Source organism: Miscanthus floridulus, chromosome 8 (assembly GCF_019320115.1).
Source record: "Miscanthus floridulus cultivar M001 chromosome 8, ASM1932011v1, whole genome shotgun sequence".
NCBI lineage: Eukaryota > Viridiplantae > Streptophyta > Magnoliopsida > Poales > Poaceae > Miscanthus > Miscanthus floridulus.
The window spans coordinates 49,042,540-49,114,628 of record NC_089587.1 but is presented as its reverse complement, the minus strand read 5'-3'; the positions used below and the strand labels follow the sequence as shown (position 1 = coordinate 49,114,628).

The 72,089-nt window shown below is 45.2% G+C and overlaps 3 protein-coding genes and 1 pseudogene across 3 annotated transcripts; 2 read left to right on the top strand and 2 right to left on the bottom strand.

Annotated features, from left to right (window-relative positions):
- Positions 1–29,427: 29,427 nt before the first annotated feature.
- Positions 29,428–30,706, bottom strand: LOC136471929 (BTB/POZ and MATH domain-containing protein 1-like; annotated as a pseudogene).
- Positions 30,707–32,736: 2,030 nt separating this feature from the next.
- Positions 32,737–69,054, bottom strand: LOC136469017 (uncharacterized mitochondrial protein AtMg00820-like). Its single transcript, XM_066467373.1, has 5 exons — positions 68,910–69,054; positions 66,124–66,352; positions 33,111–33,183; positions 32,987–33,034; positions 32,737–32,885 (listed from the first exon to the last, which is right to left on the bottom strand). Exons 1-5 carry the CDS (start codon positions 69,052–69,054, stop codon positions 32,880–32,882), a joined length of 501 nt encoding a protein of 166 aa, XP_066323470.1. The 3' UTR covers positions 32,737–32,879.
- LOC136472080 (uncharacterized) lies at positions 46,710–51,662 on the top strand. Its single transcript, XM_066469807.1, has 7 exons — positions 46,710–46,750; positions 47,686–47,863; positions 47,953–48,054; positions 48,300–49,368; positions 49,465–49,988; positions 50,142–50,900; positions 51,027–51,662. The coding sequence occupies exons 2-7, from the start codon at positions 47,693–47,695 to the stop codon at positions 51,660–51,662; spliced, it is 3,261 nt and encodes a 1,086-aa protein (XP_066325904.1). The 5' UTR covers positions 46,710–46,750; positions 47,686–47,692.
- Positions 59,381–60,439, top strand: LOC136475394 (BTB/POZ and MATH domain-containing protein 2-like). Its single transcript, XM_066472900.1, has one exon. The coding sequence runs from the start codon at positions 59,381–59,383 to the stop codon at positions 60,437–60,439; it is 1,059 nt and encodes a 352-aa protein (XP_066328997.1).
- Positions 69,055–72,089: the final 3,035 nt, after the last annotated feature.

The window sequence follows — 72,089 nt, the reverse complement described above, 5'->3', positions numbered from 1 at the left end:
CCCCCTTATAAAGGCTTTCATATCTTTGTATAGTCTCTCCCCCTTTGTCATCAATTTCCATAAAAAGGTGAGCTTCTCATTGATGCAAGGGTATGCATTTTGGGGTAGATGGTTGAGGCTTGAGTCTTGCATTTTTTATGGACATCACACGATTGTTGGAATGACACCACTTGTATATACCACTTGTAACTTGTGTAGGGCTTCTTGAGATACCACACATAAGATTTTTGATCTTGTGATTAATTTGTGGGACAACTCCCCTTTGGGATAGCATGGGTCATCCAATTGATACACTTGAGCTCTTGTAGTTGAGGGATGCATTCTTTATTTGATGATCACTTAATGTTGAGGATCACTTGTGGAACCATCATCTTGCATGATTGATACTATGTATAGATACCACTTGTAGGAAGTGAATATCATTTGAAAGAATCTTCTAGTATGGAACCACTTATTTGATTTATCAATAAAGACCATTTCTTGAACATTTGCTATCTTCATGAGTACCACTTATAGGATATCACTTGTGAGTTGATCTAGACATTATTTGTAGATTCTTGATAAAATACTTGAGTCTAGATACCATTTGAAACATACAAACTAGATATCCATTTGCATTGTTGTCTTGTGCTTGTACTCTTATCACTATCATGAGCTTCTATGATTGACTTAAACTAAAATGATTTGCCTAAGCTTCCAAGTTCGGTTTGAACCAATGACAAGCTTCTTCACACCTCTTGCAAGGGTTATCTTACCAATGTTGTACTTGTCACTTGTTAGCAATCCAAATTAAGTCAAGTACTTGGGTTCACTAGCTCATGAACAAATTCATGTACTAACCACTAGATCAAGTAATCATTCAAACAATAGTGGTAGGCTATGAATTTAAACATTTCATTTGTTATGCATGATCCTATGAAGCATGTACTATATGCACTAACCGCATACTAGTAAGGGATGAAATGATCATGCACATTACAATGATACCTTTGCTATGTTGGAGTAGAGGATAGTCACATAGATTCCAATTCATTACTCCAATAGCAATATGAAGTCCAATTATAAGCTTGGTGAAGACCAATAGATACCATGTTGAATTTCATTCTTCACCCATATGAAATGAATACCACTTATGATCAAGTGCACTTTCTTGTTGTGGTTGACTTGCTTTATCTTTTGATCTTCGCTTGCATGAGAGTATCAATTTGAGAATACCACTTGAAATATCATGATTAGCTCTCTTTTGGGTGTTGCTTGCTTTTCTTGATCAACCCTTTTGATTGCTTCAACTAAGCATCTTAAATGTTCCTCAGATCACCACTTCCAAGTTAGCCTTCCAAGTACCACACTTGGTTTACCTACACATAGGCGGCAAGCCCCTACACTAGGGAGAAGTGACCTCTCTCCAAGAATCATTCTTGATACTCACTTGAAATGACTTAATTGATTGATCCAAGTGATGGACTTAACTTGATGAGTAACCTTGATTCCTTCTTTAAGTCCTTTTCTTTCTTCTTGTTTAAGTTCTTTTCTTTCTACCAAATGATTTCCAATCATATCTAGAACTTAACCTTCAACTTTATCTTGAGTTTGATCTTGATCTTCCAATTTGAGTACCAAATGTATGCAAAGTACATTCCACAATCAAATGGCCTTGTACTCTTTGCTTATCATGCTTTTAGATCATCTCAAAACTAAACTTAGGTACCTCAAACACTTGTAAATATGTTTCCAACTTGAGGACCTTTCAACCAAAGTGACTCTAGATCAATCCAACAATTGTCACTTTTTTGATAGATTTTGTACCTTTCAAGGAAATAAGCATATCCACCCAAATACCATGAAATTTGGTGGAGATGTTCTTTACTAAGTTATCTAGCAATTGTAAAAATTTGAGCTTCATTTGACTTCTAGATTGCTGCCATATATCAATTCTTCCATCACTGCTACATGCTGAAAACTGTTGCACTATAGCTGACAAGAACTACTCCAAAACCAAAGCATTTCTTATCCAATTTTCATGAAATTTATACAGCATCTTATACCTTAAGTCTAGAGCATGTACACCAATTTTTATGCCAATCCAATAAGTTTTCAATACTCAAACATGGCTAAGTTCACAGCTAGCTCAGATTTTGCAATATAGGACAGATTTCAACACTTGAGCTATTCTTCATCAAATATGAATCAAACTTGAAGCAAACTTGTTTGAATACTTCTATAAGACATATATCCATTCAAATCACTTACTAAATGTTATCACATGAATTTATCCAACACAAATCAATCCAAACTTGATTACTAAGCAATTATCCATTCAAACAACTTATAGCAAGCAACTTTGCATATTTATTCAATTCAATCAACTCATATGCACCCAAATGAAATGATCAACAAGAGATATACCTTGGTTAGCTCATGATCATCCAACTAGCAAGCTTCAACTCAATTATTTGCAAGTCATCAAATATATCCAATGAATCACCACTAACTTGAAATTAACACTTGTATATTGTAGCACATTTGGACTTCATTCAATTTGCCATGGCATTGGGATAATGATCATCACTTAGCAATACTTGGCTCAACTACATGATCAACAAGATGAATATCATTTGAACCAAGCCTCCAATGCCGATGGTACCTACAATCAATCATCCACCTTTTGATGGTACCCAAACAAGTTTGGGTCCTCTCAAGTTAGGAGCAACATACTTAGGCAACGCCTTAGTATGAGTAGCGGGATGCTTTGCAATAGCAACCATAGAGGTACCATTACCATCCTTTCTAAGCACATTATTATCAACAATTGAAATAGGCTTAGAAATGTCACCTAGGGGACATGAATGTGCCATGTGTCCCCTTTCCCGGCATGAGTAGCACTTTCTCTTTGCTTGAGCCTTCTCTTCTTTGCTCATGTGGTGCTTCTCATTGTCTTGCCTCTCATGGATTGCTTGAGCCTTCTTCTCAAGCTTGGTAGGACACTTAGAGGCAAAGTGTCCCATACTTCCACACTTAAAGCACTTGATGTGAGCATAATCTTTCTTCTCATCTTCATTATTGCTCATCATCTTGGCATCTTGAGTTTGCATTGGATGCCTTGCCTTTCCACCCCTTCTAGTTTTCTTCTTCTTTATCATCAAATCACCACCATCTTCATGGTTGATCTTGATTTGAACTTGGGGTGTCTTCTCTTGCTCAACTTGTGGCTTTGGTTGAGGCTTCACTTGTTGCTTCACCAATTGCTTGGTTGGGCACATTGAGGTAAGATGACCCCAAGTGCAGCACTTGAAGCACTTGACATGCTTTAGCCTCTCTTCTTCTTTTATATTCTTGAGCTTCTCAATGTTAGGGCAACCATTTGCAAGGTGTCCCGCTTCATGACACCGGTAGCACATGGTATGAGAGAGCTTTCTTTGTTGTAGCTTCTTCATCTTTCTCTCTCTCTCGTTCTTTCACCCTTTGTCATCTTCTTCTTGAAGCCAAGGCCACACTTGTCACCATAGTTTCTTTGAGTCTTCAACATATGCTCAAAGGTGACTTTTGAGTTGTAGCACCTCTCTAACTTGTTGCTCAATTTCTTCACTTCATTTTTGAGCTCATTGTTCTCCTTCAAAAGGTTAGTCTCACAAGACATAGAAGTAGAACAAGCATCTATTTGTGAAGAGCATGGCATATCTAATAAATCATCACAAGAGGTGGATACATGCTTCTTGCCTACATCACAAGGGTTAGCAACAATATGTGATTGATCAATTGACCCATGTGATGAACTCTCATTATTTTTAAGTTTCTTGGTAAACATTTTAATGAGAGAAGCATGTTGTTCTAATAATTCATCATGAGATGCAAGTAGTGTCTCATGATTCAATTTTAGCTCATCAAGTGAAGATTTATAAGCATCAAGTAATTTCTTATGTTCTTCACAAGAGTTCTTTAGAAATGAGTTTTTATTTTCTAAGTTCAATGTTTTAGATTACTCATTTTCTAAAGACATGGTCATGCTAGCAAGTCTACTAACAAGCTCATCATATGATTCAACATGATCAACCACATTATCAATTGATACCTTGGTGTCACCTTGTGACATGAAGCAATGTGGTGATGTAGTTGGAGAGCTTGTAGTAGCATCTTTATCATGGCTTGACCATGAACCATCATCACCATCAAGTGTGCATGGGGTAGCATCATCACTTGCAACACTTGTGGCATCATCATCAACCTTGTCAAGTGAACTTGTAGTGGATCGATCATCATCATCATCACTTGACCATGAGGTGGAGCAATCTTCCACAATCACCAAATTGTGGTTATGCTCAACACACTCATGTGCCTTCTCTTTGGGCTCATCATCATCATTGGAGACCATCCCATATTTCTCATTGAGATAACTCCAAATCTCATGGGTGGTCTTCATGTCCATGATCTCTCCAAATATGCAATCATGCAAAGATCTATACATGATGTTAGTAGCATGGATGTCGAGATCTAGGCATTTTTCTTGTGCTTGAGTTAGATTATCTTCATCCAACACATGAGAAAAGCCTACATCTACCATCCACCACATTTGAGGGCATACATACTTAAAATTACATATCATCCAATTTTTCCATCGTGTAAAGTGTGTGCCATAAAAAATGTGTGGACAATCAACATCTAGCCCATAAGCCGCCATCCTCTCGGGTCGGTGAAGACCACAAATGAGAGACCTAGCTCTGATACCAATTGAAAGGGTCGAGATGACGACTAGAGGGGGGGTGAATAGTCCTTTTAAAAACTTAATCACGTTGGCTAACCAAAACAAGTGCGAAATTAAAACTGTCGGTCTAGCCAAGACTACACCCCTCTATCTATGTTCACTAGCACCTTGCAAAGATACTAATCAAACAACAAAGGTGTCGGGCTAGCTAGAGCTCACCTAACCAATTCTAGAAACAAGGTCACATAAACTATGCCGCTAGTACTTTAAGCAACAAGGGAGCTCCTACACATGCTAGTAAGCAAAAGCACAAAGCCAACTAAGCTCACTAGCAATGCTCAATAACAAGGCAACCAATGCCAAATTAGAGAGCGCAAATACTTAGCTACACAAACTAAGTAATGTGACTAACAAGGTTACACAAACCAAATTAGCCACGCAAGGGAGCTACTTCTATGCTACACAAGCAAGAAGGTAATTAGCAAGCTACACAAGCTATCTAATTACAAGAGCAACAACACAAGCTCAATATATATGAAAGTAATTGCAAGCTTGTGTAACAGGGATACAAACCAACGGGAAGAACAATGTTGACATGATGATTTTTCTCCCGAGGTTCACGTATTTGCCAACACGCTAGTCCCCGTTGTGTCGACCGCTCACTTGGTGGTTCGGCGGCTAATTAGCATCACCCGCTAAGCCCGCACGTCGAGCGCCACAAGAACCTACCCCTTGAGTGAGGGTAGCTCAATGACACGCTTTACTAAAGTTGCTCTTCGCGACTCCCGCGGGGCGAGCACAATGCCCCTCACAAGCTCTTCTCCTGAGCGCCGCACAAGCTTCTTGCGGGCTTCGACGGAGACCACCACCAAGCCGTCTAGGAGGTGGCAACCTCCAAGAGTAACAAGCACCACCGGCTTGCAACTCGATCACCTAGTGCCACTCGATGCAACCTCATGATGCAATCGCACTAGAATCGCTCACTCACACAATCGGATGATCACTATCAAGTATGTGTGAGATGGAGAGCTCCTAAGCACTCTCAAGCATGGACACAAAGTCCCCCAAGGTGCTCAGCACCAGCCATGGCTGAAGGCTAGTTCTATTTATAGCCCCAAGGGCTAAACTAGCCGTTACCCCTTCACTGGGCAACTGTCGGGTCGATCGGACGCTCCGGTCGTGTTGACCAAACGCTGGACCTCAGCGTCCGGTCATCAGATGATAGCCACGTGTCACCTGTGTTCAATGGCATTCTTCCAATCTCAACGGTCATCTTCAGACCGGACGCAGCAGCTTCAACTGACCGGACACTGGACCTCAGCGTCCGGTCGTTTACAGGAAGGTACCGACCTTGATCGGACACGTCCGGTCGCACATGATCGGACGTAGCCCAGCGTCTGGTCAAACTCCAGCTCCTGCGTCATCATGCGTCAGCCTGACCGGATGCGCCCTGCCAGCGTCCGGTCACTTCTAGTGCCAGCGTCCGGTGCACCCAGTGAGACTCTATCTTTTCTATGTAGGGCGCTGGTGGCATCGTCGAACTGTCCGCACTCTACGGGTGGACACTCCGCCGGTGGAGTTTCTTCACCAAGTTGATCCACATCAACTCCAACTCCATCTCCATTGTAAATGTGCCAACACTACCAAGTGTACACCACCATGTGTATGTGTGTTAGCTTTTCACAATCATTTCCCAAAGGATGTTAGCCACTCAACTTGCCACGCCACTCGATCCTAGCGACGATGCAAAGTTAGATCACTCGAGTGGCACTAGATGACCGATATACAAACAAGTTTGCCCCTCTTGATAGTACGGCCATCTATCCTAAACCCGGTCATAAACTTCTCTACACACCTATGACCGGTGAAATGAAATGCCCTAGGTTATACCTTTGCCTTGCGCATTCCATTCCTTCCAATGTCGATGCAACACATGCACCAACACGATCAACAATGATATGATCCACTTCATATCATCACATGATCATATTGGTTCATTGATCTTGACTTTACTTGCTCTTCACCGTTGCCATTGTCCATTAGCGCCAAGTCTTGCTCAAGCTTCACTACCACGCGGTCCATCACTCCAAAGCCTTCGACTTGCCCTTCATGCTTGCAACCGGTCCATCAAGCCAAGTCTTGTCTTGATCTTCTCCACCTTGATCACATGACTCAATGTCATGTCTCATGTGCAATGAGCTCCTTCATCTTCACATGTGTGAGCTTTGCAGCATCTCCAAGCCATTTTCACCTTCATGGCATATGTTGCTCACACACATGTACCTGTGGACTAATCACCTGTGTATCTCACATAAACACAATTAGTCCACCTAGGTTGTCACTCAATTACCAAAACCAAACAAGGACATTTCACTATGTCAATCGCTTCATGGAAGATCCCAGAGAGGATCACTGGGCTGCGGTGAAGCGGCTACTGCGCTACGTCAAGGGGATGGTAGATCATGGGATCATCTTCCCAAAGACCAGTGAGAGTAGGCTGCAGCTCATTGTGTTCAGTGATGTAGACATGGCAGGGGACATCGACGGATGACGGAGCACCTCTGGGGTGCTCGTATTCCTCGGATCGGCCCCAATTTCATGTTTGTCGCTGAAACAGAAGGTGGTGGCGCTATCTACATGCGAGGCAGAGTACGCAGCGGCGGCCACAGCAGCGTGCCAAGTTGTGTGGCTACGCCGACTGCTGGGCGAGCTGACCAACGTGGAAGCTCATCCACCAGCACTGATGGTGGACAACCAGCCCGCCATCGTCCTCGCGACGAATCCGGTTCTGCACGGCCGGAGTAAACACATTGACGTAAAGTTCCACTTCCTCAGGGACTGTGTCGATGGAGGGCAGATCGTCATCGAGTTCATCGAAACTGGTCGGCAACTCGCGGACATCCTCACCAAGCCGCTCGGACGTCTTCGACTCACGGAGCTGAAGGAGATGATCGGCATAGAGGGGGTACAAGGGTTAACAGTAGGATTAGGGGAAGATTGTTAGATAATCTACTGCTACCTTGTGTGAACACAGCTACCACTTGTTGGCCCACAGGATCACCGGCTCAGGTGAGTGAACCACTCACTGGTCTTGCCGAGCACCCGCTAGTATTGCCGAGCACCCACTAGCCGTGCCAACTATGAACCAGCGTTGTCCGTCCCCACACACTATGGCTAGAGCTACAAGAAGGGAGAACAGAGCAAGCACACACAATACAAGACACCAGCGTTGACCGAAGCCCAGTCTGTGAGATGGCAAATCTGAACTCTCTTTACTGAGTTGCCGTGGTAGTCTATTTATACAACTCTATCCATCTAGTCCCAGTACAGCTACCCTACTGCAACAGTGACTAGATATCATACAGGGCTGACTCTGCGCCGGCCACTACATGTGCCTACAATGCTACAGGTGAGCCGTGCGGCGCCTGCACCTGTAGTGCTACAGTATCACAGCAGGGGGCCTTTCGGCGCCGTCTTTCCTTGCTGTGTTCACACAAGGTAGCAGTAGATTATCTAACAAGCTTATGCCTAATATGCTCTCTACTTTTTAGTATAATTAGCTATTAGTTTTAAATTCCTTGCCTGTAGGGCTAGTTTTCTCTCTGTTACTGTAGTCATATACTGACTCCTTTATCTGTAAAGAGTGTTTTGCTGCTGTCATCTTAGTTTATGCTAAGTTGAAAGTGCACAGACAGAAGATAGCTTTTTATGTTAAGAAGTTCTCAGTCATATAAATCATAGTTAAAATTTTGAGACTATTTATGTAGGTGACAGCATGGGTTCACCTATCAATTATTTAGTCAGAATCATATTATACTCTATTGAATTGTGCAATGTAATTAATATTTGGTCATGTTAAAATTTCAGGTTTTGGAGCTGAACTCTGCACGGACACCCAATGCATGTATGCTTCCTTGAAAGCACCATGGCCAATGTTGGTACTGAGTATAGTTACTAAAAGTATTTGGAGAACTTGTTTTAGGTGGATGGATGCTAAATTTTTGGATGTCTTATGTATGTGGCTGTTGATGCAAATACTATGACATCTTTGCATGTATTGGATTAATGGTACTAATTTTCATTCAAAAAAAGTTCATGGTAGTGATGATATATTTATATATGCATTAAATATCAATCGCACATGAATCATCTCAGAGATCTATATGCTAATGTCAAAATTGTATTAAATTTATCCTTTTTAAAAAAATTATGTATAGCTCTACTGTGATACAATATAATTATCCTGTCAGTTTTGGCCAACAGGGAAAACAATTCTTCTGATATGATAATGTTTTTTTTCTGATGGTTACAAACCGACAGGGAAAATCAAACACCGACAGGAAAATAATATTTTCTTTGACGGTATGACCACCGACAGGATAATTGTCCTTATAACCTATCGGTTCGACACCGACGAGGAAATCATTTTCCCTATCGGTAGTTTACGATTTAGGAAATCATTTTCCCCGTCGGTAGTTTATGATTTTTTGTCGGTCGGAACCGACAGAGGAAAGCTTTTATCCCTAATGGTTTGTAATTTTGCTATCGGTTTAGCATCATCAGGCAAATCAAAATTAATTTCCCTGACGGTTTCCGTCATACATTTGTTTATTTCCATGTCGAGCTAGCCCTGACGGTTCACCGTTAGGGATATTGAATTTCTCTTTCCCTGACGGTATTTTTAATTTCCCTGACGGTAATTGCACCTTCAGGGAATTTCCGCTTTCCGGTAGTGATTTAGTCTTACGGGAGAGTTTTTAATCAAACAACGGCTGTTAATCAAACAAACACGGTAACAAAGCTCTATTAATAACTAATTGAAGAGATTGGAAACAGAGATGATTTCTTTGAACCAAATTTTTTACTTAAGAAACCATATATACCTGATGGGAACAATGCCGATTCAATAATCCATAAGGATGAGTTCTGCAACGATTAATACAGATAAAGTCAGCAATGGAACGAAAAAAGTTTCGAAGGATGAAGTCTGGTAGAAACAAAAATTAGATGGACGAATGTGTACCGAGTTTCACAGGCTGCCTCTGCCTCTGAGATGAGTAGCAAAAATGCAAACCCAGCAATATTTGCGTCTGCAAGTGATGCAGCAGTAGATTAAGACACAACCTGCCTCCATTAAGTAAATAAATATCTATCAAACTGAAATGTGTTACAAAAAATTCTGAAGTTCATATAACAGCGTGAAGCACGCCTCGTAAGGAGAGAAAAAAATTGTGTTCTACAGATAATTATGGGAATGGAAACTAACTGTTCGAAGAAAGATTATTTCGACTCATATATTAAACAAATGTTCATTCGTGACATTGGTGTATAGGTAAAACAAATGAAGGTCCTGTTTGGAAGTGCTTAACTTTCAAGCATGCTTTGTTGATAAGACACATCACTACGGAAACAGGGTCTTTGCCGAGTGCAACTTTCTTTGCCAAGTGCTAAAAATCGGGCACTCGGCAAAGAGCTATTTTGCCGAGTGCCGCACTCGGCAAAGATATGCACTCGGCAAAGAAGGTTTTGCCGTGTGTCAGGCACTCGGCAAAGGCCATTTTTGTCGAGTGTCAGGCACTCGGCAAACTTTGACGCTCGGTAAAAAACGGCGTCAGGTAACGGCCGCCGCCTGTCGTCCAGGTTTGCCGAGTGCCAGCGGGTAGGCACTCGGCAAACCACTTCTTTGCCGAGTGCCAGACCCTGACACTCGGCAAAGGACTAGCCGGTTTGCCGAGTGCTAGATCGGGGCACTCGGCAAAGATTTTTTCTTTTTTAAAAAAAATCTAAACCCTAAACCGCACTCCATCGTATTTAAAAAAAACAAAATTAAAAACTTTGTCGAGTGCCATCCCGGGCGGCGCTCGGCAAAGAAAGAATTTTAAAAAAATTAAAAACAAAACACTTTGCCGAGTGCCGTCTGGGTTGGTACTCGGCAAAGCCGCCGTCACCGTTTCCTGGGTCGTTTTCTTTGCCGGGGGCTGGCTCGGTACTCGGCAAAAGCTTTGCCGAGTGCCCGACAAATGGCTCTCGGCAAAGGCTGCTTTGCCGGCCATTTTTTCGAGTGGCCATTGCCGAGTGCGGCACTCGACAAAGCCTTTGCCGAGTGTATTTGGGGCTTTACCGAGTGCTGCAGGCACTCGGCAAAGCGCCTGAATCCAGTAATGCATCCTGCTTCCATTGAGTAAAAAGGTACCACCTCCGTCCCTTTTAAAGTGTTTGTCCCACATCGAGAAGTCAAACATACTAACTTTCACCAAATATATATAAGATATTACTAATATTTATGGGCAATAAATATCATTAGTGTCACGACCCAAAGTCGTTCCAACTAAAACTTTTAATAGATCCTCCATGATAACCTTGCACAGTTCCTCAAACACCCAAGAACCATCTTGGGAATCTCTTTAAAGGGTTCCTAGTACTCCCTACAAGGACAATGACCCAAAATTCGTTACTCAATCTCACTGACTCTCCCAAGTTAACCAAGGTCAACCTGGAGTCAACCATGGTCAAACGGTGGCCAACCATGAGAAGATACTCCCAGAAAGATGCCAACTAACCTCTCTAAGCTTCCTACAAGTGTTTATCAATCTCTAGGATGCCTCAATGCCAAAAATCCCTTTCTCTAAATCATTTGATCAAAGTTAGAGGATTGACGGAGCATCTGACCAAATCGACAGACTGTCCGTCAAATCTCCCTTTTAGCAGATTGAGTGGAAAATGAGCTGTCCTCAACTATCTTCATCTGGCCCCACTTGTCAGCTCGAATCAGGATATGTCTTTAGTAGATTCTGCTTAGTTACCTATTCACTCTCTCATTCCCCACTCTCTCCCTCTCTCTAGAAAGCAAGAACAAGGATGAACTAGAGAGAGTAGATGAAGGAAAAGAAGAGAAGGAAATATGAGAACAAGAAAGAAAAGGAAGGATCAGCACCATGCCAAGCTCATGAGCATCACCATCTCTCTCAATCCATGGTTAGCTTAAGAACACTCTCTCTTCTCATTTTCTTGAGATCAATCCTCAAACACCAACTCATGATTCTCTCTATTCATGAGTGAAGTGTGAAGTTTGTAAGTTGCTTCATCATCTCAGAAGTAAGCTCAAGATCAACCCTAGCTAAATCCATCTCTCTAGCTTGGGAGCAAGGTTGCTCAAGACCTCCATTTCTCATCTTGGTGGCTTAGGAATCACCAAATCTCAGAGATAAGTTGCTATGCTCAATCTCATGAATTTGTCTCTCAATTTCTCATAATTTTAGTCAATTCCTAAATAACTAGTTACACTTGTTAACTAGAGCTCAAAACCTAGCTACCCCTAGCCCAACATGTCACCTAAGCAACTCTAGAAACCTCTTACACATGCATAGTCAACTTCACCCTTAATCTAGGTTTGAATCACAAATGAAAACTATGACCAATGAAGAACAAAGGTTCTGTCGACACATGATGAAGTGTCCGTCACTCTTCACGCAAACACCTAGCCAAACCTCACATCCACGCACTTGACCTTCACTGTTAATAATTTCACGGATCGTCTGTGAGAATTCATGGACAGTCTGTCAAGTTTTAAAATTGATTTTCAGAACCCGAGAGCACTCCGCTCACCACCGAGTGTCCGTCAATTAATACGGAGCGTCCATGAGACACAAATCACCTAAAATGACTAAGTCCTAACCCCATGGATCATTCCGTGCAACCATCCTTCAATCCACATAGCGTACGTCAATGTCATCAGAAAGCTCTATCAGTTGACACAGAGCCCAATCCAAACTTGTTAGCTTCCGAAAATACCCCATGGATCGTCCAACCACTACTAGAGGCCGCGGCTTTGCCGAGTGTTTTTACACTCGGCAAAGAGCCCTTTGCACTCGGCAAAGGCTTTGCCGAGTGTAGCACTCGGCAAAAATTTTCTCGGCAAAGGGTCTTTGCCGAGTGCTTTTTATCTGGGCACTCGGCAAAATAAAAAAAAAAATTGTCGAGTGCTTGGGGCGGCACTCGGCAAAATATTTTCGGCCGTTGTGGCGCCGGCCGTTAACGGTTATTTTGCCGAGTGCCCGACCCAGCACTCGGCAAAAAAAAATTATTTTTTTAAAAAAATTACTTTGCCGAGTGCCCCAGCCCAGGCACTCGGCAAAGTTTTTTTTTTTAAAAGTACTTTGCCGAGTGCCCCTGCCCAAGCACTCGGCAAAGTTTTTTTATTTTTTTTAAATTACTTTGCCGAGTGCCCCTGCCCAGGCACTCGGCAAAGTTTTTTTTATTTTTTTTAAATAATTTCTTTGCCGAGTGCCCCTGTTTAGGCACTCGGCAAAGAATTTCTGAATTTTTTTTTAAAAAAAATACTTTGCCGAGTGCCGCGGCAAGGCACTCGGCAAAGAAATTATATATATATATATATTTTAAAATCATTGCCGAGTGCCTTACCCATGGCACTCGGCAAAGACCCCGAGAATTGCAATTTTTTTACATTCCATTGTAACAGACAATATATATATATATATATATATATATATATATACATCAATCATCACATCTATATCACCAATATGCATTATATATCACAAGCACACGCATATTTAATAAATCCATCGAAAATTCATCACAAATGCACCAAAGTTCAACATCACAAGTTTATTATTACAAGTTCAACATCACAAAGTTCAACATCCCTACTGCGGCGACGGAGACTGCAGGTGTGGCCCCCCGGACTGTGGTGAAGGACCGGACAGCGGCGAAGGGTTGGCGCGATCAGCCGCCGGTGACACGGTAGCGGGATTGTTTGAACCCGCCGACGGAGGCTGCACAAAAGAGAAGAGATTACATGTGTTAGATTCAAAATTGAAAATTTCAGCAGCACCTCCCCTGCACGGGGAGGTTTCCAACCTGCAAGAAACAACGGCACGAAGGCCGACAATCACAGCAGCACGAAGGCCGACAATCCCAACGACACGAAGGCCGAAAATCACAACGGCACGAAGGCCGACAATCCCAACGGCACGAACGCATTAAACTTTCATACTCATAGAAGTGAAGTGTCGAACCGGAGCTGGAGCTGGCAACTACACTTGGACACCCGATGCTTGCCCGATGGTTTGCATGATATGATACATGTCCGCCATCTGCTTCTTCGTGGCCTCCAGCTCTATGGTCAGGTGCGCTTGCATCTCCCTTATCTCTATCAGCTCGGCCTGTAGTGTTTTAATCACATGTTTCAGCATTGCAAATCTGATCAATGTGTGTAACGTTCAATGTACAACGAGTGAAACTGGAATTAACTGAAGTTTGTCGACCCGCGACAGTGTTGGAGTAGGCCGTGCACGTATGGGAAGGCTTCTGGCCGTGCTCTGTGCCCTCACGTCAGAGAGAGAGGGTGTAGAGCTCAAGGAGTCAGTGCCGTCTGCAATCCACAACCGCACGTGCTTCCTGCCTTGCTCCAGCCTCACGATCACCTCTGTCTCAAGGGGCTCAGTGCTCAGATTGTGATCTGAGCCACGGAGCGCCCTAACCGCCTCCGCATAGTCTTTGACCTTAGCGTGGACGCTTGGGTCAGAGTAAGCCTGGGCAGTGGCATCCGGGTTGAAGACGACACCAGATTTCACCGGGCCCATGTGGGACACAGCACATGCCCCAAACTCCGACACCGGCACGTCCGGGTGTGCCACCTCCTACGAGAAAGGCGGCAAGATGATTAGAAATCAGGGAAATTGAGCGTTAGAATAGATAAATGACATCTCGTACAAGTGCCCGCTTGAATGCGGGGAGGTTGCGACTGCCTTGGTGGTGAGTTGGACCGGTCCTTAGTGCCCGCTCCCGCTTGCCTTGCTCGTGCTTTGCAATGTACGTCGGGTCAAGGTACCTGTCCACGATGCTCGACCATGCCGATCTATGCGACATGCACCACGAGGCCGGCACCTACACATCATCAAGTGTTTGACATATAAGAAGATCAATTCTAGACCTACTAAATCTCAAAATGAATCAATATTATTCACCTACCTGAAGGTACTGCTCCTTGGTCAGCGCCACCTTTCTTGCGCCGGTTTTGTTTAGGGGCTCTTTCTTGATGGACCTGTAGTAGTCGACGTGGGCCTAGAGTCGCGCCTCGTGAATCATGTCGCCGACATACTTCTTACAGGCCCTGTGTGCCGTTTGATCCGCCAGGGTCTCTCGACCTTCTTCGGCCTTGAAGTACCTCTGCATACAAACACGATGTATCTGTTCATTATTCCAATAAAAGACTTAACCAATGGAGGAGATGTATTGAGCTATGTTGTGAGACACTTACCCAAAAGTCCACCAAAACCTGCTCCTGCTTGTTGTCCTGCTCATCATCCAAGCCAAGCTTGTACCTGTCCCACGACTAGGCCGGCTCCCACCTCCCCTCTTTCAAGTCCACAAGGTCAGGGAAGTGTTTCCTGCACAGACATCCCAGGACGGTAGCGGGGGTGCGTGGGGGGTCAAGAGCACCCGACAGAACTAGCTAGCCCCTGCATAAGTGATTAAGAAAAATTATCAGTTTCTCTTTTGATTTTCAACGTATCATACGAAGTACTAGTGATAACATCTATAGTTACTTACCTTCTTCCCACAGGACGAACCAGTGGGCGTCGGTCAGGAAGCAGAACCAGAGGAAGGCTTGTGGGACCTCGTAGGTAGGGAGCCGACTGAGCAGAACTGTCCTCCGTCTGCTAAGTCCCCTCGTCCCCCGACAGAGTGTCTATGGTCATGCCCGTGGCTGCCACATGGTCCTCCGGGGTAGGAGACGGGTCCTCCAGCTGGTTGAGAGCCGAGGGAGGAGGCGAGTCCCTCCTGGGGTGACCCTGGGCCCATCCCCCTCCCCCTCCCTGTGCTGGGGTGACCTAGGCCTGCTCTTGCCGTTGGAGGCGAAGACGTCCCCTCACCTCCATCAGGAGGGCGTAGCCTCTGGTACATCGAGAGCACCTGCCTCGGTGAACGGTTGCCCACCATCTTTGTTCTGTCACCTGCAATGTACAAAGAATAAACAACAAGCGTTAGTACATACATGTCAAATAGTTCAAAATGAATAAACATAACAAAATTTAATAAAAAACATAGTATTACATGGTTTAGGAATAATCTTCATGATTGGGGTCATAGGTCTCATCATCACTGTCAAAATTATCCAAATGGGCAACACTATCCGAAGGTTCTGTGTCTTCTTCATTGTCTTTGCCTAAATGGAATTGCTCAAGCATTTGAATGTCCTTCGGATTTAGCACTACATCTCCAGGGTCCTCGTCATCAACTGTTTCATTGTCTACTTCCATGGCGATCGTCACACCGGGTAAGACTATCTCAAAGCTCCCTTGTAGCCCGTCTGCTTGATAGAACTCTCCATCATATGTGTTTGTGTTGAAAGTGTAATCTTCATCGTTTGGAATAGGTAGTTTACCATGCGAAGATACCTGGTGCACAATAGACCAACCCTTAAGATGGTCTTTGTCTTGGCACGCGTATGGCATATGATACACCTGCATGGCCTGTTGGGCCACAATATAGATATCTTTTCCTTTATAGACGGAATCATGCCTAATCTCGACTAGCCCAAGATGAGGGGTCCGTCTCGTTCGTCTAGGATCAAACCAGTGGCACTTGAATATGACAGGAGTAAGAGGTACCCGGCCCTCATATTCAAGTTCATAGATCTCCTCAATTATTCCATAGTATTCGACGCCATTAGTGCCTAGCGTAAAAACTTGGCTGTTGGTGGTATTCCGACCGGGCCGAGTCTACTCGTGTCTTGACGTGTGGAAGCGATATCCGTTCATGTCATAACCGGTATATGACTTCACCCTTAACTTGAAGCCGTTTGCAACCTGTCTCAACTCATCACTCATGGATGCATTGGTTTGCGCCTACAAGCTCAAGCATGATACATTGTTATACTATTGGAACATACGAGCTACTAAGGAATATCAACAAACGTACGACCTTTTGTTTGAACCAAGAAATGAAATCAGGCCTCCCAACTCCCACACCCTCTGAAAGAAGGGTATCATGTTCGTGAAGGGTAGGATCCCTTGATTGATGCCACTCTTGACGAACAAATTCCCTGTACCAAAGAGAATCAATGGGGTTCGATATAGAATAGTGACGTCGTATTGAAACAAGTTCGTTGAGAACTTACTTAATGAATGGCGCAACCTCGACAAGGTTGGTGAACACATATAGCGTGATTCTGCGCCACTCTTCTGGATCCAATCTCTTGGGGTCGATCCACTTGCGTTGCCTAGTTGGCATTTGAAAAGGCTGAGGGTCGATTCAACTTCGCCAGCATTATAACGAGGGGGTGGATTATGCTTGCTAGGAAGGTTCGGCTTGTAGTAGGATGTCGTGAAGTTTGCAACCTCCTCCCGAATGCTTGCCTCTGTAATGGAAGCCTTAATTCTGGCTTTATTTGTACATTTCTTACAAAAAGTCTTTAGACATCGCTCGATTGGATAGCACCAACGGGCCTGCACGCCCCTCCCCCCAACCGTGCCTCGGTCGGGAGGTGCATAATCAGATGCTGCATCAGTAAGAAGCTGGGTGGAAAGATCTTCTCAAGCTCATGACCAACTCAGGTGCCATAGTTTCGAATTCTGTAATGGAAAAAGTCTACATCACCCCCTCACCTTTCATACTTAGTCTACTTCACCCCCAACTATGAAACCGTCTGTTTTACCCCCTGAACTTTCCAAAACCGTCTATTTTACCCCCTGGGCAGTTTTTGACAGCGGTTTGCTACAGTAACATCGGATTTGCTACAGTAACTGTGGTTGCTACAGTGCCTGCCGGTTTGAATTCCTTTTTCCTTTATTTATTTTCGGTGAATCTTTGAAAAATCACAGTAAATCATAGAAAAATCATAAAATAAAAAATCTAATTTTGTTGGACTCCACATGAGTAGATCTACATAGTGAATATATAATACGGTATGCTTTAGTATAAATTTTTTACTGTAGCATTAGATTAATTGGAAAATCTAATTTTGTCTGTAATTAATTAGAATAATTCATAGCTGTAGCTTCTATGGTCTAATTGTGGTAAAATTTTTATGGCACGCTAATTATTGTATGCTTGAACTATAGTAAAAATTTTGTACTTATTGGACTATGTATAACTTAGTTATAGATAAATTCTAATTAATTACAGACAAAATTAGATTTTCTAATTAATCTAAAGCTACAAAAAAAATTATACTAAAGCATACCGTATTATATATTCACTATATAGATCTACTCATGTAGAGTCCAATAAAATTAGATTTTTCTATGATTTACTGTGATTTTTCAAAGATTCACCGAAAATAAATAAAAAAAGAAATTCAAAACCACCGGATACTGTAGCAAACCATCGTTACTGTAGCAAATCCGTTGTTACTGTAGTAAAACCGCTGTCAGAAACCCACCCAAGGGGTAAAATAGACGTTTTGGAAAGTTTAGGGGGTAAAACAGACGGTTTCATAGTTGAGGGGGTAAAGTAGACCAGGTATGAAAGGTGAGGGGGTGATATAGACATTTTCCATTCTGTAATGACGGTCGAAGATAGCTCCTTGGCACAAAGCTGACAAAAGAAGTAGCTCAACTTTGCCAGCACTAGCCAGACATACTCAGGGACATAGCCTCGAACCATCGATAGAAGTATCCGCTCAATCCATATGTGGTAGTCATGACTCTTCATCCTGTTGACTCATAGAGTCTCTAAGTTCACTCCCCTGCTCAGATTCGCTACTTACCCATCAGGGTACATTAAATTCTTGATCCATCAAAGTACTTCCCTCCTTTGATCGATTTTCAAGACATAGGGGGCCCTAGGCCTTCTCCACTGCTTTCCTGTTGCAGGAGGCCACATCTCTAGGTTTGGCCTATCGCACAACGTCGCTAGGTCCACTTTAGCCTTAGGGTTGTCCTTAGACTTGTTAGTATCCATGAGCGTTGCCCAAAGTGCCTCAGCGATATTCTTTTCAGTGTGCATGACATCAATGTTATGGGGCAGTAGAAGGTCATCAAAATAGGAGAGCCTCGTCAAGCCGGACTTATGAGTCCACATATGTTGCTCACCATATCCCATGAAACCACCATCTTCGTTGGGCACGAGAGCATCTATTTGAGCATGAACCTCCGCCTTAGTCCTCAAGCGCGGTCTAGGGTCCATCACTTTGACATCTTTCGTAAGGCTCTTGACGTCTTCTCTAAATGGATGGTCAAGAGGGGGGAATTGACAATGTTTGTCGAATGACGAATACTTGCCACCCTTCTTCAACCATATGAACCTCACAGCTTCCTTGCATATTGGGCATGGGAACTTCCCTTGAACACACTAGGCGCACATTAACCCGTACGCCAGGAAGACGTGCATTTTGAAGCTAGTCTTCGTAGCTCAGTTGTATGTCCACACCCCTTTGACCCAAGCATCGATCAACTCATCTATCACAGGCTCCATAAAGACACCCATACTACTCCCCAGGTGTCTAGGGATTATCAACGATAGGAACACGGTATGCCATTGAAAGGAGATATCGGGGGGAGATTCAGGGGGATGACGAACATGGGCCAACATATGTATGGTGTAGCCATCATGCCATATGGATTGAACTCATCTGTTGCCAGTGTGACACGTACATTATGAACCTCCTTTGCTTTGAGAGGATGCCGCAAATTGAAGTACTTCCATGCATCAGCATCGGATGGATGTACCATCTTCTCAGGATTGTACCGTGTGCCGTTTTTGTGCCATGTCATCTATTTCACAGATTCCTCAGTCATGAATAGCCGTTGGAGCCTCATCAGGAATGGAAGGTGTCGTAGGACTCTCATGGGGATCTTAAGCTACCTCTTCTGGCCATCACCTGAGTCTACCTCCACGTACCTAGAGGATTTACACTTCGAGTAGTACTTTGCATCCGCGTGTTCTTTCCTAAATAGGACGTACCCCTTCGGACACACATGTATCTTGTCGTATGGCATCTTAAGTGCAAGAAGGAGCTTCTCTGACTCATACAAGTTCTTCGGCATAATGTGTGTCTTTGGTAGCATATCGCTCCACATGGCCACCATCTTATCGAAGCCTTCTCGACTTAGGTTTAACTCGGCCTTCAACCCCATTACGCGACCAATGGCATCCAGCTGAGAAACATTAGTATGACCGTGAAGGGGTCTCTGTGCTGAGTCCAACATCAGGTAGAAGGCATCTGTGGTAGCCTCCATCTCCTCCTTGTCATGTCTTTCAGTGAACTGAGCTTGGTGCGTGTCATCCAACATGTCTGCTACCCCGACATCATCATCGAAAGCCTCGAGCCATGGTCTCACCACCTCCTCCCTGATACGATCGGCTTCACCATGGTGGATCCACCGGTGGTAGCCCGGAGTAAATCCAAACTTCATAATATGTTTACCCATGGTTAACCTATATTTCCTTCTTCTGTTGTCACAACTGCTGCACGGACAAACCACTAGAGAATGGCCTCCAGCACTCTCGCCAAATGCATGTTGTAAGAATTCTTTGACCTTGACTATAAATAGCAAGTTATAATCGTGCTTGTCTCTCCGGAGCATGTACATCCACTCATGGTCCTCCATCCTTTAACAGACGTATTAGCACATATGAGTCACCATCAATTGCATCTATGCGGTGTCCCTACTCTCTAATAGGTGAGGATAGGTACTAATCCCACCCGCGGATCCATAGATGAGGTTAGTTTCCATGCTCCGCTCCTATCCGAGACGGAATTTCGGCAGCACCTGCCAGCTGTTCTCCCGATACACGTCCTACAAGGGAGAGTGTGTATCCGGTGAACAATAGGGGGTGATGCCAAAACACCGTCTCAGACCGGAGCGGACCATGGAAACTAACCCATCTACGCATCTGCGGGCTGTCCAAAAAACGTGGACAATCCAAAACAGAAACGCTCGTAGATATGCAAAGACTTGCATAACTCTGCCTGTATCTCTTTCGGACAGGAGATGCCTAACTAGGATCAGTGACCTAAGACCATGATACGGATAGAGGGGTTATACCTTGGGTGCCGGTGAGGTCAGGCTAGCGGGGCTGTGGCGAGTCGGTGCAGTGGCGCCACGATGTGGTGCAGGCAGACCCGCAATGCTGATGAAGATAATCGGGGTCACCGATGTCCCTCCACCGGGGCCTCCTCCTGCATAAAAAGGCAATACATTAGTGACAATTGAAAATTTCGGTAGAACCTCCCCTGCACGGGGAGGTTTCAAAAACCTACAAAAAAGATCAGCACGAAGGCCAACATCCACAAACAACGGCTCGATGGCCAAAAACCACATACAACAACTATTACTACTAATAAGGGCTCGATGGCTGACATCCATTGCATGATTTGAATAGAAAGGGAAGGGCGAACCTAGTGTGCTCGTCGACGGTGGGCGGAGTCGGGAGCGGGGCACCGAGGGCATGGCACCGCCGCTAACGAGGCGTGGATAGCGGCTAGGGCTCCTCCTCCCTTCTTCCTCCTCCCTTCTCCTCTCCACCTCCCTTCTCCTTCTTCCTCCTCCCTTCTCCTCTCCTCCCTCCCTTCTTCCTTCTTCCTTCTTCCTCCACCCTTCTCCCTTCTTCCTCCTCTTCTCTTCCTCCTCTTCTCCCCTTCCCTTCTCTCCCTCCTCCCCTGCTCCCCTACCTCCCCTGCTCCTACGAGCGGCGTGGCTAGGGAAGGGACGGCCAGGACAAGGCCGTCGCTGTCGGAAATGGCCGGCCGGCACCAGCCAGCCACCTCTGGGCGACCGAGGCGAGGGGGGCCGGGCCACGGGGAGCTACCGGGGCGGGGCACGATGAACGCAGTCATGGGCGAGGCCGGCAGAGGGTACGAGCGCGGGCGTGGGTGCGGCTGGCGGCGGGCGCGAGGGCAGGACTCGCCGGCGGCGGCGATTTGCTGGCGAGGGCGCGGCAACGGCGGGGGTGGGCGTGACGGTGGCTGGGGTGGGTGCGGGGGAGCGAGCGGGTGGCTGGGGGTGTGACTTAAGGTTGGGCCACACGGGGGTTGGGCCGGTGGGCTTTTAGTGCCCAGTTTTTTTATTTCAACTTTGCCGAGTGCCCCCTGGGCCGGCACTTGGCAAAGCCCACTTTGCCGAGTGCCCCCCATGGCACTCGGTAAAATATTTTTTTTATTTTGGGCCTAAATTTTTTTCTAGGGCCTTGTGATAGTATTTCAAACTCTATTTTAAAATTTGGGGCAATTTTGACTTTTTTGATATATTTCATTAGTTTATTTCGTTTCGTTGAATTTTTCGAGATATTTCAAATTTGAACTACATACATGGAATAATGGACTTTGGTTATCCAAAAATTGATACTCATGATATTTAGGGTATGTTTAGGCCGTATCCAGGAACTCACATGAAATCTCGATCATCTCGTTGACGTAACATGTCGAGGTACTTGCCGGAAATGTGATTTTAAATTATATAAAATGCAAACGAAGTCCAAAAATCACAAAACTTGTCGAGGCGTCGTGTTATCGCATGTGGAGGCTATGGTAAAAAATTGAGAAGGTTTCGAGCAAGTTGTGACGTCGGATGCCATGTGGAGATGTCTGGGTTTTTGGCATCCGACGTCACAACTTGCTCAAAACCTTCTCAATTTTTTACCACAGCCTCCACATGCCATAGCACGACGCCTTGACAAGTTTCGTGATTTTTGGACTTCGTTTGCATTTTATATAATTTAAAATCATATTTCTGGCAAGTACCTCGACATGTTACGCCAACGAGATGCTCGAGATTTTATGTGAGTTCCTGGATACGGCCTAAACATACCCTAAATATCATGAGTATCAATTTTTGGATGACCAAAGTTCATTATTCCATGTACCTGTACTTCAAATTTGAAATATCCCAAAAAAATTCAACGAAACGAAATAAACTAATGAAATATATCAAAAAAAGTCAAAATTGCCCCATATTTTAAAATAGAGTTTGAAATACTGTCACAAGGCCCCTGAAAAAAATTTGGGCCCAAAATAAAAAAAATATTTTGCCGAGTGCCATGGGGGCCACTCGGCAAAGTGGGCTTTGCCGAGTGCCGGCCCAAGAGGCACTCGGCCAAATATGATTTTCAAAAAAAAAAAAATATTTGCCGAGTGTCTGGTGCTGGCACTCGGCAAAATAAGTTTTAAAAAAAAATTGTCGAGTGCCCAAGGCTTACACTCGGCAAAATATGTTTTTAAAAAATAAAAAAAAATTGCCGAGTGCCTGGGTCTGGCTCTCGGCAAAATAAGTTTTAAAAAATAAAAAAATTGCCGAGTGCCTATCTCTGGCACTCGGCAAAATATTTTAAAAAAATTGCCGAGTGCCATGGGCTGGCACTCGGCAAAATATGTTTTTGAAAAATAAAAAAATTGCCGAGTGCCTGGGGCTGGCACTCGGCAAAATAAGTTTTTAAAAATAAAAAAAAATTTGCCGAGTGCCAGCTGTTAGGCACTCGGCAAAATCTGACGGCAGGTGGCCGCCGTCACGGGCCGGCCACCTTTTGCCGAGTGCTGCGGCACTCGGCAAAGCCCAGTTTTGCCGAGAGCCAGGCTTTACCGAGTGCCTGGCACTCGGCAAAGCCACCTTTGCCGAGTGCTTTATTTTACCGAGTGCGGCACTCGGTAAAATATTGCTTTGCCGAGGCCCCGATAAAAAGCACTCGGCAAAGTCTCAGGCACTCGGCAAAGTCCAGTTTTCCAGTGGTGAACTTTGATGACGGAGAGTCCGTCGAATATTTTATAACATTAAAATGTTTAACCCTTAACCCTAGGACGATACCACCCCACCACCTATCCAGACGTAATCAAATAGCACGATAGATCGTAAGGTGACCCAGACTTCCATAGCGACGGTTGTGGCAGGAGCTCTAGAGCAGATACGGTGCAAATTTTCTGCATGTGTGATGCACGCAGGTGTTCGTGCAACAATGATGCCATGGTGTTCACGTGTTTTGAGGCCATCTCTAGCGGCTTCCTTTGAAGCGAACCATTGTCCTAGGTGGAGTTTCATGAACCAACTTGTACCACTCAAGTAAGCCGATGTCGAATGAGGAGTTTTCTCAATATTATACTGACCACAGGTTAGAGTGACCGTTTTCAACATACCACGTAACAACATTCTACACAAACTAATTCTTTTAATTATATCAAATGAGTTCTTTCAACATTATACTAGCCAATTTGGCATGCTTTAACACTTGGCTTTTGTTCTAAATCATAGAGGTAAACCTGAAAAATATTAGCTATAATTAATTGGCTTATGTTCTTGACATATCTTCCTCTTACTTTGCTGGTTATTACACTGCCTACATGAGTTACATTAGTCAAAACAAATAAAAAATATATCCAAAAAATTTAAAAAAAAAACAGATGAGCCCTTCATTAGGCAGGAGAAAGGTAAATAGTTAAGTCCACGTGGCACCGTACAAATCTAGTTGGCGCGCAGAGGTTAAAAAATGAATTTACCCTTACTAATGTTATTTATTACTGATTATTTGTAACTTACATGAAAACAGAAGAAAGAAACTAAGATCATGTAAACAGTGAAAACAAAACTCACACGAAGAAGATTCAGATTCTACACAACCAGTCAAAGAATGGTAACTGTAGTTTTGAATCATTTCATGCCAATATCTTTGATTGTTCAGATTTTACACAACAAATCAGAAAACAGAAGAGAATCTATTTGGACAAACATATCTGAAAATAAAGAACTCTCCAATCAATACTTAACCACTCATTATCAATCGGCACATGTAGAAATATCTGGCCACTGGCATCTTGGGCATAGTCCTGATCGCGGCTGTAGATACTCCACTTTGATTCAACGAGCTCAGCTCCCCCCACATCGCTCCCGCAGGCGACACGGGGCCCCTTCGTCGCACCGCTGTCAGGCGTCCTCCCTCCTCTCTTCTCCTTGCCGTCGCCGGAGCGGGTGCGTGGAGGTGCAGGCCGGCGAGGAAGGTGGCGGCACGGCGCTCCGCGTCCGGGTGGCGCGAGCGGTCGGGTGGGCGGCCGACGCGTTCCCTTCCCCAACGTGCTGGAGGCTGCTCTGGGGCTCCGACGACCGGATCTGCCGCCCCCATGGGCGGATCCGTTGTTCAACGTGTGGGTCTGCGGTGGAGTCTGGAGGTGCTCTCGTGCTGGCGGTCATGTGGGCGGTCGGCGCGTTCCCTTCCCCGGCGAGATGGAGGTTGCTCCAGGGCTCTGAACGACCAGATCTGCCACCCACATGGGTGGATCTGTTGTTTCCCCACGCGGGTCTACGGAGCAGGCCAGAGGTGCTCCTGTGCTGGGACTGCACGGGATGCGGCTGCCAACGAGATCCTGGCCTGGGGTGCGCGGATCCGGCGTCCTCTCGGCCGGATCCATCATCCCCACGCCTGGTGCTTCCACGGTGGGCGGGCAAGCTGGGCGTCCGGCCGTGGGGGCACCCGGCACCGTTGTGTTCTCGAGCGCCCAGATTCGATGCCCCTGGCGGCTGGATCCGGTGCGCCCATGCTGGGGACGGCACCTGCAATGGCGGTCATGGCAATGGCAGCGGGTTCGTCATGGGCGCCGGCGTCGGTGCCCTGGCAGCCAGATCCGGTGTCCCCAGAGCTTAGGGCAACACCCGTGCTGGTAGGGCACACCTCATGGCAGCTAGCGAAGGAGATCGGTAGCGACGGCGGTCGGCAATGGCCTCAGCGTGCGGTGGTGTTACGTGCGCGGCAGGGTCAGGTCCGGTTCCATGCGAAGCCCGGTCGAAGGGGGGTGGCCGCAGACGCAACTGCATGGCTGTTGCACGCTGCCGGTGCGTCGATGCCCTTCTATTGGTTCTTTTGTGGGGTGGGGCAGGATAGCGATGATGGTTGTGGAGGCAGGCATGGGTCTCGCATCTTGGGCCGACGATTGTGCTAGGGGCACTTTGGGCGAAAGCCTTGACAACGGTGACGCCCATGGGTGCCGCTTTCCCTGTTAGGGGTGTCGTATTCCCCTACAACATGTCTTTCACGGGTGAAAACCCGGTCCATATCTTGGATGAGCGGCGGCGCTATCGACGTCGTACCCTTCCTGAAGGCATCGCTATAGGAATTCGTCTTGGCCACAATGGCACCTTCAATGGATAATCTTTGATTCCTGGCGCCCGATCGATGCGAGGAGGTGGGACTTGCAGCGTGAAGTCAAAGCTATTGTGTTAGGGGATGTGGCTCGGCAACGATGACACGGGGCGAACCCCCCTTCTTCGTGACTAGTATTCTACTTGGGAGGTCGATCTGGCGAACGCCGGGGCAGGGCATGGGTTCAAGACCAAGAAGTCGGAGCTGCTCTTCGTGTCATGCTTGAGCTTGGCAATGATGACCTGTTGCAGCCTCTTGCTTCGGGCCCGTCTGTCTGGCATTGTTAGTCATATGGGGTCTGCCATGTGAAGTCAGAGTTGTTAGCTACTATGCAACCATGCTCGGCAACAATGACTAATGGTAATTGTGTACTCTGCCACGTCGTGTGGGTAGGTTAGCCTTTGGGTGTCCTATGTAGACACTATGTTTGGTTCTCCTTTCTTGTACATAAATTCATTCTCGTCTTAACTGAAAGGCATAGCTCCTGCCATTGTTCAAAAAAATGGCATCTTGGGCGTAAACAGGTTGCTCAGTTAAAAACAATATTGTCATATGACAAATAGATTAATTTGATGGAAGCTTAAAATTACCATAATTTTACGTTAGCACATAATTAAGAACAATGCAGCTCTACATACATTAGTAACTTTCATAGTTCTAGCCTTATTGTAAATAGTAACTAATCTCAACCTTATTGGGTCAATTATCCATGTATGCATGCATGCATGATTGTACTCTGCTTGCTCGCCAACAAAATTCAAGACAACCACACACGCAAATTAAAATGTTGAATCCATAATATAAGAATAAAATTCTTGCCATAAAACTATGCAAACTAGTAATAAATTTTGTATCATATTTTTTTCTTTTTGCACGAGATTTTAGGTTCTAGTCCCACCATTCCAAATTATAGATCATTTTAGCCTTGTCCTAAGTCACACTTCTCTAATTTTGACCAAGTTTGGAATAAAATGCACCCACATCTATGACATCAAATTAGTTTCGTGAACCATAAAATGCCTTATCTTGATAGTAAATTTACATGGTATTTTAGATATTACACCGTCCATTTCACCGTTTTGGCTTTTTTAGGTGCATAGATCTTGCTATGCACCTAGATAATGTTATGTCGAGATATATGGCAAAAGCAATGTAAACTAAGTCAAAGTTAGATAAGTCTGACTTAGACAAAGCTGATGTAAACTAAATCTGTCTTAAAAAACCAGAAATAAATCCACGCTGATTTGGTCACTGAATATACGGGTAGGGTGCTGAAAAGTACTGATGCACTAATTTGAAGCTTATCAAGTCAGTGCCTTCAAAAAAGAAGAAGAACAATAGAAGAAATAACATGGAGTCTTAGATTAGGTAGTACCCTAGGTAAAAGGAAAGTAGAACAATAGGCATGACAGGATAAAATATCTGCAGAAACCACACAACCAGAAGTTCTCAACTTAAACCAGAATTCAGAACATAGAGAATTATACCTATGTGAAAGCAATTGAAGACAAAGTGATTACTTTCTCAAACTGTTAACTTGTTTTTTAATGATTAGCCATTAAAATAACAAAATCACAAAGATCTATTGGCTAGAAATAGAATTGTAGCAGCCAGCAGGTAAGATGGCGACTCCAACACATTTGACAACTTAACATTTCAAGTAATGCGCATCAACTTTGAAAGTATTCTAGGTAAGTACTTACACTTATATTTGAGTACTAGTAGGTATAAATAAGAAAAAAACTAATCCTGAATTTCCTTGTTTCACTAAGGGTAAAAGAATAGTCTAAACACATGAATCAATACAAATCAGAGTAAGGAATATGCAGAGAAATGGTATACCCTGTTCACAGATAAGCACAACAGGTCAACAAGACTAAATGCATGAAAGCGAAAAGCGTAATGGTGGGCCAAATCACATTACAACGTAGGACCGTAGAAGTGAGAAGACTGCCCCAAAGTAAAACAATCAGAAGAATCATTCTTATTACAGGTTTGATCAAAGTTTGCTGTTCATAAGTTAAAACAGCATGATTTTTCCTAACAATCCCAAAAGTTTTCGTAGAAAAGGAGCACAAGATCATAGCATCTGGACGATTAGCAGATATTGAATCAGTGAAAAGAAAACAATTACATGAAGAGGACATAGACTAGCACATAAGCCAACAGGTAATACTTATATTGCAGCAGTCTAAGAATGGCAACTGGTTTTGAATCTTTCCATGCCAATATCTGTCCTTATTTGGACTGTGAACAAAAATTCAGAAAACTGAAGAGATACTGTATTAACAATACCCCTCCAGCAAGGAAATCAAAGACTATCCCCTCATTATCAATCAACACATTTTAGAAATTTTCGGCCACTGGCATCTTGGGTATTAACGGATTACTCCATTTATAACAATATTGAAAAATAAAATCATTTCATGCGGTAGAGTCTTACAGCCTGTGACCGGAAGGTCCCGGGTTCGAGTCGCAGTCTCCTCGCATTGCACAGGCGAGGGTAAGGCTTGCCACTGACACCCTTCCCAGACCCCGCACAGAGCGGGAGCTCTATGCACTGGGTACGCCCTTTTTTTTTTAGCATTACCATAATTTTAGATCAGCATGTCCATTGAAAACGATTGCATATGAAATTCTACATGTATAGGTAACTTTTGTAGTTCCATCTGGTTAACAGCAACCAATCTCAACATTGTTCGGTCAATTAAACCATGTGAATGACTGAAAACTGAATGCTCTGCTGCAAATATTCAGGGCATTGACACACATGCAGAAGATCCTGTGCAAATTTAAACGTTTGAACCCCATATGAAGAACAATAGAAGAACAAAATCCCACCCATAACACAATACAAAATAGTAATAAATTGTATACCACTTTTTCTTTTAGAAGGCGAGGTCCTATTTATGAGCAACAGCAAGACATCATGGAACATTTCTTCGAAAAGAACAGAGCCAGATCTGTGCTGATTTGGTCATTAAATATAGAGGGTAAGTGCTGAAAAGTGAAAAAAAGAGTATAAGAACTGATGCGCAAATTTGAATCATATCAAGTCATAGTCAAATCAGTACCTTCCTAATAGCACAATCATAAAACAAAAAACATAGCACACTAAGAATAAGCAAAGTAGAACAATAAGCTTTGAGTGGATTAAATACTTGAGGAAACCCCACAGCTTTTGGTCGAAATGACCAATTGTGCTAGGTGATCAGGTCTGAAAGTAGAGATTCTTTCCCAATACCTCCAAATAAACAAATTAAAAATCTGGTATAAATACTGAAGTATAGATTGAACAGGGCTGCAAAGATCTTGATCATGCAAAAATGTTGTGGTAATTTGAAAATGGTTATAGCTAGCACTATTAAGGATTTAAGGTATCCGAATTACGTACAGGGTTAATCATGCTTCTTGTAAAAAATGTTTTATGGCAGCTCAGAATGGCTTTGGTCATGACCCATGCGGCCATGCTGGTTGGTTCCCTGATTTTAAACTAGCTAATTACTAGGAATCGAAAGAGCACAAAGGCAATACACAGACAGTACTTGTTTTGCTGTGAGCAGATCGAAATGTGTATGATGTCACTGAGAGCCATCATAAAAACCTATATACCAGGTATAAGCTTTGCAAATGTCTGCCTTTCCTCCAAAAGATCTGAATACCAAAGGCCAAGCCAACCTAAACTTACGATGCTATGACTCAACTAAATGAACGATGCAGAAGTTAGCCAAGGATAATAAGCAACTTAAAGAGTCAATGTACCAACTAAATTCAATGTTCAGAGATGAACACAGTATGAACATTCTACACCATTCTACGAGACTTAGCTTCTTTCTCCCATATGTCCATAAAGATAGCAGGACATGCTCTTTTGAGGTGCTCATAACCATTGCTTGCCACAAGATCCATTTTATCCAAAGAGTTGATAAATCCAATGCAAGCATCTTTGAGCTTTTCGCAGTGGTGCTGGTCGGCTAGAGCTAAAGTGGTTGCCACACTGTGAACATCAATCCTTTTGCTAAGGATGCTCTCACACATCAACTTCATTCTTTCCATGGCATACCTATCTGCAGCCACAAGTAAATGCTTAACCATTTCTTGACTCTCAACCTCATCAAGATCATCCAACGGGGGCAGCGAGTCAGTGTAGATGAAGTGAAGCAATGCTTTGAAGACATCAGGCTCCATATCTTCAACTATTATGTTCTGCCGCCTGCTCTTGCCCCGCATCGGTCCGTAGAGCTCTGCTTCAAACACCGGCGACCGAAATGCGAGCACGAACTTGTGGGCATGGAAGGCCTCGCCTTTAACCTTGAATGTCACGTCAGACATCTTCCCTGACACCATATATTTGCCAAGAGTATCGGTCAAGTCTGAGGGAGGCACCTGAATGTCTGCATCGGATGTGATCACCGGCGGGCCGACGATGACAGTGACGTCGCACTGGATCACGAGGCGGTCGTTCTGAAGGTACACAGATGCTTCAAGCTCGCTCCTCTTCTTCAATTTTCTGCAGCCCCAGGCACCCTGATTACCTCCAGCCTTGAACACCATCGCTGTCTTGCAGGTGTACACGAACGACGACCCGCCGGTGGCCGGGTTTACCAACCTAAAATCGAACAGCGCCCTCGCCTCAGCATTGCTTGTCGTGAGCGCCAGGTAGACGGCCACAGTAGTCTTTGAGGTCCTCCCCATCGTGTCCGTCGGGATAGAACCGGATGCACCAGTCGCGGCCACCTGCGACGAAGGCGGCGGATTCAACGAACTTGCCGGCGCCAAGGCCTTTGAGCAGGCTGTAGCCGGCGATGTCGAAGACCTGCGTGCACTTGTCCGTCTCCGGGATGCACCTCGACACCGTCTTCCGCCTTGGCCCCTCGGATGCCGCCATTGCTAAGGTTTGCGTGGGGAAATTGAGGGCGGCGGCGGGCGGCGGGCGGCGGCCCCTGGGCTTCGGTTGTAGATGTAGGAATAGGTGCTCCTGTTTGGATTGGCCCCTGGGGAAATTTAGGGCGGCGGCGGACCCTGGGCTTCGGTTCTAGGTGCTCTATTTTGTTTGGGCTTTTGCTTTTTTGTCTCGTTATTTTGTTTGGGTTTATTCATAAGCTGGACCAGAATCGGTTTGGAACACACACCTTCGGAAACGAGACAATTGGATTATTGTACTCTATAAACAACAAACATTGGTATTCGAATATTCAGTACTCCAAACATTAATTTATGAAATCTATACTCTATATTATATATATCTATTATATTCTATCTGTATCTATAACTATTATATATCTATTTCTGTCTCTATCTGTCTAATATTAAAAAGCCAAAATTTCTCTCTATCTTTTTTGTCTTGCCTTCTTCTTATTAACTTCATAAATGATGAATCTAATCCGTCTATCTATTATCCTCTTGTTTTATACTAGTAAATATGTCCGTGCATTACAACAAAAAAAGAAATAATGCTAGTACGTGAGAGTTGTGTTAAAAAAAGGAAAAATTACTTATTTGTGTAAATATAATTTTACAATTTGTTCACTTAATTTATACGTTAGAAGTTCAGGGACAGCGGATCAAACATGTTAATGTTTTATAGATTTGATAAGAAAATACGAATGCATTCTAGTGTTCGGGTTGCACATCCATTTGCATTGACTGATTCATATTAGGATATGGCTCATCAGACTCCAAGCTCATTTGATTGTCGACTGCAGGCCTATTTCTCTCCTCTCCCATCGACTCTACTCATTCATCTAACGCATAGACAATAGAGGAGAAACCAGAGCGCCGTCACCCGCCGCCAGCACCTGGCCCCTAGCACTGCACCGCTCCACCGCCGCCGTCTGACTCCAGCGCCGCGCAGCCGCCCCAGCACCACAGTGTGCAGCAGAACCAGTGCCGCGTAGCTGTCAAGCTTCTGAGGAACCTGCGCCCAATGCCGCGCCGCGAATCTCTACAGCTCCACTGCATCGTGATTGCCGTCTGCATCCTCCCGATGATCCGGTGTGCTTTGGAACGTCATCCCAACTCGCGTCCCCATCATCAATCCGTCGATGTGCCGCATTGGGAGACATGTCCGTGGCAGATTTGATTTAGAAAAATCTTTGACGGCTGAACTTTGATTCGTTTTCGTGTCTAACTCATTGTCAAACCACAATCTACATAGCTAGTTAGGGGAGGCCCGGGGAAAAGAAAAAAATCCATAAAAAAGGACTCCGCACACGAAAACGGAAAAAACGTAAACCATAACCGAGTCGATCTCTTAGTTGAACGAAAGATTTTGCGCAAGAAATTTTGCCTCTTTATTATTAGGTGTAGATATAACATATGAAAAATAGCTAGGAATCCTAGTCTAAATAGGTCCTTTCCATTTTGAGTATTCTGAATTGGATCCTAATCTAAGACTTATTTTGTTTGAGGATCAACCCTTTTATTTTCCAAACTGTTTGTGTCGAACGAGTTTTTTCTCGGCTTTTCTCCCATGTTATGTTTTGCAACTGTTTTTTTTTTTGGCGATTGTTTTCGATTCAGAATGCTGGAGAATGTTTCGTCCATCTTAGCTCGACCACCTGCTAGGAAAGTCGCCCGTGCGTCTTTCTCCCATTGGAGGACATAACCGTCCGGATTTTTTCCATGCACAAGATTCCCGTCTGGATCCTTTCCAGTTTTTGTTTCTGATTTTCTTTGTTGTTGTTCTTCCATTCGCATTTCCCCGCGTTCCCTTCGCAGACCTTTCCCCATTTTTTCTTTTACTAGGAAATATGTCCGTACATTGATACGGTGAAATACTAACATTTATAGTAATAATATTACATTTTTAATAACCATCAAACAAAAGGAAAAAATTACATTTTAATAACTCCAGAATGTACAGTAAATTATAGTTAAGATAAGAACAGCTTAGAATGCATGCAGTTTAAGTCATATTTAAACAGAACTAACCATATCCTTGCATAAGGGTCTGGTGCATTATATATATACATCATCGTACCACAAGCTTCTCCATCGCATAACCATCACCACCATAACACTTTCCAGGCCCAAGAGACGATCCATATCATGATATTCACGAGGGGCCTCCTATGGTTCTCCACACTCATTATCATAACTGAATCCACCATTGCTGATCAGATATCAAGCAAGACCAAACATACCTTGCACAAGCACATTGAAATCATGATAACAAGCGTAAACCATGCAGATACATACCTCTTCCCCTGCCCCTTCACTTATTACGATGATCACTTGGCATGGCTTCTGCAGAAATTCAAATAAAAGAGATTTCATTACATAGACAAAAGCAGGGTAAAAATCCCAATAAACTGCAGCACACCTGCATCTTGGTGATTGGCTGGTTGTAGCCAGCTGTTGGCCTGGCCTGATCAGATGGCACGGGTGGATGGTAACTGCAAAAAAGAAACAAAGTCATGTCCATGAGAATTCATGTAAATGAAAAAAATGGCTGCTAACTGCAGAGCGAGAAAGTCATGATCAGCACACCATAAATCTAACAAACCAAATGCCAGATCTCTAAAATAGCAGAATAAACCAAACATGGTCATAGGTTATCATAATTAAGTAGATGGCAAAAAAAGGAGCATTGCCCTAATGAATCACACGCCTGTCTCAATTTGACCATCTAGATCCCTGCGCTTATTACAACTTTGGTTGATTTTTTTCTAGAGATTATCATTCGCGGATGACTTGCTAAGTTTTCAACCCGTTGCTTCTTGATCTAGCATACCCCAAGACTTGTCCAAATCTTCAACATTAAACTTATCATGCTTATTAACTCTAATTCTTCTGTCGTTCAGACCTCCATCAACTGTGACACCTTGATTGTCATCTTATTATCCAAAAACTTACTGAAGCATTACACATGATTTAGACAGTTTGAAAATATCAGATTGATTTGACAATCTTGTTTCTGAAATCAGTAGAACATCTGCTGCTTTTGGTTTATAATAATTATTTTATGAGGTGTTCCCTTCCATGAGTTTTGCAGAAGCTTCAGGCCTGAGGGTTAATTATTCAACGCTAGTCATGGTTCCTTTAATGTTTGAGAACAAAAACTTGAACGTCTGTCCAGAACCTTCGGCTGCTCCAAAGGCACTCTTCCATTCACCTACCTCGGCCTTCCTCTTGGCTTGACCAAGACAAAGGTGGAAGACTTCTTACCATTGGTTAACAAAATGTGAAAGATGACTTGCAAGTACCTCGTCCTTCCTTTCTCAGGATGGAAGACTTGAACTTACGAACTCGGTTCTCTCAGCCGTTCCAACTTTCTTCATGTGCACTCTCTCCCTAACCAAATCAATAATAAAGCAGATAGATATTTTCAAGAAACACTGTCTATGGAGGGGGCAAAAGTCAATGCAAGAAAACCACCGAAAGCAGCTTGGACCTTAGTTTGCAAGTCAAAAGAAGAAGGCTAGTCTCGGAGAAAAGATATATATTCCATGGGTTAATATTGTATGGGAGACACACTACTCTGATGGTAGGGTTCCATCCAATTTAAGGAGAGGCTCATTTTGGTGGAGTGATATCCTAAAGCTCATAGATAAATTTAAAGGTATGGTGTCATGTACGGCCGCACGTATACCAGGCGCAGGAGAGCCCGCGACGTGCGTCGGGCGGCCGAGCGGGCATCAAGGGCGCAGGAGCAGCAGGCGAGTGGCTAGGAGGGAAAGTACCTATCTTTACCTTATTTGGTTTAGTCTTTACCTTATTTGGTTTAGTCCTACAATTAAGGAGAACCTTCTCCATCTGTAAGGCCATTGGCCATATATGCTGTACGGCAGTAGCCTTTGGAATTAACAAAGATTATTCCCATCTAATCTCCTCTCTCTCTCTCCTTAAGCCGGCGGCCTGGGGGGGCATACCCCAGTCGACGTTGAAGCTCGGCGTGGGGGAATAACCCTGCCGGCAACCACGGACCGAGACTACGATCTGCGTAGTCGAGGTCCTCCTACCCTGGGCATCGCTGCCCTTGACAGCCTGGTATCGCGAAGCCGATGATCCTCGTCTTCCCTGCCATCCACATCCACCACAGCCGCCACCAATCAACCACACCCACCACCATCGCCCGCCGCCTCCACCACTTCCACGGGCCACTCCACCACCATGGCGGAGCCAACCATGGCTGACCTCATGGCGCTGATGCAATCCTTCCGGACGGAGATGAAGGCGATGCAGGCCGAGATGGCATCCATGAAGGAGAAGTCAGCCTCGTCGTCGGACAGCAGAGGCGGCGGTCACGTGGAGCATCCTCGCGAACCGGATCGGCCCCCCAAATTCCAGAAGATGGACTTCCCTCGTTTCGACGGCAAGTCTGATCCGCGGCTCTTCCTTAACAAGTGTGAGTCGTATTTTCGTCAACAGCGCACCATGGCCGAGGAGCGCGTCTGGATGGCGTCCTACAACCTCGAAGGCGTCGCCCAGGAATGGTTCATGCAACTCCAGGAGGACGAAGGCACACCGGCGTGGGGGCGCTTCAGAGATCTCCTTGATCTGCGCTTCGGGCCGCCACTCCGCTCGGCGCCCCTCTTCGAGCTGACGGAATGTCGACGTACGGGCACCGTGGAGGAGTACTCCAACCGCTTCCAGAGCCTCCTCTTCCGCGCCGGGCGCCTCGACGAGGGGCAGCGTGTCCAACTCTACACCGGCGGTCTCCTACCTCCGTTGAGCCACGCCGTTCGTCTCCACAATCCGGAGACGCTCGCCGAGACCATGAGCCTCGCCCGACAAGTGGAGTTGATGGAGCTTGATAAGTTGGCGGCGGCACCGGCCAAGCCGGCGCATCGCGCGGGCCCGGCTGCTCCGGCACCACGGCCGGCGTTGCCCGCCCCCCAGGCGCCCCCGCTGCTCGCGCTACCGGCACCTGGGGCCGAGGCGGCACCAGGCGCGCGCGAGCGGCCACCTGGCCGCCGTCTTTCCAAAGACGAACAGGAGGAACGCCGCCGGCTCGGGTTGTGCTTCAACTGTGATGAAAAGTACTTCCGCGGCCACAACCGTACCTGCCGCCGCATTTTCTACGTCGAAGGCGTTGAGCTGGAGACGGACGACGATGCAGCGGGCGCCGCTGACCCGGCGGGAGAGGCCCCCGTCTACTCCCTGCATGCAGTGGCCGGGGTGCCTGGCTTCGACACACTGCAGGTCCGTGCGCTCCTCGGGACGGCAGTGTTGGTCGCCCTCCTCGACACGGGCTCAACGCACAACTTCATCGGCGCACGCGCCGCGTACCGCTCCGGGCTGCACATCCAGCCGCGCCCACGTCTCACCGCTACCGTGGCCAACGGCGAGCGCATCGTCTGCCCAGGGGTCATCCGCGATGCGCCGGTCACGGTACATGGCGAGACGTTCCACGTCGACCTCTTCGTCATGCCCTTGGCGGGCTTCGACCTCGTCCTGGGTACTCAGTGGCTGGGCACCCTCGGGCCCATCGTCTGGGACGTCGCCGCGTGGACCATGCAGTTCCAGCGCGCGGGACGTGCCATCTGCTGGACCGGCATCGCCTCCTCCGACAGGGTGGCCCTCCGCGCGGTCACGGCAGCCCCAGCACCGGTGCTACAGCCCCAGCCGCCCCGGGAGCCGCTACTCGACGCCCTGCTCCACTCCCTCGGCGACGTCTTCACCACGCCCCATGGACTGCCGCCCAAGCGCTCCCGTGACCATCGCATCGTCCTCAAGCCGGGAGCGCTTCCGGTAGTTGTCCGCCCGTACCGGTACCCGGCGGCCCACAAGGACGAACTCGAACGGCAGTGCGCCGCCATGATCGAGCAGGGCATTGTCCGCCGCAGCGACTCGGCGTTCTCCTCACCAGTACTCCTCGTCAAGAAGCCGGATGGCTCTTGGCGCTTCTGCGTTGACTACAGAGCGCTGAACGCGCTCACCATCAAGGATGCGTTCCCCATTCCGGTGGTGGACGAGCTGCTGGACGAGCTCCATGGCGCAAAATTCTTCACCAAGCTCGACTTGCGCTCAGGCTACCACCAAGTCCGGATGCGCCCGGAGGACATCCACATGACGGCCTTCCGCACTCACGACAGCCTGTACAAGTTCCTGGTGATGCCGTTTGGGCTGTGCAATGCCCCTGCGACATTCCAGGCGTTGATGAATGATGTACTGCGACCGTTTCTCCGTCGTTTTGTTCTGGTGTTCTTTGATGACATTTTGATCTACAGCAAGAGCTGGAGCGAACATCTTCGTCACCTCCGCATCGTCCTCGAGGAGCTTCGACGCCATCAGCTGTTCCTCAAGCGCACCAAGTGTGCGTTCGGCGCAGCGTCGGTCGGCTACCTCGGCCACGTCATCTCCGAGGCGGGCGTCGCCATGGACCCGGCCAAAGTACAGGCAATCCGGGACTGGCCCACGCCTCGGTCAGCGCGGGCGGTGCGGGGCTTCCTGGGCCTGGCCGGCTACTACCGGAAGTTCGTCCACCACTACGGTACGGTGGCCGCACCACTCACGGCTCTGCTGAAGAAGGACGGGTTCTCATGGAGCGAGGGCGCCGCGGCGGCGTTCGCAGCGCTCAAGGACGCGGTCACCTCGGCCCCCGTCCTCGCCATGCCAGACTTCTCCAAGCCGTTCGTCGTCAAGTGTGACGCTTCGTCCCACGGGTTCGGCGCGGTGTTGGTCCAGGGTGGCCACCCCATCGCGTTCTTCAGTCGGGCTATCGCTCCCCGCCATCAGGCACTGGCGGCCTACGAGCGGGAGCTTATCGGCCTCATCCTGGCAGTGCGGCACTAGAGGCCATACCTTTGGGGCCGCCGGTTCGTCGTCAAAACCGACCACTACAGCCTCAAGTACCTGCTGGACCAGAGGCTCGCGACGATCCCGCAACATCATTGGGTCGGCAAGCTCCTGGGCTTCGATTTCGCCGTCGAGTACAAGCCCGGGTCGACCAATGTGGTGGCGGATGCTCTCTCCCGCCGCGACACACCGGACGACGGGGCTGTTTTGGCCCTCTCAGCCCCGCACTTCGACGTTCTCTCCCGTCTCCGGCAAGCACAGCTGACCGACCCCGCCCTGGCTGCCCTCCGGGACGAGATCCAGGCCGGTGCTCGGCGCGCACCCTGGGCGGTGGTTGATGGGATGGTCCAGCACGCGGGCCGACTCTACTTACCGCCGTCTTCACCGCTGCTCCAGGAGCTGCTGGCCGCTGTGCACGCCAAAGGCCACGAGGGGGTCCAGCGCACGCTGCACCGCCTTCGCCGTGACTTTCATTTTCCTAACATGAAGCAGGTGGTCCAGGATTATGTGCGGGAATGCTCGACCTGCCAGCGCCACAAGTCCGAACACCTCCATCCGGCTGGGCTACTACTTCCTCTTCCGATTCCGCAAGGCGTCTGGACAGACGTGGCGTTGGATTTCGTCGAAGCCCTGCCTCGCGTACGGGGCAAGTCTGTCATCCTGACGGTGGTGGACAGGTTCAGCAAATACTGCCACTTTATTCCGTTGGCGCACCCATACTCGGCGGAGTCAGTGGCTCAGGCGTTCTTCGGGGAGATTGTCCGCCTCCACGGTGTGCCACAGTCTATGGTGTCCGACCGAGACGTCGTGTTCACCTCCAAGTTCTGGCGGGAGCTCATGAGGTTGATGGGGACCAATCTCCACATGACGTCAGCCTTCCACCCTCAGTCGGACGGCCAGTTCGAGTCGGCGAACAGGGTTATCATCATGTACCTGCGGTGCCTCACAGGTGATCGGCCGAAACAGTGGCTGCAGTGGCTCCCATGGGCGGAGTACGTCTTCAACACCGCATACCAGAGCTCCCTTCGCGACACGCCATTTCGGATCGTCTACGGGCGCGATCCTCCCTCCATCCGGTCCTATGAGCCGGGGGACACCCGTGTGGCTGCTGTGGCTAGGACCATGGAGGAGCGTGAGGAGTTCCTCGCTGATGTGCGCCATCGACTTGAGCAGGCTCAGGCGGTCCAGAAGAAGTACTATGACCAGGGTCACCGCGACGTCAAGTACCAGGTGGGCGAGTGGGTGCTGCTTCGCCTCCGCCACCGGACACCTGCCTCCCTCCCCACCGATGGCGTCGGCAAGCTGAAGCCAAGGTTCTATGGGCCGTACCGTGTGCTGGAGCTCATCAACGAGGTCGCCGTCCGCCTCGACCTCCCAGCACGTGCCCGTATCCACGACGTCTTTCACGTGGGCGTCCTCAAGAAGTACCATGGCACGCCCCCCGCTGCTACACCGCCACTGCCACCGCTTCACCATGGGGCTGTCACCCTGGAGCCCGCAAAGGCCGTCAAGACCCGACTCGCCCGTGGCACACGTCAGGTGCTTATTCAGTGGAAGGACCAGTCTCCTGCCTCGGCCACTTGGGAGGACGTCGACACTTTCAGCGCCAAGTTTCCCACATTCCAGCTCGAGGACGAGCTGCCTCTCGAGGAGGGGAGAGATGTCATGTACGGCCGCACGTATACCAGGCGCAGGAGAGCCCGCGACGTGCGTCGGGCGGCCGAGCGGGCATCAAGGGCGCAGGAGCAGCAGGCGAGTGGCTAGGAAGGAAAGTACCTATCTTTACCTTATTTGGTTTAGTCCTACAATTAAGGAGAACCTTCTCCATCTGTAAGGCCATTGGCCATATATGTTGTACGGCAGTAGCCTTTGGAATTAACAAAGATTATTCCCATCTAATCTCCTCTCTCTCTCTCCTTAAGCCGGCGGCCTGGGGGGCATACCCCAGTCGACGTTGAAGCTCGGCGTGGGGGAATAACCCTGCCGGCAACCACGGACCGAGACTACGATCTGCGTAGTCGAGGTCCTCCTACCCTGGGCATCGCTGCCCTTGACAGTTGGCCTGGCCTGATCAGATGGCACGGGTGGATGGTAACTGCAAAAAAGAAACAAAGTCATGTCCATGAGAATTCATGTAAATGAAAAAAATGGCTGCTAACTGCAGAGCGAGAAAGTCATGATCAGCACACCATAAATCTAACAAACCAAATGCCAGATCTCTAAAATAGCAGAATAAACCAAACATGGTCATAGGTTATCATAATTAGGTAGATGGCACAAAAGGAGCATTGCCCTAATGAATCACACGCCTGTCTCAATTTGACCATCTAGATCCCTGCGCTTATTACAACTTTGGTTGATTTTTTTCTAGAGATTATCATTCGCGGATGACTTGCTAAGTTTTCAACCCGTTGCTTCTTGATCTAGCATACCCCAAGACTTGTCCAAATCTTCAACATTAAACTTATCATGCTTATTAACTCTAATTCTTCTGTCGTTCAGACCTCCATCAACTGTGACACCTTGATTGTCATCTTATTATCCAAAAACTTACTGAAGCATTACACATGATTTAGACAGTTTGAAAATATCAGATTGATTTGACAATCTTGTTTCTGAAATCAGTAGAACATCTGCTGCTTTTGGTTTATAATAATTATTTTATGAGGTGTTCCCTTCCATGAGTTTTGCAGAAGCTTCAGGCCTGAGGGTTAATTATTCAACGCTAGTCATGGTTCCTTTAATGTTTGAGAACAAAAACTTGAACGTCTGTCCAGAACCTTCGGCTGCTCCAAAGGCACTCTTCCATTCACCTACCTCGGCCTTCCTCTTGGCTTGACCAAGACAAAGGTGGAAGACTTCTTACCATTGGTTAACAAAATGTGAAGATGACTTGCAAGTACCTCGTCCTTCCTTTCTCAGGATGGAAGACTTGAACTTACGAACTCGGTTCTCTCAGCCGTTCCAACTTTCTTCATGTGCACTCTCTCCCTAACCAAATCAATAATAAAGCAGATAGATATTTTCAAGAAACACTGTCTATGGAGGGGGCAAAAGTCAATGCAAGAAAACCACCGAAAGCAGCTTGGACCTTAGTTTGCAAGTCAAAAGAAGAAGGCTAGTCTCGGAGAAAAGATATATATTCCATGGGTTAATATTGTATGGGAGACACACTACTCTGATGGTAGGGTTCCATCCAATTTAAGGAGAGGCTCATTTTGGTGGAGTGATATCCTAAAGCTCATAGATAAATTTAAAGGTATGGCAATAGTCTCGGTTTCTGATGGGAAGAGTATTCTTTTCTGGGAGGATCTCTAGAATGACATGATCCCCAAACTCAATTATCCAGAGCAACATTCTTTTGCCAAAAACAGGAACATTACTATGGAAAAAGTTCTCACCACTCCAGACTTGACTAGTCTTTTCTCCCTTCCCGTTTCTGAAGAAGCTTTCTCTCAGCTAGGATCACTTTCAGCAAGATTGGATGATCTGAACCTATCTCAAGCACCGGACAGATGGAGCTACATTTGGGGGTCACCTCAATTCAGTGCCTCAAGAGCCTACAAAAGCCTTTCGGGACTCTCAGAAATTCACTCATGCTTTCACTGGTTATCGAATTCATCTTGTCAACTAAAGCATAAAGTTTTCTTTTGGTTACTCCTCATGACAGGCTAAGCTCAAGGAATATCCTGAGAAGGCGGAACATGCATCTAGTATCCTGCAATTGCATTCTCTGCCTTGCAAACATATTGGAAATTCTAGAACTTTTAATTTTGTCTGGTCCCTTCTCTTTGGAGTGCTGGAACATTCTTTCCTGTCAACCCTCTGAAGACATCAGTATCTTCATTGCTGTTCAGGAATTCAAGTCACAACTAAACTTGCCACTTTTCATGGACCTCTTCATCCTTGTTAGTTGGTGCATCTGGTCTGAAAGGAATGATTCAATCCTCAAAGGCCTACAACACAGTTCTGAATAGTTCAGAAGCAATTTAAAGGCTGAGCTACTAAACTTAAAATTCAGGTTCAAAAAGAAAGTTGAGATCCCATTCCTTCTATGGCTGCAAAACACTTTGCTCTAATTGTTTTGTTGTTTATTTTTTTCTTCTCTTTTTTTGTTCCTTCAGCACTTGCTCTTTGTAAACTGTATGTACTATGTTTTTTGTACTTTGCTGTTTCTATAATTAATTTTCAGTAGGGGTTTTTCCCCCTCCTGTTTCTTTGGAAAAAAGGGTCAAGTGTTTGCCTAAACGTGAAAACGCAGATTGAAGAGTCAAACTCTAGTATAAGGGCCTGTTTGGAAGCACCAGCTAAATTGTAGCTGGCTAATTTTAGCTATGATGCATCCAAACACCTCATTCCATTAGCAGCTAAAAGAGCTCCTAGCTAATGGGATCTAGCTAATTCCATTAGCTGTTGCAACCCAGCTAATCCTAGCTAATTCCATTAACTGGTGTATCCAAACACCCCTAGCTAAAATTTAGCTAGCTAAAGTTTAGCTTGCTAAAATTTAGCTCTAGCAATTAGCTAGCTAAACTTTAGCTGGGTGCATCCAAACAGGCCCTAAGATGCACACCCCACAAGTCACCTTGCAGGAGGTGGTTTTAGTTTTCTTTCCATTGACATCAACAAAGTATGGGCAGATCATAACTAAGAATCCCACATCTTTACTGATTTACGAGCAGTCGAGTAAGTTTCAAACTGCTAAAACTTCTTATGCTTCGAAATGATATGCCCATTAGTACTGAATTTCTATGCCCACTATTATAGTGTTTTTAGATGCCCTGCTTGTCGACCAAGGCACTAACCAGGAATGGTGTTTGTTCTGGAAAGAACCAACCTTCAGTTCACCGAAGCAGTTAGGATAGTTCAACCAAGAATGAAAACCTAAGTCCGTCTCTGATGTCGTTGTGGCTTCTCTAGAATATTGCCTAACCCATTCGTAAACTGCATGTAACTATCAAGACAGGGCTACATGCAAGTCCCAAATGTGTAGTAAGAACAAAAATAAGAATGTTTCACTAAGCACGGTTATCAGATGAGGAGTCATCTCTTATAAAACTTAGGGATTTAGCAGAGTAGACTGCAAATTCCACACAATTGCACCAATTCAATGCCAACTACTGAGTGAACATAAGTTAGAGGTCCAACGAGCAATGAATGAGAGGAGGCGGTTGAAGTGGATGTTGGTGGAGATGGCTTACCCAATAGCCCTGGGGAAGAGAACCTGTTGTACTTGCTTGGAAAAGCTGGTGGCCAAGCATGACAATGCATCTGACCTCGCCTAGAAGGCTTTTCCTACCAGCAAAATGAAGAACACAATCTGATATTGCAAAAGAGATGAAGTATATCAACTTGGTAGGAGGTTCAAGTCTTCAAACAAAAGGATCAGACTAATCGATAGAGTCGAAGAAGAACAAGAACGGAGCTCTAATTGATAGCAGTCGAACTTGGCATTACAAGTGCTATGAAGAATGTCTGTTTCAACTCAACAAAACCCAAACCCTAATGAGTGCAACAGCTATTGATTATAAGGTCTTAGGGCGTGCATACGCGCCACGTAACGAGCTATAAGACGACAGATGACCCAATGGACCAAAAGATGGTGTCGCAGCATCCTGGCATAACATTCTGCACGCATACTTGTTTTCATGATCCCTGTTGACTCTGATAGAATTTTGAGGTGGAACTAGTGCATTTGAAAGCTTATGAAATTATCTTTCCAAGAATAGGTAGAACGTCAAAAACGAAATCCGTATACACCCAGGGCGTGTTTTTAGCTAGGACTGCTCATGGAATCCGAGGTGTCCTCTAACTCGATTTAAATTGGCCCTCGGTCATAACTTGGATGCCCATGCTAGTCCTCTCCACCTCCAAGCATTGTATCTAAAGAAGTGAAGTCCTCATCAACATTCATGAGTCGTGAACCGTTAGATTCAACTACCTTATAATGAATAGGCCTCATTGGCTACGGTGAAGCATAAGGCATAGAGTACAATGGCATTCTTATAGGCTTCCTCCTCAAGACCCTAGATTGGAGCCCTCCATCTTCAGTGTAGAAGCAACTGCATTTCGAAAGTGCCAGAAGAATGTGCGTGAAGATAAGACCATGCCAAAGCCATGAGTACAAAAGGCAAAAGTTCTGTACGATGATAAAGATCTTCAAAAAAATTACATATACAATAATAAAGACATTTTTCAGGAAAGTAAATTTTACCCAACTATGCCAATGTTAGCGTTGAAGCCTATAGACATGTTACAAAATAGCCACAGGTCCACAGAATACTAGTCATGTATGGTTGAAGCGACATTCAAATAACTAACTCACGAACCTTTTTTCTAGCACCCTAAGTGGGTTCTCAGAGGTGCCATAGCATGGCAGAGGGGGCGAAGGAGTCACTAGGGCTATGAGTAGTGTTGAGCCAATACCGCTCGCCTGGACATCACATAGCCCAAGAACCAACGCGGAAGGCGGAACACGCTAGCATGCTCCCAGCAAGCATTGGCTTCGGCATGACTCCATCTTCATTAGCCGTCTTCTAGATACCCCTTGTGCACCATTTTGACTACAAAGGGAAGGTGTATGCGGAGGTCTTTCTCCCAGAAAGCTCTCCTTTCTCTCACATAGAGCACATATTGAGACTACAAATGGTAAAGCAATGAGTACTTTCATGGAATCCATGTGCGGCTACAAGCATGGGACCTCAATGTCGACTGTGTATGTCCCAACACATGATTTATAAGAAGAAATGGTGGTATAGTGGGATCCATGCTGGAGAACAATGTAATAGGTCGTTCGGTGGATTCAATGTGATGCCCTTATGCCGTTGCATGGTCAAGCCATGACTCGACATTGGTATATCACTGTCAAGTTATGTTTCAGAACTGGCAATGATATTCCACCCTATTGCTTTTGGTTCATGACTCAAATAGCAGTGATATTTCACTATTGGGTCGTCACGCAATCCGACAATGATAGTGAGCTCCATTGTCGGGTCATTCATTCAGATCCCGACCAATTGTTTGGATCCTAGTGAAGCCATGCATAGCATTATCGGTTCATGCACACCTGGCGGTGATGGACCAACAAAGATTCTTTGTTCACTAGCAGTATTTCACACTTTTTAGTTATAATAATAAAAGATATAAGGCCCCATTTGGATCCTTAGAATTGAATTAATAGAATATATTGTTACATTTCTTAAGCTAATATGTTGTATATAGAATATATTTGTATATTATTGGTAGCCATACAAGGGACATACTTATATGTTACATTTCTATTGTAAAGAAGTGAATTGAAGAGTATGCTATAATAAGTTGTAGAGTAAAAATATAGCACGGTGATCTATAGAATTAATTTCCATCTCCCACCCTATGAATTTGAGATAGGCTTATTTGTGAGCTTGGAAAAGTTGCAGAATGTTAAATTCTGAGCTAAATAGCCTAATCCATTAAGTAGATTCCAATTCCTCCAAAATAGCCTAAGAGGTACAGATATTTCCTCCTTCGATTTTATCCAACTTCATAAAAACATATTAGGGTGGAGAATGGAACACAAGAATTTAAAAAGAAAGTGATGTATGAACAAACTGTCTTCATTTTAATGTATCAAGAGACAAGACAAATATAAATACGATAATGCTCTAATTAAGACGTCTGCACAGACGGACGCCTCACTCTGCTCACTCCCGCACCCAATCCCTTGCTTCCTCCTCGCTTCCGCGCTCGCGCCCCGCACCACCCTGACGCGCGTCCACGGCTGCCTCCCTGGCCGGTGGTGGTGCCCTCACCCACCCCGTCGTGCGCCCTCCCTCACCCCGGCATCCTCCTCCCCCACCCAGGCAGCTCCTCCCCCACCCCGGCATCCTCACCCACGTCCCACCGAGAGCGCCCAATGCCCGCGAATCCGGTGGCCCTCTCCCCTACGCCGGCGAGATCCATGGAGGTGCCGCTGCGGTGTTTGTAGGGGAGTGGGCAGCTCTCCCCCATCTCGGCGCGGCGCCCTCCCCACCCCCGATAGTGCCCCTCTCACCCCGGCGACCGAGCTCCCCCCCACCCCGGCAGCGCTGAGCCAAGCCCGGTACTAGTGGCGCTGGTGCTCGCACGCAGCCGCTCGCTGCCATCTCCGACCCTGACAACCGGAATCGACTGGCCTAGCCTTTCCCCTCCCCTATGTTGCATATCTATGTTTCAAGTGTTTCAGACATTTCAGATGTATGTTGCAATTGTTTCATATGGATGTTGCAAAAATAGATCGAGGGATAATGCACATGTTGCAATTATTTTGAGGTATGTTGCAAGCATATGTTTCGAGTGTTTCAGATGTTTCAAAGATATGTTTCATCTGTATTTTTCGGACGCATGTTGCAAGTGTGTTTATCTGGATGTTGCACAAGTTTCACACATATGTTGCATGTGTTTTATTTGGATGTTGCGTATGGTTGCAATGGTTTTCAGATGTTTTTTTTATGTTTTTCAGAAGCATGTTTCAACTGTCTTCAGACATATGCTGTAACTGTTGTATTTGGATGTTTCAAAAGTAGATCGGGTGTTGCATCTCTCCTCCCCACCTTCTGTTGTATTGTCTCGATGTGTCCTCCTGGCGCCGGCAGGGCATCCATACGATGGCACGGCTGGGTCCTTCCGAATCTGAGGCCCCGCGCCCCTCTTGTCGCTCTGACGGCGCGGGCCTCGTGTGGAGCACGCGAAACAGAGTGCAGCGCGTGGGCATCTGTCCGGACGTCCAGGCACTAACACTACCGATATAGATATAGATACAGATAGCCCGTAGTTTGAGAAAGAGTACTGTACCTGCACTACTAGAGAACAGACTTTAGAACGATGTCCCAATTTGGCATTAGCCTCGGCATTTTTTGTCCCCGGGACTAAAGGTCCTTGCCCAACGGTCGTCCGCGGGGCAGGGGCCTTTAGTCCCGGCTGGTATTACCAACCGGGACTAAAGGTAAACCTTTAGTCCTGGCTGGTAATACCAGCCGGGACTAAAGCTTTTAGTCCCGGTTTGGGTGATGCCCCGGGAATAAAGATTAATCTTTAGCCCCGGTTTGGACCCCTAACCGGGACTAATAATCCCGGCCTATAATTCAGCTCATTTCTTCCTCCCCGAGCCCGAGCCATTCCATTCAAACTCACTGCCTCTGTTTTTCAGCTTGCTGTTGTTCTTGCTCTCTCCCCCTCCATTGGTGTTGCTCTTCGATTTTGGAGGTAACAAACTTAATCCTCTTATGTTTTATCAGTAGCTTATCTCATTTTGCGATGTAGATGCATGTGTAACTTTATATGTTGGACTTTATTATGATTTTATATGTAAACTTAGAAAATTGTAGAAAATCCGTACTAGTTGAACTTGCGGACCGTGTTCAAGTCGGCGAGCATGTTCTCTGCCGAGCGGTAACGGACGTCAAGGAGGAGCTTTGATTCTACGAGGGAGAGCGGCAACGGTCGTGGAAGACCGTGTTCCCTTTCTCGTAGAATCGGAGCTCTTCCTTGGCCTAGTACGGTGCCGTCCGGTGGAGAAATGCTCGCCGAGTTGATCACGTAAGCAAGGTCAACTAGTACGGATGGTTATTTATTGAAACATGTTTTTGAGCTATAATTTGATGGATATTTGATAACTTCAGACCTACAAATGTCATCTACAAATGTTACTATCCTCGGCAACCTAAACGTCCGCGAGCTCGCCGATATCGAGCAGGTCACTTAGAATTATTTTTTCCATGAAATGAACTACTTAGAAATCATGCCTTTTTTTAGAATTAAATTTTCCATGAAATGAAAAACTTAGTAAATAGTTAGAAAATTATAGAAAATCCGTACTAGTTGAACTTGCGGACCGTGTTCAGCTCGGCCAACATGTTCTCTGCCGAGCGGTAACGGACGTCAAGGAGGAACTTTGATGCTACGAGGGAGAGCTGCAACGGTCGTGGAAGACCGTGTTCCCTTTCTCGTAGAATCGGAGCTCTTCCTTGGCCAAGTACGGTGCCGTCCGGTGGAGAAATGCTGGCCGAGATGATCACGTAAGCAAGGTCAACTAGTACGGGTGGTTATTTATTGAAACATGTGAAATCCGTACTAGTTTTGTTTAAATATATCATTTTAGAAAATATGAAATTTACACTAGTTTGCAAAAATAAGTATAGAAAGTAGATGACAACTGGTACCGGATCATCGGCCTCTTGTTCGGTTGCGAAACGACTGAGGCCAGAACTCCCTCTCATTATCTGCGGCAAGTGTAAGCAGAAGATTGTGATGGAGTACCGAGTCAAGAGACAGGGACCCAACAAGGGCCGTGTTTTCTACAAGTGCCCGGATCGCGATGTGAGTTTCTTACGCATTTTATCTTTATGGCTAATTGACCTGCTTTTCTTGAATATTTTTGACTAAATATTTTTTGGCTTTAATTACAGTGGGAGGGCAATGGATGCGATGGTTGGTACTGGGAGGAAGATTATGCTACATACGTGCAGAATTTGGGTGCGCTTGAGGTAGCGGCTGCTGCTGATGAGGCAGTGAGCCAGCAGGAGAAGCTTATTGATATTCAACAGAAGAATGATTTGTCTGTTTTAGTTGCGTACGATCACGAAATAATTATGTTACTGAAGTGCATTGTAGTTTTAGTTTGTTTAGTGATAGTTGGGATTGCTTACGTTGTAGCCAGACTTAGTTAATTAATCAACCGTGTGTGTGTCATTTATGTTGTGTAATAAAATACTAAATTATGTTCAAGGTTTTCATAATTTGTCGTGTAATACAGATTATGTCACGCCATTGGATGTACAATGCCGATCGCCGCTCCCAAGACTTTATTGAGGGCTTGCACTATTTCTTAGGTGTGGCCGAGGCAAATAAGCGGGATGGTTTCATGTGCTGTCCATGTGCCCTATGTAAGAATTTAAAGGAATATTCAAGCTCAATGAGTCTTCATTCACATTTGCTTAAGTCAGGTTTCATGTCAAACTATATATGTTGGACTAAGCATGGAGAAAGCGGGGTCATGATGGAAGAAGGTGAAGGAGAAGATTTAGACATTGATGACATTATTGCTCAGTATGGTGCCTTTGATGATACTACAATGGGGGGAGATGAAGAAGAGGTAGCGGTAGAAGATGATCTCGGTGATGCTCTTGGCGATGCCATTCGTGATGCACAACAAGAATGGGAAAGTGAAAAAGAGAAAGTTAAGTTCGAGCGCATGCTTGAGGATCATAGGAAGTTGCTATACCCGACGGCCGAAGAGGGGCAAAAAAAGCTGGGTACAACACTGGAATTGCTACAATGGAAGGCAAAGAATGGTATATCCGACAAGGCATTTGGGAATTTATTGAACCTCATAAAGAAGATGCTTCCGAAGCCAAATGAATTGCCCACCACTACGTACGAAGCAAAAAAGGTTGTCTGCCCATTGGGATTAAAAATCCAGAAGATACATGCATGTCCTAATGACTGCATCCTCTACCATGGCAATGAATACGAGAATTTGGATGAATGCCCGGTATGTAAAGCATCGCGGTATAAGATCAGGCGCGATGATCCTGGTGACGTCGAGGGTGAACAACGTCCTAGAAAGAAAATCCCTGCCAAGGTTATGTGGTATGCTCCTATAATACCACGCTTAAAACGTTTGTTCAGAAATAAAGACCATGCAAAGTTGTTGCGGTGGTATAAAGAAGACCGTAAGGTAGACAATATGCTGAGACACCCAGCTGATGGGTCCCAGTGGAGAGCGATAGACAGGGAATTTCCAGAGTTTGCAAATGAGGCTAGAAACTTAAGGTTCGCCTTAAGTACAGATGGTATGAATCCTTTTGGAGAGCAGAGCACTAGTCATAGCACTTGGCCAGTTACTCTATGTATCTACAACCTTCCTCCATGGTTATGTATGAAGCGGAAGTTCATTATGATGCCGATCCTCATCCAAGGTCCGAGGCAACCTGGCAACGATATTGATGTCTATCTGAAGCCATTAGTTGAAGAACTTCTAGTTTTATGGAACAAACCAGGTGTACGTGTCTGGGATGAGTACAAACAAGAACACTTTGACCTACGAGCAATGTTGTTCGTAACAATCAATGATTGGCCTGCTTTAAGTAATCTTTCAGGTCAGACAAACAAAGGATATAATGCATGCACACATTGTTTTGATGACCTTGACAGTATATATTTGAAAAGATGTCGAAAGGTCGTGTACCTTGGCCATCGTCGATTCCTTCCGTTGAATCACCAAGTAAGAAAGAAAGGGAAGCATTTTAAAGGTAAGCCAGACCATCGGAAGAAGCCTCATAACCGAACCGGGGAAGATGTACTCGCAATGGTCAAGGATGTGAAAGTAGTATTTGGAAAGGGACAAGGCAGTGAATCTGTTCCCAAAGATGCTAAGGGACACGCACCCATGTGGAAGAAGAAGTCCATCTTTTGGGAGCTACCCTATTGGCAAGTCCTAGAGGTCCGCCACGCAATCGACGTGATGCACCTAACAAAGAATCTTTGTGTGAACCTGTTAGGATTCATGGGTGTGTACGGGAAGCCAAAGGATTCACTTGAAGCACGCCAGGACTTGCAGGGCATGAAAGAACGAGACAATCTTCATCCAGAGAAGACAGATGATGGACGTCATTACTTAAGTCCTGCTAGCTACACGCTTAGCAAAGAAGAGAGGGACAACATGTTCGAATGTCTAAGCAGCATCAAGGTCCCATCGGGATTCTCCTCCAATATAAAGGGTATAATAAATGTGCCAGATAAGAAATTCCTAAACTTAAAGTCCCATGACTGCCACGTGCTTATGACGCAATTGCTTCCAGTTGCTTTAAGAGGAATTCTACCTCCACATGTACGTCTAGCCACCGTGAAGCTATGTGCATTCCTCAATGCAATTTCTCAGAAGGCAATCAATCCAGTGGAACTAGCTACTCTACAGAATGATGTGGTTCAATGTCTTGTCAGCTTTGAGTTGGTGTTCCCTCCATCCTTCTTTAATATCATGACACACATCCTAGTTCATTTGGTGAAGGAGATTAGTATTCTTGGACCTGTGTTCTTACATAACATGTTCCCCTTCGAGAGGTTTATGGGAGTCTTGAAGAAATATGTGAAAGTCCGTTCTAAGCCTGAAGGAAGCATCGCCCAGGGCTATGGAACAGAGGAGGTCATTGAGTTCTGTGTTGACTTTATTCCTGACCTTGCCCCGATTGGTGTTCCCGAATCACGACACGAGGGGCGACTCAGTGGTAAAGGAACTTTAGGGAAGAAAACATATATCGGCATGGAAGACGATTATTTCAATAAAGCACACTACACAGTTCTTCAGAACTCGTCATTGGTGCATCCGTACATCGAGATACATAAGGAGTTCTTACGATCCAAATTTTCAGGGAAGACTGAAGCTTGGATTAGGCGTCAGCACATGGAAAGTTTCAGTGGTTGGTTGCGAAAAGAATGTCAAGGCGATGACAATATTGATGAGCAACTGTATTTGTTGGCTAGGCAGCCATCGTGGCATATCCTCACGTACCAAGGGTACGAGATAAATGGGAATACATTTTACACAGTTGCCCAAGATAAAAGGAGCACCAATCAAAATAGTGGTGTTCGCATAGATGGAACAGATCCAAATGGGAATATACAAACATATTATGGCCGCATAGAAGAGATATGGGAACTAGACTACGCACCTAATTTTAAAGTCCCTTTGTTCCGGTGCCAATGGGTGAAGCTGACCGGAGGAGGGGTAACAGTCGACAAAGAGTATGGAATGACAACAGTGGACCTCAACAATATTGGGTACAAAGAGGAACCATTCGTCCTTGCTGCCGATGTGAGTCAGGTGTTCTATGTGAAAGACATGTCTACAAAATCAAAGAGAGGAAAAAACGAAGACATCAACTCAATGATCAATGAGCCAAAGCGCCACATAATTCTTTCTGGGAAAATAAATATAGTGGGAATTGAAGACAAGTCAGACATGTCAGAAGATTACGAAAGAAATGTCCGAATTCCACCCTTCATAGTGAAGAAAGATCCAAGCATCATGTTAAATGATGAAGACACTCCATGGTTACGACAAGATCATAACCAAGGGTCATACGTCAAGAAGAAATTCACTGTTGTGCCCGCATGATACAACGATGCATGTTTAATATATTATGTTTTAGAGACGGATATTATGTAATATGTTATGACTTTGACTCTAGTATTATGAACTCTAAATGACTTCAAATTGAAAAGTTTTGAATACCAAGTTTGTTAAACTCAAAAAGATCTACAATTGTTGTTTTGGTCAACTTTCCATTTGAGAAAGTTTGGACGGTTCAAATTTGTGATTTTTAAATTTCGACGCCTACAAACTAGTTTTCGGGACCCTAGATTGTCTCAAATTGAAAAGTTTTGAATACCGAGTTTGTTAAGCTCATCAATATATACAATCCTTATATAGGCCATTTTTTCATTTGAGAAAGCTTGAACAAAATGTAGTTCAAATTTCACAAGTGTGTGACATAGTTTTAGAAAGTATATATGAGATTCAAGAAGTTGTGACTAGTGTTTGATAAAAATTTCTCAAATGGGAAAATGAGCTATGTAACAATTGTAGATCTTTCTGAGATGATCAAACTTGGTATTCAGAGTTTTTTCATCTGAGGTCATTTAGTGTCTCATTTGAGCAAGTTTGACCAAGTCAAATTTGGTCAAATAAAAAAACAACACTTTGACTCTAGTATTATGAACTCTAAATGACTTCAAATTGAAAAGTTTTGAATACCAAGTTTGTTAAACTCAAAAAGATCTACAATTGTTGTTTTGGTCAACTTTCCATTTGAGAAAGTTTGGACGGTTCAAATTTGTGATTTTTAAATTTCGACGCCTACAAACTAGTTTTCGGGACCCTAGATTGTCTCAAATTGAAAAGTTTTGAATACCGAGTTTGTTAAGCTCATCAATATATACAATCCTTATATAGGCCATTTTTTCATTTGAGAAAGCTTGAACAAAATGTAGTTCAAATTTCACAAGTGTGTGACATAGTTTTAGAAAGTATATATGAGATTCAAGAAGTTGTGACTAGTGTTTGATAAAAATTTCTCAAATGGGAAAATGAGCTATGTAACAATTGTAGATCTTTCTGAGATGATCAAACTTGGTATTCAGAGTTTTTTCATCTGAGGTCATTTAGTGTCTCATTTGAGCAAGTTTGACCAAGTCAAATTTGGTCAAATAAAAAAACAACACTTTGACTCTAGTATTATGAACTCTAAATGACTTCAAATTGAAAAGTTTTGAATACCAAGTTTGTTAAACTCAAAAAGATCTACAATTGTTGTTTTGGTCAACTTTCCATTTGAGAAAGTTTGGACGGTTCAAATTTGTGATTTTTAAATTTCGACGCCTACAAACTAGTTTTCGGGACCCTAGATTGTCTCAAATTGAAAAGTTTTGAATACCGAGTTTGTTAAGCTCATCAATATATACAATCCTTATATAGGCCATTTTTTCATTTGAGAAAGCTGTAGAACAAAAAATACTACATTTTCTCTATTTTTATAGGTTCAACAAAAAATTCCTGTCAATTTTGGTCAAAAACCGAGAAAAAATTGAAACATTGACGTTACAATAATGTGATAATAAATTTCCTATCGAATAATATTAGTTTTATTAATTTTAAGTTAGAAATATATTTTTGCATTAACAAAATACTTAGTATTAGTAACATTTATATTCTATATTCATAAAAGAAATTAAAAACTTTAGGTTACAAAATTTTCCTATTTACAATAAATAATTAGTTAATCAATAGTATTTTTTAAAATAAATATTGCAAAGTATTGAAGTTGCTATGGAATTAATTGATTAACCTAGTATTAAACAAAAACAAAATCCCAGGCCTTTCCAATTACGCTGGCGGGTTGGCAAATTTTTCAGGGCTTCAGTCCCGGCCCAGACCAAGAACCGGGACTAAAGGGTGGGCGGCAATTTAGGTGCCCGCCAAAAAATACCTTTAGTCCCGGCTGGCAACACGAGCCGGGACTAAAGGACATTTAGTCCCGGCTGGTAAGACCAACCGGGACTAAAGGGTTGGACCTTTAGTCCCGGTTGGTATTACCAGCCGGGACTAAATGCCCTGTAGTCCCGGCTGGTGTTACCAGCCGGGACTAAAGGGTCGCAGGCTATATATATCGAACGTCTGTTCTGTTCATCTTCGATCTCGCCTCCGTCGCTCAGCCGCCCGCCTGGCCGCGCCATCCGCCGTCGTCGAGCTCGTCTCTGCCGCGCCGCCGTCGTCGTCTACCCCCGCCCGGCCGCGCCATTCTCCAGGCCTGCATCGCCGCATCCCGTCTCCGCCGCCGCACCCGACCCCACCATCCGTCGCCGACGCTTCCCGCGCGCCCACGCCGTACGGCCTCCGTCGATCGAACTCGATATGATCTGCTGCTCTCGATCGGCTTTTTTTTAGATTTTTTTTACAAAGTCTCGGCTGTATGTTAGATTAAAATAAGTACATGTAGTTTATTGTTAGTTTTTTAGTTATTTTTAGATAGTTTTTGATATATTAGATTTAAATGTATTAAAATTTAATTAGTATTTTATTTAGATAGTTTTTTTAGATAGTTTTTTATTATAGTTTTTGATATATGTTAGATTAAAATGTATTATCTTACTAGTTTATCTAATTTCATGTTAGATTTATTTAATTGGATTTAGTAATTATATATTCTATCTCTCTATATATATTATATCTAGAGATAGATTCTATATGTATACATATGTACTTAATTATTTCTATATGTATATATACATGTACTTATTTTCATGTGTTGAGAGAGAGAAAATTGTATCTAGAGAGACATTCTATGTGTATCACATGCATATCTAGAGATATAGACATATGCACTTATTTCTATGTGTTGAGAGAGAGAGAAAATATATTGTATCATTCTATGTGTATATATATACATGTACTTATTTCCATGTTGATGAAATATTATGTGTTATTATATTTAATTGGATTTAGTAATTCTATATGTGTTATCACATGTACTTATATTATGTACCATAGTAATTCTATCTATGTGTTATCTTGAAGATACAAATGGCTGCTCCGAATGATAACTTGAGTGATGACATAATGGCGGATATTATCAACGCCGGCACCAATGTGGATGTAGATGACACGAGTCAGTACTTTGCTGATTATGAGGATATCCTGAATATGCCGGTGGTTGAAGATCAACAAATTGTCGCGCAAGAAAATACTGGCGAGGTATATTCGATTATCTATCATCTCTTATAGATGCATGCGTACGTATATTTGTTGTTAATCGTTGTGTTTGTACTCATGTAGCCGGTCTCTGGATCTACATCAACCACCAACAAAAGTAGGAAAGTCCGAGGGCCAAAAAAGCCATTAGAGGGCCGTTTCATAATATCAGAATTCGACACCGACACCGGCAAACCATTGGGACCACATGCTCAGACATATGTCAATCAATGTGGGTTCGTTGTAAGGGATAGGATCCCAGTTAGTGCTCGTGAATGGAAGCAGAAGATATCCGCTCCTAATGTTAGTTTTGTATCTGATCGTGACAAGAACCTAGCTTGGAGTGATATCACTCAACATTTCACATTACAAGCAGATGATGCTTTGAAGGAGCTAGTGAGGGATTGGACAATGAAGAAGATGGCAACATTGTTCCAGAGTTGGAAGAAGACATTGTATAAAAAGTTTATCTTGAAGAATGCTACGCCGAATTTCAATGCTAAGGCGTTTGTCAAGTTGGAGTCCCATTGGGATGCCTTCGTAGAATACAAGACATCCCAAGACAGTGAGGAACGTGTGATGAGGAATCGGCAGAATGCCCGACAGAAGCAATACCATCATCGCATGGGATCAGGTGGTTATAAGAGTGCTATTCCCAAGTGGCAGAACCTAGAAGCAGAGATTACTGCCAAGGGAATCATACCTGAAACAATAGAGAAGAACTGGCCTCAACGCGCGAAGAATTGGTTCTACGCTCATGGGGGAAGCCTAGACCTAGACACTGGCAAGCTAATTTTCGGCCAAAAAATTGAGAGAGCAACACAGAGACTAGCTCGTGCTAGGGAAGAAGCTGATAGTGGTGTTTTCAAGCCCAACAGAGAGAAGGATGAATTGACATATGCACTAGAGAATCCCGAACACGGTGGTCGAACAAGAGGCTATGGGGCGGTTCCGTGGCTACACGCATTCCCAGCAGACAAGGATACCTACAGAAGCCGCCAAAGAAAGAAGGATGAGGAGGCAGAACGAATCCGTGCATTGGAGCAATTTGTTGACGAGTCACGACAAGCATTGCTTGAATCACGTGAACGAGAAAAATCTCTTGAGGCAAGAATGCAGGAGGAGATCAAGAGGCAAGTGCAGCTAGCAATGAGTCAAATGCAATCGCAATCAACGCCGGGAGTCACCATTAGCCCCGTTGGTCAGATGAAAAGTAGTTGTGCTTCTACGGAGCTGCCAGTTATTCAAGACGACGCTGGGTTGCGCTTCCCTGTTGATGACATTACCGAGCCTCTAACAACATGTGAGCTGCACATTCCAGATGGTAATAATGCATCAATCATGGTGGCTGTCGGGGTTGTATCTCCAATAGACCGAACGAAGACACCAAGAATCCATGGGTCAGTTATTCAACCTGGATATGCTAGCGTCTCGGTCGATAGAGTGCTCAAAGGTTACAGCAATGTTCCTCTTGACATTGAAGGCGGTGATGGGGAGAAGACACTAGGAGAAGCAGAAAAGACATTTATTCAATGGCGCAAACGCTTCATCATCATTCCTGGGGCGCCACCGCTTCCCCTACCTCACCCTAGGTACGAATGAAAGTGAATGAAATATTATTTTCCATTAATTTTCTATTGGCTTAAAAAATAATTGACACACAACTTGTTTTTGTAGCAGGGTCTCCCCCCAGCCTAGCCTAATCATTCATTCCCCATCTCATCACAGCGTCGCGGGGGGCGAGACGACTTCATCCCCACGGCGATCGCCAACTCCTACACCGGCCCCATCGCCTCCACGACGATCTCCAACTCCTACACCGGCCCCACCGCCTCCACAACGATCTCCAACGCCTCCACGCCGGTCTCCACCAACACCGGCCACATCGCCTCCACGCCGGTCTCCAACACCGCCCCCACCCCCTCCACAGCGACGCACTACAAAGACGTCTAAGGTCCCGGCGGCAAAGAAGACCCCGAGAAAAAGAGTTATTTCTCAAGAAATACTTTCTGAAAAAACTGATGAGCAAATAGCAGCTGAAGAAGACAAAAAAGTGAAAGATTTTTTTATAGATACCAAAAAGAAGAGTCAAGCGAAGCTTAAGGAGAAGCCGTACTTTTACCTACCACGAGAGGTGCTGAGGCAGAAGGTCGATGCTCACAAGAAAAAGATGATTGAACTTCGTAAGCCTTCGCCACTATCAGACTATGACCGCTCCCTCGTGAAGTCACATGATGCAGATAAGAAAAGGAAAAGAGCATCAGGGAAGGATGTCCCACAGCTCGGACAACAGAAGCAACCAATGCAAAATCTTGTTGTTGCTAATCAATATGGTTCCAACATAGAAGTCTATCGACCAGACAACTCTGGAGAAGTGTCGGTTCAAGCCCTTAATGCTTTTTTTCAAGATACTGGTTTAACCTTGGATCAATTGACGGGCAAAGCTCCAATCCAGAACCTGGAAGTTGATACCTGGAAGACTTATAAATATGGCAAAAGTCTGTACAACCCTGCGGCTCTGAATGAATTGGGTACGCAAATGTACTTGCTCAACAAGTGGTACATGCAGGCGTGTGGCAGGGGTGAGCAGTGGATCTTTGTCAGATTTAGAGACCATCATTACTTCCGTGGCGATGACATCTTACATATTAGTTTCGAAGAATTGCATCAACTATACCACATGGACGCTCTGGACAAATCAATCATTAGCTCCTTTTGTTTGTAAGTGATTCTTACTTTTATTTAATAAACTCACTTCCATGCGTACGTGTATATAATTATCCTCACATGTAACTTATATTTATATACAGATTCCAGATGTCAGAGCTCCAAAGAATACAAGACACCAGTGTTGGCTTCATTGATCCTTATATCGTATTCAAAACCGGTATTATTGTCAAGGAGCGATGGGTATCTGAAGCACAGGAGAATATCATGATGTTCTTCGTGAAGCAGCACGACAAGACAACAATACTTTTCCCGTACAACTTTGAGTAAGTGTTAATAATAATGTAGTCTACACATTTTATGTAATATCAATACAACTTATATGCATGTACGTGTGTGTATAAACCAATGCAGTTTTCACTGGATACTCATTGTCATTGAGTTAAACTCAAGTCGGTTACTAATCTTTGACTCGTTGAGAAAAGAACGGGCACTATACCAAGATATGATAGACATTATCCAGGGGTAATTTCGATCTCTCGCGCACAACTATTATTGAATAGACTTTGCCATAATTTATTAACGATCGTACATTATTGGTCGCACAGGGTTTGGAAAGAGTTTATTCGGCAACATCGTAAGGATTGCAAGGCACCACTTAATGTAGTTGAAATACCAGTAAGTTGTACTATATACACTTCCCCACGTGTTTAATTACTATATCGTACTTCAATTTACGTGTGAGATGATGAGAATAATCTTCTTCTCGTACAGTGGTGTTTGCGGCAGGAACCAGGTAATAACTTGTGTGGATACTACGTTTGTGAATTTATCACTGCGCACATAAGAAGAACTCCTAAAGATGTCCTCAGAGTACGTATATATCAATTTTTATTTATTTTTAAATGAATATATATACATATATGTGTATTAATACTTTTCCTTTTATTTCAAATGCAAGACTGAATGGTTGAAACGAAGGGTCATGCAAAAAGACCATCTGAAAGCAGTTCAAGAGTCAATAGCAGGATATCTTCTAGAAAAAGTGCTAAATCCCAACGGCGAGTTCTACTTTGATCTTAAGGAATAAATGATGTAAATTAAATGTTTATTGATATCGTTATTTTCGAGAACAAGATTATGAAAGTGTTGTATATATACATATATATATATATATATATATATATATATATATATATATAGTTTCATACTTTATTCGAATATAATAATGCTCAAGATGAGAATTAGATGTAATTATACGCATGCGTGTATTTATATTAGCAGCGTAGAATACGTACATAAAAACATATTATATATTAAACAAATACGTGTAACTGAACTGAAAACAAATTAAACAAAAAAAAAAAAGAAAAGGAACCTTTAGTCCCGGTTGGGGTTACCAACCGGGACTAAAGGGTGAACCGTTAGTCCCGGTTGGTGTTACCAACCGGGACTAAAGGATGCGCCAGGTTCGCTCGGCTGGAGGGCCTTTAGTCCCGGTTGGTGTTACCAACCGGGACTAAAGGTCCCTCTTTAGTCCCGGCTCGATGACCCGGGACTGAAGGTTCCACCTTTAGTCCCGGGATCAGTTGTCCCGGCGCGGTAACCGGGACTAAAGGCTGTTACCGCCCGGGACAACAAGTCCATTCTGTAGTAGTGCTGGTAATTGTGGACCCTTCTCATGTAGTCGACCGCGGGCCATTTGAATCGATCTGTATTCCTGAAAATCGTGGGCCTGCTCACGTAGTCCACCGGGTGTCTCCTGGGATCGATCTGTAGTCCCGAGAATGTAGGCTTCCATCCGAGCTACTCCTATTTAACTAACCGAACAACCGATCGAGATCAGAGATCTAAATCTAAGTAGCCACGGCGTCGGGGGACCGGTGTTTCAAGCAACTCGCCTGCCGGATCCATCGACCATGGACCTTGTTACGGGGTCGGCGACGGTGTTGTACCACGGCGTGTACATCCATCACCCCATCGGCGGCTACGCGCATGTGGTTCTCCCGCCCGGCGGCATCGAGTCCAACGTCTTCGCCACCGGCCGCCACTACTGGTCCGCCCGATTCGTCTGCCGCAAGATCTACGGCGGCAACACGTGCCTGTCCATGAGCCTGCATCTCTGGTCCAGAGGCGTCAAGGTGAAAGCGTCCTGGGAGCTCAGCGTCATCGACCCACTACGCAGCTCCCTGCTCCCGACTACGCTGTACAGTTCGCCACCGCAGTATTTTGTGTCGTCGGAGGACATCCGCTGGGACCTGGACTATGTCTTCCTGAGCGACCGGTGCTTTTGGTATGTCGATGACAGCGGCCGGCTCGTCTTGCAGATCACGGTCACGATCGTCCCGGAGGACGATCCTGAGACGACAATAGGCAGTCAGATTGACGACGTGCCACCGTCGGACATGCTGGACCAGCTCGGCGAGGTCCTGGAGACAAGGGAGGGCGCGGACGTCACCTTCTCCGTCGACGGTGAGCTCATCCCGGCGCACAAGATCGTGCTCGCCATGCGATCACGCGTCTTCAAAGCGCAGCTCTATGGGGAGATGAAGGAGAGTGGGGAGCAGCCCATCGAGATCAGCGCCATGACTGCCGACACGTTCAGGGCTTTGCTCCGTTACATCTACACCGACTCTTCGCCGGCGAGCAGCAGCAACCAACAAGGCGAGGAAGAAGGCAGCCAGGACAATGACAAGCAGGTTTGGGAGCTGCTCACGGCCGCAGACCGTTACAGCGTGGAGCGGCTGAAGCTCATCTGCGAGCGCATTCTTTCCAAGAGGCTTGACGTCAACAACGTGGCGGATATGTTGGGGCTGGCTGATCGACACCACTGCGGCACGCTTAAGGATGCCTGCATCGACTTCATGAGCACTTCGCATAGGATGGACCAGGTAAAGAAGAGCCAAGGGTTCTTGCAGCTAAAAGATTCCCACCCTCTTCTTTTGGTGGAAGTGTTAGAGAAGTCAAGCAAGTTTTAAAAACATAGCTAAAACTATGTAGCCAGCAAAACTTTTGAACGGTTCCCAACTTCCATCCACTTGATCGATCAGACAATAAGAATGGAATGGAGCGAGTTTAGCTAATAATAAATTAATACTGTGCGTTGCTACAGGCACTACATATCGTTTTTCACATTTCCTACATCTCAGTAGTCTGAGACGGAGGACGCGTTCAGGCGCCCCGCGCCTACTCCCATGAGCCAGTGGCCTGCGCCCTGCGTCGGCTCCCACGTGCCGGCGGCCCCATGCCCATGCGCTCGCGTCTCCCTCTCTCCCCATGTGGCGCCGGCGAGATAGGCCCTCCTCCTCCTCCTCCTTCTCGATCTGCGACTTAGGGTTCCGGCGAGCTCCTCCTCTCTATCTCCCAGCTTCGGCGAGCTTCTCCTCTGTCTCTCCCAACTCTGGCGACCTTATTAGAAAAAAGGAGGGGCCCGGGGAGGTAGGTAGGTCAAACGGTGGGGACGGTGGCTGGGCGGTTCGGGTCCTGGCGGCGGTGGAGGCAGCCGGACCAGGTTAAATGTAAAATAGTCTAACTAACTGTTCAAGAAAAAATGCACAGTTAATTGTAAACTGCTCATAACTTATTATTCCGCAACAAAAAATTAGCTTCTCTTCCCATGGCTGAAATTATTTGTTTTTCGCCACAAAGAATACATCATAGTATGTATTGCTCCAACATTAGGCCTTGTTTGATTATACTCATATCCATCTCATTCTTTGTACGTGTTAGGATTGATTGTCCAATCTACCATCTTTGAAGGTGCTCATAGGGGTATGATTTACGTGCGTGTGTTCATATGGGTGAGTATGCGTACATCGTGAGTGTCTGATGTTACCGTGTAATCTAAAAAAAATGGAATGAGGTGGATATGGGTGTAGCCAAACAAGGCCTTGAGTGGATGAAAATAAACCACGACCACTGATGTGGTCATTAAGCGCATAACTCATCAGTTTCTTTCTTTCTCCTTCCTCTTCTACGTGGTTAATTTGTCCTGTACCTATTTCACTATATAACAAAATATATTTAATGATAAATCTATCTAATAATACTTATTTAGTTTTATAAAATTTGATATATTTTGTAGTAAATATGGTTAAACTTAATAATGTTTGACTTATGTTGTAACTTAAAGTGCACTTATTTTGAAAGAATAATATATATGTAACTAAACAGCGTGTTCCTATTAGAACAAAACAAAATCATGCATGTTCCTGGCTGGGATTGTTGTCTCAAACATACAATTTCCAAGAATGCACGGTTATCGGAGCAAGCTCAATAATAAAGCTAAGTATTTGGCTATAGGCCAAGTTTATGAGCTAAGTTATAGCACATTCAGGAGTTTTGTAAAACCCTATATTGATTTTTTTAGCAAAAGAAAGAGTGTCGTCCCACAGTGTGGTAAAAAGAGCTCCTGGGAGTCTCGATGACCCATTTGAAACATGAAAATTTCTCATATTTCCTGTGTTTTTCTATAAAAATTAATTAATTAATACATAATTTATGATTCCTATAAAATCTCTGCGTCACAAAAACGGCCTAAGAGTCTCGATGTATACCTGCACTTTTAAGGGTATTATTAGTAACATATAAGCATGTTGAAAATTAAAAATAATTTTTCCTTAAAATTATTCTCGAACGTGCAGTACATTCTTGGATTTACCTTGTAGGTTATCTCCCACGCTAAATCTCTACTCCTAAAAAGAGGAAACATGACCGTTCAGTAGCCGTGGTGAAGCCGCTACCCCAGGCCACGTCAGTAACTCCTATTTGCGCCGACATGTGGGCCATGCCCCCAATCTATTCTCCCTGCGCTCCGCTTCGTCGCCGCCGCCCGGTCACCGCCCCAATCTCCTCCTGCATCCTCCCACGCAGCCTGTCCTCCCCTACGCCCCACGCACTCTGCTCGGTCCTAGCGTCCACTCGTGTCGCCGCCGCGTCCTGTCCCGCGCCGCCTTCGCACAACCATGTCCCGCGACGCGCGTCATTCACTGCTCTGAGGACGGAGCGCCTAGAAGGAGAAGGAGAAGGAGCGCCGCCCTAAGCGCCGCCTGTCCCTATTGCCCTCCCCAACCAGGACTCCCTCCACGCCGCGTCGCCAGCGCACGAGGCAGGCCTCGCAGAGCAGGCGAGCCGGCGCTACTCCCTTCTCTACTAAAGAAAGAGTCCCCTCCCCGCTTCGACTTGCCCTCGCCGCAGCCACCCCGCCCTGCTCTGCGCCGTCGCCTCCTCAACACAGAGCAAGAGTGCCCTCGGATCCATGCGCCTTCATCGCCGTGGAGGCACGAAGGGCTGCAGAGCGGGCATCGGCGGTAGGGGCAGCATAGATACGACCTCGGCTTCATCACATTCTCCACCGAGCAGGAGATTCGCGGCGTCCTCCTTCAGACCTTGATTCCTGTAGTCCATGGCGGGCAGCTGCGGCATCCATGGGCCGAGGTTGTGGCTGTGGTTGTGGCGGCTATCCAAAAGTTGTGGTATTGGCGGCAGCTACCAGTACCATGATGTCCGTGGTGGGGGTAGTTCATCTGTTCGTGGCTACCAAGGAGACAACGATGGCCACGAGCCCGCGCATGGCAACCTTGGAACTCACTGTCAGCAGTCCAGGAGCGGTGCAGCTATGACTAAAGATGTCAACGAGGCCCGTTCCCCGAGTCCCCATCGGGAATTCACCCATTAGGGAACGAAGATGGTACAAATCTTCTCACTATGGGGAATTAAATGGGGAAAAATCATCCCCATCGGATATGACGGGGACGGGGATGGTATACATGCCCCCGTCCCCGTTCCCTGCGGGGACCCGAAATGTTTAAGGCCTAATTCCTGCGTACATATATAAGGCAATTTATAACCCTAACCTTATCCTTTCCATTCGTTCCCAATCCCCCCCCCCGGCGTTGTCGCTCCCTATCGTGAGTCGCGACTCGTAGAGACGCAAACCCAGCACCGCGGCCACTCCACCTCCAGCAACCGACCACTTGCAGTCACCAGAGACGGGAAAGAGGACCAGACGCTCACCGGAGATGGGGGCTGGCTAGCTTGTAGCTGCTTCTCATGGTCGCGCTCGCTCCTCTCCAGCAGCTCACCATCGGATCCACACCACCAGGGCCTGTAGAGCATCACGGGAGACGCACCCGCATAGCCTTCACAATCGGCCACCATGGCTTCGCCCTCCCCGCCTCCAAGATTGTTATGAACTTGTCATTTTGTGTTGTAATGCCTATGAGCCCATGAACTTGTAAACTTATGTTGCTACTTTTGTGCTATTGTGCCAAGCAAACTATGTTGGATTCCTAGTTGGTGATGCACTGATGGTGAATTTGAAATCTATTGTCTTACTTTGCTAAATGCCTATTTTGCTATCATGTATACTGGTGATGCCGGGATGGGGATCCCCGCGGGGATTAAATCCCAGAGTGGGGACGAGGATGGGGAAGAAGTGCTCCCCACGAGCCTTCACAGGGACGGGGACGGGGACGAGGACAGGAGAAATTTGCCCCCGTGGGGACGGGGATGGGGCAGTAACCCCCGACGGGGAATTCCCCATTGACATTTCGAGCTATGACTGGCGCTGAAGACGTGCGCGGTACCAGCAATGAAGATGGGCCAAGGCGGAGCACAAGAGAGCGATGGCCCAACGCAAGGACCTAGGGCCCAGAATGGGCGTGAAGCCGCAGCCAGCTGGAGAAGAGCCGTATCGAACTAGTATAAGTCTAGATGGCGAGAGATGAGAGAGTTTAAGAAATATATGAACCAAATACTATGTACTCAAGCACTTCTTTGTTCTATGTTCTTCTGAATCTGAACTACTTCGATTTTTTTTAAAGCCTCTCATCTGGGTACAGCTGTAGTATCTGTTTATGCACGAACACACACGCCCACACTACCCACACAAACCCCACACACACCATGCATACACAATTAGATCTACAACAATAGGCAGATTGGACGAGCATGTTCTTCTTGAGATCACCGGGACCTTCCATGACTCCGTAGGCAACGGGAGCATCGCAATCCCTTTGTGGCTCCACGCGATAGAGGATGTAGATTATTTTTGGAATAAATCCCGGTGAGAGACATGACTCGATTCACACGCCAGCAGCGAGCACACCTGGCTCTGCTAGCCACCCGAGCCTAGCTCGGTTCTCTGAACTACTTCGATTTGCTTCTCCTATATGCTGGTACTAACACTCACGGTCTAGAACTGCACCATGGACGGTAATCAAGGGGTAAGCTCCGAAAATACCTGTTCAATTCGATTTGATCTGATTCCACCCAAAAACCTTGTTTCTACTTTTTCCCTAAACAATATATTATCAAATGGGTGTCAATACTAATTTACTTACCAAATTAGGAACTGCACTATTGAGAATACCCATATGGTACTGTAGAATTAAATACTCTAGGTACATTATGCATAAAATTTCTGTAGAATTTTTAGTTTGTTTTTTTACCTTACAATGAAATGTTCTCCTTCCCTTTGATTTATTTTGGTCGTGCTCCATTTGTGCGAATTGAAATTGAAGAGTTTCCAGATCTGTCCCAATTTATTTTCAATCCTACGAGGCCCAAAAACAGGGATCTGCTAAATTCTTACCTGATGGCGATGCATGTTTCCTCTTATTGCAGCATCCAAGACATTCTTGACGCTATGAAAGGTATGCTCTCCTATAAATTAGACTCAGTATATATGATTATCTTGCATTACACCTCGGTTCAATATACAGGAATGCACTTGCAATCCAATTAGCTAGCTATATTCAATATATTTGTTCAAATTTTACTATTCTTTCTACGATTTTATGGTCAATACTCAAATACATTAATTTCTACGATATTATTCTAAAGTTGAATAGCTTTATAATTGACGGATTTTAATTTCCAGTAGCAAAATACATGGTCCTTAGGTTTGTTTACAGGACTGAAAGCTTACTTGCAATCCAATTATGTTTTTTGGAACAACTTATCACCTGATAATCACAAGCTTCAGGGCACTATTTTTTTAACAATATATGGCCTGACTCTGAGTGACTTGCAAAGCATGAGAAAGTAGTTGACTCAAAATGTCAAATCCAGAGATGAGAGAGTTGTTTTTTGAGATGCACTGGTTTTTATAGACTCAGTTAATTGTATTGTGGTTGAAACAATGCATTTGGTCTTGCTTAGAGCTAATTATTTATACATTTCATATTGTAATAACTTTCCGTTCAACAATTGGGCACTGTGCTGTTATGCATATGTTGTTATTTTCCATCTCTACCTTACCTTAATGTTTATTGATGAAGATGGTTTTTGTTATTTCATTCCACTGAATGCATTTAGAGATTATTTACAGCAAAGTACTTCACCTATTTTTCTCCTTTATGGACCTCCAGGCACATGGAAGAAATTTCATCAGGCCTTCTTTTTCTGAGTTGGTTTTGGTTGGAATGCTGTCAGATGGTTCATCAACTCTTTGTTATGCCCAGGGTAGGTTGTTCATTTGCCTGATCCATTCTAATTATGGGTTGTTTGGATGTCTTAATCATGTGTTTTTTAAATTCACAACAATAAAGCTTCATGGGGAGCTATTAGGTGTTGGGATGCGCGGATGGCTACACGCTAGCACAAATTAATAACTGCGTAAAAATAGGATCACTTGCATGTAGATGATCATAGATTGTACCTTCCCGACGCGCGGCACTGTGGAAAACTTGGTGAAACGCGCGTAGTTGATGTAGTCGACGTCGAGGAAGTAGTCGTACAGTACGACGTAGTGCGCAGCGCAGCAGCACCTCTATGAACGTCCACACGTAAGGAGAGGAGAACGGCGGCGACATAGCGTGCCAGCGCTCGTCGACACACGTGGACTGCAGCAGATGAAACACCACCACAGGAGCCTTTGCGGTAGCCTCCTGTAGGTCCTCACGCACAAGGGCTGCGGCCAGGCTCTCATGTATGTGGAGGCTATCTGGTATTAGGGTTAATCCCCTCCTGGCCGGTGATTAGCATTTATATGAGATGCTAATGGGCCAACATCATGGGCCAAGTGGGCTGACTATTGGGCATATGTCTCCAACAATCTTCCACTTGCACAAGAGTCCACCAACCATTATAACCATGTACTGCAATATCCTGGATTCAATCCAATTGATCCATTTGTCCTTTGTGTTCTTTCTCCTTAAGTGTGTGACCCCATAGGTTCATGGAACCAATGGTCATGACGAGGAAACTATTTCCGATCAATAGTTAGCATTGGCCTCTAGCAAGGCATACTAACTCCCAAAAGTCCACGAAGATCATATCTTACACAACCTATAACACTCGCCCTTACTAGGTCCTTCTGTCACCCGACACCTAGCCAAGTACAAGGCGAGTGAAGTGCTACCCTTGATTCCCAGCCATTTCTCGCTCCGTGCAGAACTTTATTTATCGACTAACCATTAGTCAGGGCATGGCCATGCACTTTCAGTTCCTACACATCGAGAGGGCCCAGAGGAGTCTCTCCTTGATACATCGAGAGGGCCCAGAGGAGTCTCCCCTTGATACAGGAGGGGCAGATCCCATCTTGACTCGACGCACCCTTCGACTTGCTTTAGATCATACCCACAAGCTACTTTTATGACTACCCAGTTATGGAGTAGTGTTTGGAAGCCCCAAAGTATGATTTACACAATCCGAGACTACGTCGATCTCAGGTCAGAGGACGTTAGTATGTGTGTCATTTGTGAGACAAACCGATAGCACATATTCACGGTGTCTCATAGTGGGTCGATTTGACACTGTGTTCCCAACACATATCTACATCGTTGGTGAAATATCCAATATCGCTATGACCCGTGAAACGTGATCATCCACCCAACACATGTACCAACTTATCTCTACATCACAGTCCCACATGACGGATAGAAGTTGGGGATCTCATTTAGTACGTCTTCAATTTAAATCATGGAGTTTCACTAATGAATCACACATTCGTTAATCACATATAATGAAAAAAAATGTCATGGAACATCTCACTGAAACATGCAAATTACAAATGTTAACATGATGTCATCATCCTATGACAATCGTTAAGGTATACATCATCATAAGCCTCCCACTCACATTAGAGTTAATCATGCCAGCATCTTATGCCCATCGCTCTTATGTGTATCTCATGCTTTTCTTGTGGTAGCGGCTTGGTCAACGGATCTGCCATGTTCAGGTCAGTGTGCACCTTGCATATCTTCACATCTCCTCGATTAACGATCTCTCGGATCAGGTGATAGCGCCGCAGTATATGCTTGGATTTTTGGTGCGACCTAGGCTCCTTTTCTTATGCAATAGCACCATTATTGTCACAATAGAGGTCTATCGGACTAGAGCAGTTAGGGACCACACCCAACTCAAAAATAATTTTTTTGATCCATACAACTTCCTTTGCAGCTTCTGAAGCCACGACATACTCAGCTTCTGTTGCTGAATCTACGACCGTCTCTTGCTTGGAACTTTTCCAACTCACTACCCCACCATTGAGGCAGATGACATATCCTAACTATGATTGGCTATCGTCCTTGTCGGTTTGGAAGCCGTCATCAGTGTAACCATTTACAATGAACTCTTCAGAACCTCCATAGACTAGGAACTGATCCTTAGTTCTTTGTAAGTACTTAAGGATATTTTTAACTGCTACCCAGTGAGCATCACCTGGGTTTGATTGGTACCTGCTCGTAACACTTAGAGCATATGAAATAGCTAGCCGTGTGCATATCATGGCAAACATAATAGAGCCAATAGCCGAAGCATAAGGCACTCTACTCATCCTTTCTTGCTCATCAGGCGTCGAGGCACACTGAGTATCACTCAAGGTTACACCATGTGACATAGGTATGAATCCCTTTTTGGACTCAATCATGTTGAACCTATTCAACACCTTGTCAATGTACGTGCTTTCACTTAATCCAATTAAGCACTTAGACCTATCCCTATAGATCTTTATACCCAAAATGTAGGATGCTTCTCCAAGGTCCTTCATAGAGAAACTCTTTCTCAATGAGGTCTTAACTTCCTCCATTAGTGGAATATTATTCCCAATCAGTAGTATGTCATCCACATACAAGACCAGAAACATGAGTGCGCTCCCACTAACTTTCTTGTAAACACATGGGTCTGCTTCATTTTTTGAGAAGCCAAACGATTTAAGTTCCTCATCAAAACAAAGATTCTAGCTCCGGGATGCTTGCTTCAGCCCATATATAGACTTCATGAGTCTACAAACTTTTCTAGCATTTTGTTGGTCGACAAAACCTTCAGGTTGTGTCATGTACACATCCTCACTTAGGTTTCCATTAAGGAAAGCCATTTTGACGTCCATTTGCTAAATCTCATAGTCATAATACGTGGCAATTGCTTGAAGGATCCGGATAGACTTTAGCATAGCGACAGGTGAAAATGTTTCATCATAATCAACACCTTGAATTTGACGAAAACCTTTTGCTACCAGTCTTGCTTTGTAGATGTGAACATTTCCATCGGCGTCTCTCTTTTTCTTGAAAATCCATTTACACTCAATGGCCCTCACGCCATTGGGTGGATCAACCAGGTTCCAAACCTGATTATCTCTCATGGACTCCATTTCGAATCTCATGGCTTCAAGCCATCTCTTGGAATTCGGTCCCATTACCGCCTCTGTGTAAGTGTTTGGCTCTTCATTGTCCAACAACAAGATGTCACGCTGCCCCATAGTTATTAACGTGTACTTTTCATGTGCGCGACGTGCCCGTATTAACCTTCGTGGTTGGGGTTCAGCATGTTGGTCAGCGACGATTGCCGGCTCATCTTGCTGCACCTCCTCATTAGTGGAAACTAGAACATTTTCTTGTGTTTCTCGAACCTCTTCGAGTCGCACTGTGCTCCCACTAATTTCTTTTGAGAAAAACTCTTTCTCAAGAAAGACCGCATTCCGAGCAACAAACACTTTGTTCTCTTGGCGGTTGTAGAAATAATATCCTTTGGTTTCCCTAGGATATCCCACAAAGATACACTTATCAGATCTGGGCTAGAGCTTTGTTGGCGTCAAACGATTAACGTAGGCATCGCATCCCCAAATCTTTAAGAATGGCAAACTAGGATGTTTCCCAGTCCATATCTCATATGGTGTCTTCTCCATAGATTTAGAGGTGTTAAACCTATCAACCCTTGCCTGGTTTTCAAACATGCCACGCAGCCCCACGATCATATCGTGCGGGTTGGTGCTCTCATATTGCTTCTACAACTTAGAGTTCATGCAAGCAAGCATCAGACACTGCACATCCACAGCGTCATCAGTGTGCTTCACATAAGCACGATACATATTAGTGTTGTGCGTGAAATTCTGAGCCTCATCCGGGTAAGGCGTATCAAGAACGTACTCTTTCTTTTCTTGCCTAAGAACAATTCTCTAGGATCGATCGCAAATTAAAACTCGAGTTGCTTGACATTTTCTACAACAACAGAGATATGCAACGGTTAGCACTACTTTCATTAAAACATTTTTAATAAAAGAAACCCCACTATGTTTTGTGAATGTCCCTTGACATTGCATAGTGGGACGAGACCCCACGTTCCCTATGGAACTAGTGAGCTTTGGCATCGCCGCTAGCATCATAGTGAACTAAGTAGGCAACGCTCGCCAATCGCATCCAATGCGACTCTTGTTCGTTGGTTGATATCATATATCTTGGCTTCCAACGCTATGCCTCAAAACCCAAGTCTAACTTGATAGTTTCGTCAAGTAAACCAACACTATGCTGTGGTGTCCGACACCACCCAATAGATCAAGGTAGAAGATGGCGCCCTGCTTTGACAGACCCATCACCTACTAACAAGACCCAAAAGGTGCAGTTGTTGGAAGGGCATAAAAACTTAATTTTTATGACGGATTTTTATATTCATCACAGGCAGTGTATAAATATAAATATCACATATAATCAAATTATTGTGATAGTATGGCCTCTTTTCATTCAATGAAACTTAGCGCGTCTAGGCGACCGCCAGCAACGGGTGAGGATGCCTACTCCTAGGCGTCTTAATTTCAACGCCCTCTTCTGGACGGTGTGGTCGCCGAGTCACCTTACCTCATGTCGATAAATTACATAATTTAATTTGCCTATTACATACTAATAGCAAATTAAAATGTAAATTACATCACATGAGCACTCCATAGGACGACTCGCAGGCCGAATACAATAAACGAACAACCTCAACCCAGTTGTAATAAATAGTGACACACAGGCTGCACCAAATATTACACACAGATCAACACATATGATTTTGAGGCCATACCATCACATCATTCTCTATAAAAACGAGATAGACGTTTCTACGAACCACGTTATGGGTATATATATTTTTAAAACATGCAATTTGGCTCTGCCAGCCGATGACGAATAGAACAGATATTTTGCATGCTGCTACAAATTAACAAGCATAGCGTTCTAGCCGGAATAGCCATACAGTTGTGTATCAACCGCTTCGCTATATAAATTCACAACCTCGTGGTCAGCCGCGCGATGCTCGTGCGCCGTCGTAAATATGGCCGATTAGCCAGTCACATAATGAGGAAGCAAAAACGGGGTAAAGCAATCCAATACACGCATAATGTTATCCATTAAAACGATCTATTCTACAGCCAACTGCATTAAAATAATCTAGATAAAAAACAACGCAAGCACGGCTCTGATACCACTGTTGGGATACGCGGAGGGCTACACGCTAGCACAAATTAATAACTGTGTAAAAAACAGGATCACTTGCATGTAAATGATCATAGATTGTACCTTCCCGATGTGCGGCGCAGCGGAAGACTTGGCGAAACGTGCGTAGTCGATATAGTCGACGTCGAGGAAGTAGTCGTACAGTACGACATAGTGCGCTACGCAGCAGTACCTCTATGGACGTCCACGCGTACGGAGAGGAGAATGGCGGCGACGTAGCGTACTAGCGCTCGTCGACGCACGTGGACTGCAGCAGATGAAACACCACCGCAGGAGCCTTTGCGGCAGCCTCCTGTACGTCCTCACGCACAAGGGCGGCGGCCAGGCTCTCACGTATGTGGAGGCTATCTGGTATTAGGGTTAATCCCCTCCTGGCCGGTGATTAGCATTTATATGAGATGCTAATGGGCCAACCTCATGGGCCAAGTGGGCTGACTATTGGGCATATGTCTCCAACATTAGGCACTTTAACCTGGAATTTCTGTTGTAATTCCCCTAGTTAATAATAAGTCTCCAAAACATGGATGTTAGTAATTTGGTGGAGTACAGGTGCACACAGCACCAAAGCCACAGCTAGGCACATCAGTTTCCTCCTCAGCCCATGGCCAAGGCCATTTTGATTAGATGCGAGACTCTGTCCAACCCATATTGGATTGGACTGTTGCGGGTAGAACCAAATGGTAGCAGACTTGCCTGGCATAGCCCAGGCTGGCCGGTAGTCTTGCCTGGCACTATTACCTATCTCCCGCAATAGTCCAAGCTCAGTTTGTTTTGCGGACTTTACACCTTATCCTTAAATAAGTCCTTTTGCATGTGAAGAAACATTTTCATATGCCAAACTGATTGAGTTTCAGTATCCTGGATCCTAAGTCAATGAAGCTGAAATTTTGATATTATACCATGTTTCAATTTTATC

Coding starts and splice junctions, on each gene's coding strand:
- LOC136469017 (XM_066467373.1), bottom strand. CDS start 69,054: ATGGAGTCCATGAGAGATAATCAGGTTTGGAACCTGGTTGATCCACCC. Junction 66,353..68,909: donor AGCAAGACTGGTAGCAAAAG/GTTTTCGTCAAA, acceptor GAGGACCTACAG/GAGGCTACCGCAAAGGCTCC. Junction 33,035..33,110: donor AGCCAATCACCAAGATGCAG/GTGTGCTGCAGT, acceptor GAATTTCTGCAG/AAGCCATGCCAAGTGATCAT.
- LOC136475394 (XM_066472900.1), top strand. CDS start 59,381: ATGGACCTTGTTACGGGGTCGGCGACGGTGTTGTACCACGGCGTGTAC.
- LOC136472080 (XM_066469807.1), top strand. CDS start 47,693: ATGACAACTGGTACCGGATCATCGGCCTCTTGTTCGGTTGCGAAACGA. Junction 47,864..47,952: donor ACAAGTGCCCGGATCGCGAT/GTGAGTTTCTTA, acceptor CTTTAATTACAG/TGGGAGGGCAATGGATGCGA. Junction 49,989..50,141: donor CCTATTGGCAAGTCCTAGAG/GTCCGCCACGCA, acceptor CATCCAGAGAAG/ACAGATGATGGACGTCATTA.